We start from the raw sequence: 72,089 nt of genomic DNA on the forward strand, positions 1-72,089 counted from the left end.
CTAATCAACAGACAGGCATCTACCAATTTTAAATCTATACCTTCAGTTTACCCTTCTCATCAGAACAACTTAAGCACAAATTATTTACAGGACTCTCATATTTCTCCAGTGGTCAGAGGGTTTTCAGGAGAAAGGAAGATGGGGAAGATATGTGTTGCCTCACTAGAGGTGAGAAGTAGGGAAAGAACACGTCACAGACCATATAGCTCTACCAGTTTCAGCGCCAGCTGCTGCTTTTAGTAGCTGCAGTTAAGATCTTCATTTTGCTTTAATGAAAATCCCTGAGTGTTACAAAAAGAAGGAATTTCATTTTTAATCAAAGAGGCCATGAATATTATACATTGCCCATGAATTTTAACACATTCTAACAGTGTCCTTTTTTTGTCTTGCATTTAAGCAAAAGTTCTGTAAACTCATTAAGCTTACTGTGGATATTTTTTTCTTTTATGAAGCTGATAATTAACATACCACTGGGTTTTCCAAAGGAGATGGGAAGACGATCAGGTAGAATTCTGAAAACAGTATGGCAAACAGTCTAAAATATTCACTCTGCACCAGCATCTGGCTCTTTGGCAGACCCCAAAGACTGTTGTGCTGGCACCTTTGAAATTCCCTATGAGTCCATGTAGTTGCCCATGGTTACACAGCAGCTGGGATCTGGCTTCCTCATCTTCCCTGCTACCACATTTACCTTTGCTTCTGTAAATCACATCCACTTCTGTCCATCAGTGGTGCCCACTGCAATGTTGTATCCATTGCCCCCTCTAATTTGCAGACCAGAGGGTAGAGGGTAAGTAGGAGTCTTGCCCATTTCCTTTTGCCTAAATCTGCATCAGTGTAGCTTTGTTCACATTTTACACTGATTTTTGTTTACTAGAAACTCCACAATACTGAGCAGCTTTCTGTGGCTCTAGGCAATGCTGACACAAGTTGTGAGAATAATATGATTAAAAGCAGCTAACTACCCAGCTGTTAGAGTCACATCTCTAACAAAAACCTAATTCAAAAAAACTCGGTGCTGTACTATCTGAGTTCTAGCCTTCAATTAAAAAAACCCCAAACAACTGAGTGTTTTTTGACTCCTGTAAGCCTTATATAACAGCAGTTTTATTTTGAAATTTTGGGGATGTATTCGGTTTGCATGACAAACTTTTGGTAGCAAGGGTGGCTTCTGTGAGAAGCTGCTAGAAGCTTCCCTCACATCCCGTGAAGCCAACACCAGATGTCTCCAAGATGGACCTGCAGCTGGCCAAGGCCAATCAGTGATGGTGGCAGCACCTCTGGGATAACCTGTTTAACAAAGGGAAAAAGAAAAGCATGGAGTAGGAGCAGCTGGAGAGCAAGGAGTAAGATTATGTGAGAGCAACATCTCTGCAGACCCCAGGCTAGTGAAGAAGGAGAGGCAGGAGGTGTTCCAGGCACTGGAGCTGAGATTCCCCTGCAGCCCACGGAGAGGCAGGGTGTGCCCACACAGAGCATGGAGATCCATGGGGGAGCAGAGATCCACCTGCAGCTCACAGGGGACTCCACAATGGAGCAAGTAGATGTACCCAGAGTTGGCTGTGACCCCATGGGAAGCAGGGTACTGGCAGGACCTGTGGCTCTGTGGAGAGAGGAGCCCACACTGGAGCAGGTTTGCTGGCAGGACTTGTGACCCCATGAGGACCCACACTGGAGCAGTTTGTGAAGAGCCTGTGGGAAGGACTGATGTTGAAGAAGGAAGTTGAAGTTCAGGGAGGAGTGTCTCCCATGGGAGTGATGCCACGCTGGAGCAGGAGCAGAGAGTGAGGAGGAAGGAGCAGAGACAGTGTGTGATAAACTAACTGCAGCTCCCATCCCCCTGTGTCACTGAGGGGGAGGAGGTGGAGAAATCAGGAGTGAAGTTAAGCCTGGTGAGAAGGGAGCGGTGGAGGGAAGGAGTTTCAAGTTTTAGTTTTTATTTCTCATTACCCAACTTTGATTTGACTGGTAATAAATTAAATTAATTTCCCCCAAGTCAAGTCTGTTTTGCCCATGATGGTAATTGCTGAGCAATCTCCCAGTCCTTATCTTGACCCACAAACTTTCCATCTTGTTTTCTCCCCACCTTCATCCCAGACAGGGAGCAGAATGATAGAGCAGCTTGGTGGGCATGGGATCTCCAGCCAAGGTCAATCCACCACAGTGTGGAAAATACCTACTTTGTGACAAATATTCATAGAAACTTCTATTTCTCCATGGAAATAAAACCAGCTCATTTGAATAAGGCTCACATTATAGATTCAATGCAAATTTTCTTTGGAAAGAGAAAAAGAAGCAATTCTTTCCAATCCTTGAATAACAATTTTATATACACTTTTGCTTAAATAAATGTAGCTGATATGTTGCCAAAGGAATACATTCTAGTTTAAGGCCCTAAAATAAGTTTGGAATGTTCAAAACCTGATTAATATTATAAACGCTGGGCCATTTGTATCAGATCCTCAGTGCCAGCTTACCAGTTTGTGCAGGCTTCCACAAACAGAGGATAGAAATACTCGATGTCTTACAGGCCATGTGAAGAGGCTGGATTGCCAAAGAGCCTTATGTTTCATTCTTTTTATTGAGTGTTCTAGTTTTGTCCAGGACAGAGTTCATTTTCTTCTTAGCATCTGGCACAGTGCTGTGTATTTGGATTTAGTATGACAATATTTGTAAACAAAGGAAATAAAGCACCTGAAATTTTGGTAAATCTATGCAAAGAGGCTATTACAAATTTCTTTCAATATATTGGTTAAACTGACAGACCATAAAGATCAAAACTAAATTCCAAAGCAAAGAAATAGATTATCCAAGAAGAGAGGATACATGAAACAAATAACCCATGCTTTGTTTACATACCAGTTTGAATCTCTGTGCAATGGGAGGTTAACAGTTGGGTTGAGAGAGTTTAACAAGAGGAGCCCATTTCACACATCTGATAATGCAGCTGTCACTCAGGCTCTGTGTCTTTCCTCATCCTTACCCCAAAGAAAATTTATGTGTGAATCCAGACCTTGAATCATGTTGTGCTTTATTTTTCTTTTAAAATGTAGTCATTTCTTTCGAAAAAAGAAAACTGGATGCAAGATTGATTGCATTGTCAAGGAATGCACTAAAAGACAGCAAATTAATGATAGTCAGAAGTTAGGAAGTTTTCTGTGTTCAGTAACATCCACTAAGATATAAAAATAGAAAGTTACTGAGTTTCACTACCTCGCTACAGAGGCAAAAGCATTACAGTGAAAATCCAGAACCCTGTTCTAATTTATTGCTTAAAAATTAGTTTTATTCACAGAAGTATGGAAATACATGCTCTTTCCATCAGCTGGGACCAGATTGCCCTAGAAGGACACTCAGAAAGAAGGAAAAGCAGGAAAATGAATACCAAGTTATTTAAACAGAAAATGTAAAGTCATTTTGGTAATTTGTAGAAGTGTGATTTTTTTTCTTAAAGTAATAGATTTTAGAAAAATATTGTCCAACCATTTGCAGTAATTGTTCTCAAATTGTTTTTGTGGGCAAACTACCAAAGGAACATGGCCAGCTGAGACAATTGATGATTACTTTGGAAACAACTTGAAAGTGAAGAAGCTGTTTACTTGCTTGCATTTTATTTTATGTAACTTGAATTACTGTCAGATGTCTTTTGTGACCAGCATTCACCTTTGATGCTCTCTGCTTATCCAGAGTGATATACAAAATATTTTATATATGGTCCTATGTACATTAAAAAACTTAGGTTTGCTAAGGTCTTGTGTAAATGTTTTGTATATTTTCCCTACTTCAACATTGCTGTGGGTTAGGTAAGCCTTCTCTTGAACTCTGTGCAGAACTCATTCAGTGAAGGCTTATGTTAAAATCATCATCCCAGAGTAAATGTCTACCAGGACTAGATAACACCTGTGATCTCTCATGGAGGTGTCCACAGGGTGGAATATGTTAGATAATGTATCTGTGCAAGCCCATACCTCTGGTAAAAAGAGCTTGGTATCTGTTGAAGATTTTGAAATATCAGTGTTAGTAAAAGCCCAATCAATTGTCCTCCTCATCAGAGGAGATGTGATCTGGTATTTCTATTGTTAACAGGTATTCTTCTTTAATAGTTACAGGGTCTTACATTTTTTCAGAACGCCATCAAATTTTCATTTAATTTATCCCACATAGCTTTTGGCACCTCGCTGAGGCAAGCCAGGCTCAGTGGAAGGGCAGAGAGACAAAGGAAGGGAAGAGTTCAAGGGTGTGAATCTGAATGTACCAGCACAAAACTCAATCAACCAGAGTTGTAGGGCACCTAGGCTGCTAACTTAGTCACTTCAATGACATGTCCAAACTTAAACAGAATGAATTGGCCTCAGTAAGCTAAGAGTCAATGTAGATATAAATACACTTTGCAACTCCCTGGCATACTGGGGTGTCACAGGCTAAGCTGATGTAAGATGTCAGCCCTGAAGAGAGGGTGTTTGATGAGTATTCCATACTCTGCACTGAAGCACTGTGTGGAACAGCAGCCTGATGCACCATGCCAGATCTGCAGTTTCCTATTAAAAACATTTCTCTGAGGAAGGCCAATATTTGTGGCCTTTCCAGGCACGGAACCTCACCTGAATAGAGGCTAATTAATATAAAATGATTGATTTAAACTTCTTCTGTGTATTTTCATTCTTCACCAGAGTTCATAATGAAAAAGTTCAGTAAAAATATTCATTGTGTAAAATGAACTCTGGGTTATTAAAATATTCAGTAAGCTAAAGAATGCTTTAGCAGACCAACTTGTAAGTCTGATAATAGTCTGTGTCACATCAGAATGCTGTAGCTGCACTGTGGTACAGAAAGAGCATTTGGCTTTTGGTGAGTGTATTTAGCTTGCAATATTAGATGAATAATTAATCTAAACTTCTCTTAAAGAAAGCTGCAAGGCATAGCCTGGAAAATGTCGCAAGCAGTAAAGCAAAATTTTGATATATGAGGATATGAAAAAGTCTGTTAGGCAAAGTGTGTAATAAGGACCTTTTATTTAGAGTAAAGTGACTTTTTATTGTCTTTAATTTTCCCATTTAATTGTTCACAATGGAGGAGTTAATGTTCAAGAGAGGAGTTCCAATTAGCTCGCATCAAAAAGTCAGAAGGAGAGTTTGTCTCCAGAAAGGTGTATCACTGTCCTGCAGTTCCTGCAATCCAGTGCAGTGTCAGACGCGTCTCCTGAAATCTCAGATCAGCTCACTGAAAACATGTCTACCATGGTCTTACAACAAATCATTGAGGAGGCAAATTTATGCAGTAGTGACTGACTGTTACACAATTAAATGTGATGGCATGAGGTATCAGAGTAACATGGAAAATTTGTCCATTGCTATACATTATGTAAGGGATGATTCATTCCTGAAAATATCTCAGAGAAGAGGTGCAACTCAATCATCTTCATGCCAACTGCACCTCTGACATGATTATTGCTCCTTTGAAAGCAGCTGAGTTCTTTTCTAGTGGCATCATTAATTTGTGCTATTATAAGGCCAGTCTGAAATTTATGAAGACGAGTTGGCATATAAATACACGTCCAGAAGGAATGTGAAAAGGAAATACATTGAAGTATGCATGATTTCAGGCATCTATTTCATTAAGTAGGGCATGTCTTGAAAAGAACATTTATGAAAATGTTCCAAATGGTGATTGCTGGGGCAATGGTGGCTTGGTGGGGTTTTTTTCGTTTTTTTTTTTTTTTTTTAAATTTTTGGTTGCTGTCATTGGCATGATGATAAGGAAGAAAATGAAGAAATATGAAAGGAGAAGCGCAAAACTGACAGCCTATCTTTTTAAACATTGATACATATATTTGCTATTCTAATACTCTATAATATATTGTTACAGTGGGAATTTCAATTGGTTCACCCATTCACACACATGGAGTAGGTGGATTTGAATAGTCTTTATTGGAACAGAACACTGTAAAAAAAACATTATAAAGCCTGTTCTCATAGCCAGGCAAAATTTTAACTTTGTAAAGTCTGCAACTGGACTACAGTTTTTTACTCCAGCATAAATCTCTGCTGGAAATACACTGGAAAACCCAAACAATGATTTCAGCTATTTTGATTGCAACATCCTAATGAAGTTTTCCTGCTTTGCTGGTTAGAGCCCTTTTAAGATTACCCAGTAAGAGACTGAAAGTAGTAGAAACATTATCAGATAGAAAGCTTTAAGTTGCTAGTGCTTTTTATAAACATCTTGTAAGTGTTTTATAAACAGGTCTCAGACTCCCATGACCCATTCACAGAAAATCTATGAGAGAGATAAAAGTCACCCCGTGTGAATCATCAGGAAAAACGTAAACCCCAGAGAAATTCTAGCTAGGTTCTGAAGTTCACAGTGTCTCAGGAGGACCCTCTGTATGAAGCTGAATCACAACCAAAAAAAAAAAAAAAGCTCTACTGCACGAATAGCACAGTAATTAACATTATCTATTTATCACTGCTTGCAAGGGCTTTTGTTTTCAAGAAATGTACTGAACTCTGATTAGAATCAGTGATGGAAATAGGAGAGAGTAAGCATAAATAATGTTTCAGGCACACTCTTTCTTTTAGGACATAAGAAAAGGTAAGACACACACTTTTTGCATCCTGCTGGGGTATTGATCAACCTTTTGCATCTTGAATGCTGTCGGCATCACAATAAAGCATTTCAGTCATTTTTGACTAGCAAAGCTTCTGGCACGGGTCAGAAAGACGAGGCAACAGATGCTGCACAGATAAGGTAGAATGTGTTCCCCACAAAAGAGTGAAAAAGTTTAAAAGCCACAAAGGAGAAGTGAGAGGAGAGAGCTACCTCCTTGCTCAGTGTATGGGTGTGGGTGAGTCAAGCGAACACAGAGCGGGAAGCTGGCTCCTGATTTTCCCAGCACACAGGTTTGTGCTTATTAGCAATTCCTTCTCCCTTTTGTGCAGGCACCAAGGCTGTGCTCTTTAGCTGTCTGCCAGCAGGACGGGGGTGGGGAGGGAGGGCTGAGGCACGCAGGACCCCTTCCCTGGGATGGTGGCGTGGGGCTGTCAGGAGTGAGCAGGCGGCACCGCAGACAATTGCAAGCAGGGGGAGAGTACATGCTTCTCTCGTGGCTCCCTTTGATGCCTGGATCAGATCGTCTCTTGGACCAGCAAACTCTAACACCTCTTCTGAAATCAGCTCCAACTGGTGATGAGCTACATCTGGCCTGTGAAATGAAAATAGCGAAACCTTTGATTGAGTCCAAGTTAAGTGGATCTTCATCATCTGCTCAGTCAACTTTTGCCAAGATGAATGATACTATGACAGTATTCTAATAATTTCTGAGGTGGGTTCCCTCCTTTTTTCATCCATCTGCAAAGAACAAACTGCAAACACTTTGAAAATTTACTGCTCTCTAAGGGAGAAATTTTGTTCTTTTCAAATACAGCCACAGCATTTCACTAACTGAAATGGAGTGTTACATTTAAGCCTGAATCAACCTAAAAACACAGACCTCAGTGTTGAAAGATGAATCAGATTTTTAAAATTTTCACAGTGCCTGTTTTTACATGGTTTGTATGTCAGTGTTTTTCCTAGACGCTGTTGTTATATTTGACTGGACCTGGATATTTCTTTTCAAAGAGGGTAAACTAGCCTGACAGAAACAATAGTCTCCCTTTGTCACCTCTACCACAAAGCAAATAAAAATATCTTCAATGATATGTTCACAATGGAGATTTTTAAATAAACAGAAACTTTGGCACTTAGAGGGCAGCTGTACAACGATCATTTGTGCTATTCTGCAAATTTTCTGGAAAGCACTGGGTTTCTGTACTTACTGTACAGTGCATTGACTCTCCAAGTGCTGAAGGTAGCTATTAAATGGCTCCAACAATTTTCCATGTGTCAGTATTTCAGTTCTTTAGAAGATATTCAGCAGCCATGCAAAGCAGACACCCAAGGCTTGCTTGCCACATTTCCTGTCTGTGGCAGGCACAGAACATTCCAGGACTCTGTTTCCCTCCTGGCCTTCCAGTTTCAGTGTAGGTCCTGGTATTCTTCCAAATGAGGTACCCAGATATCTACATACTGATAGGAAAACTCTGACACCTCCTAAATACAAGAGACTGTGACCCCCTGAAACCTGAACTTGTCTTTCCCTCTGAGTCTAGGGAACAGTGGACTCTTCACCTGCCTCAGTTCTGCAGAGAATGCAGAGAGCATTTGCTTCACAACACACATTTAAATTAGAGCGCAATTAAAGCCACAAGAAGTCAAGCAAATCAATACAACTGTCTTTTTGTCATGGAACCATGGTAAGATCTACTTTCTCTCAGCTCCCCACCTTATTGAAAATTAAGAGTTTTACCATCCTGCAAAATAACAGCCTAGGTGGCATTTCTCTTTCTCCCTGTCCCTCACAGTCTGATGTCACCCTGACTGGTTAAACACTAGCAGCTCTTTCCTGACACAGGAGAGTGGAATAATGCTCTAGCCTGTCACAGATTTCAGTGATGGGATGTTTCTTTTGCCTGCATCAAACAAAATCACTTTGAGCTTTGTTTTCCTTCAGCTGATGTAAGAGATCAGTGGTGTTGTCTGATTTTCCAAATAGCTCATTTGACACCATCTTTCCCCATATCCATCCTCTCACTGGCTTGAATTCCTTGCTTTCCTTTTTTCCTTCTGTGTTCCCTTTCCTTTCCACTTTCTCTTCACTCTTTCTTAATCTCTTGACTACTTTCACCTTCTCCAGTCCCACCTGCTGGCCCTGTCTGCCTGAGATCATTCCTGAGGTGCTGCTGGCAGTCCTTTTCCTATGGGAACTATAACCATGGGTTTTATTTACTTCCTCCTGCCCCAAAGATGGACTGCATCTGGCTTCCAAGCTCATACTGTTTTCTTTTGAAGATGCTTTGCTGCTGCCTTATGTCAGTATTTCTCCTGGACCATGATTTTCTTATGCCATGAGCTGAGATGGCACCTCACCACAGGGTTTACAGTTATTTAACGATGTTAGATTTGACCCAAATTGCTTTTCAGATTTTGGGGATCAGCTGGTGGGTTTGGTGATGCGGATAAGTGCTTTGAATAAAGGAATGACAGTTTTGAACAGATCAGTTTTTGTTAAATTCTAACCTGATATAATGCAGTCTCCAGCAATGGACATAGAAAATTGTCTTGTCTTTTCTTGTGTCTGGCCTTCAATAGTTGGAAACAATAGTACAGATAGATGGTTAAATAGATAGTTATGCATTACATTTTGTTATGGAGATGGAAAATACAGAGTGAAAAATTTTATCACTGGGATTATTCAGAGCCAGATTTTAGAGAGAAAGAATAGTAATTAGTCTCAGTTTAATCGCTGGTGGGAGATAGTTCACATTACCAAATGATTTGATGTTTCAGCACAAATGACAAACTGTGTTCAGAGAGGTCCAAGACTCTGTCAGCATGGCTGGAGACTAAATCACCTCTCCTCTTTAGAGGAGATTGAGTTGTCCTTCCAAATCAGGGTTAAGGTCATTGGCAGGGCAGTCTGAGAATGAGAGCATCTGTCTGAAATATACCTGGACTGTGGATGTATTCAGAAATTCAATTTCTGACACTGCCAGTCCCTTGACCTTCACAAGCACAAAAAGCCTATGAAAAGGAGAAAAAAAAAAAAAAAAGAAAAGAAAAATAAAGCCTTGATATTTTTGTTTCACTTCAGGTTCAAACTCCTGAATGGGCCATCAAGATCTGCTGGATATATTACAGAGCCAAAAATACTCATGCGCCATGCAGAAAAAAAGTACATGCATTTTATCTTAATTCTAGCATAGCTGCTCTGTTTCCTTCCTCCACATGCACACACCCCTCTGTCTGCAAATTATTTCAGGTTCTCCTCATGCTCCACTGATGACAGCTAGACATTTTCTAAAGTCCTTGAGCAATCATGCCTTGGAGTAAATACGCTGAAATCGCCACACCAAATAGACCAGCACAGGAGTCCTAAACACGTGTTTGAGTATTTTCCCCCACAGGCTGAGGTTGGGAGGGATGTTTTGCATATGCTGAAGTGCAGGGTTCCAGGAGCCTGGGGAACCCGTGTCCCTCGCAGCCGAGCGGCGGTGGCCGGTCCCGGGGGGCTGCAGCTCCCGAGGGCTGTGCTCGTGGGGACTACCTGCTTCAGCTCCACGCAGCAACAGTGAGAGCCATATGTGGAGCTGCAGGAAAACAGATGCTGTTTCTCCATTTGTGAAATCAAGTTGTTGGAAAGTAGTCAGATTTCCGATGTACAAGAGAGAGCTCAACCGATCAACCTGCAGAGACAGCGTGAGCTTTTATTTTAAGAAATATTTGTCAATATCTCCAAATTATTGGTGGATAGAATGGTGCAAGGAATAATGGTATGGAAATAATCAGCTGATAAATTGCTTTGATAATAGGCAGGTGATGATTTTGATGACCTGTGATTTTCATAAACAAAGGGGACGTGTGACCTGGATTTTGTCTGCCAGATCTGCTTCCAGGCGTACATTTCTAGATGTACTGTAGGTTTACTGTAGCATTTTGATTTATTATATAACAGACTTAACCACCCAGTTTGATTTCTTCTTACCACCAAAACAATATAATTCCTCTAGAATAAAATGAAGAGGGTTGTGTTCTCAGAGAAGCTTCAAACATCCTTGTGTTAAAGCCAAAATAAATAGCTTTTCTTTTATTGTCAACAGAAAATGTGTGCTATAGTAGCAAAATACCTAATTATTTTAAAAAAGCTAATGATCTAAAATGTTATTCTAAATCACTGTAACATAGTGAAACATAATTGTGTTCAATTTGTTGTCCTTATATGTGTTTTATCTTATCAGAAATGCAAAGATTTAAAGTATCAGCTGCCTCCAGAGTCTCCAGAGTGATAAAAATTGTCTTTTCTATTATTCTGGTTAACAGGACAATTTAAGATACTAGACACAAATAAAAAAGATTTACTGGAAAGTAGCAAGGAAAGAATTTTACCAGGATTATAGACTTTAAGACTCTCTGCCAAGCTCCCTAGGATATTTTGTCAGCATATTAGGATCCTTCACATTTCTCTGCAGTGCATCTATTTTCCACTGGTTCAGACCTATGGGAATCTGTCCTAATTTTAGCATTAGGTCTGCCTCTTTTCAGCAATATAGTTCTTCTGATGATTGTATAAATAATTTCAGATATTAGTTGCTCAGACTACATCTTGGATATCTAAAATAGATGGGGTAGGAGGTATGCAATCAAAAGCCAGACTCCAGTTTAAGTTTGTGGCAGAAGGTAAAAATTATGCCAAAATTAACTTCAAAAGATTGATCTGCATGAACACTTTGTCCATGTTTTTTGAATTTCTTTAATCAAATAAACTGTGTTGGGATGCAATTATTGTTAGGGGTGAGGATCATAGCCACACTGGTGCTGACTTTTGTGTTCAAACATGGACTTTTTTACAAATCATAAAAGGTGCAACAGTTCAGCTTACCTTGCCTTGGCTCCCAACCAACAATATTACACAAATTGCATGAATTAAGCTAACTCAATGTTAGTGCCTGGTGTCAGAATCCTCTAGCACAATAGGAATTTCTATTGAAAGGATTAAAAATAATCTTTGCAGAGAAGGAAGCACCTTCTCTGGTGCTGATCTGAGACCAGAGAGCCTCAAAAGCAAACCCTTGTATTCAATGACTTTGTCTCCTCTAGGCAGCAATATCTGCACTCTGGGGAGGTGTGTGTGGGACTGCACGCAAGCTTATCTGTTTCTCTCTCTTGAATACACACATGTGCAAACATGCCTACAACTAAACAAAGGGTAATGGCTTTAAACTGAGCAAACATAGGTTAAGATAAAATATTAGGAAGAAATTCCTTACTGTGAGAGTGGTGAGGCACTGAAACAGATTGCCCAGAGAAGTTGTGGATGCCCCATCCCTGGAAATGTTCAAGGCCAGGTTGGATGGGGCCTTGAACAACCTGGATAGTGAAAGGTGTCCCTGTCCAACACAGCTGCAACTTCAGTCATTAGTCTGGTTACGCAGAGGTCAGGGGAAATGTCAACCAGTCACTTGCAGTGTAAGATGCATTTTCCCCTGGACAGTGTGTTCAGGGCTCACTTAAAAGGCAGCCCATCTGTCAGAGTACAGGGCGATTGCAGTCTTTGTAGCCAATTACAAGTCACTTGTAAATGAAATTGAGTCTATCCCAAAAATACATTAAAAAGATTTAAACAATCCCATGAATGAGGCACTACCCTTGTGTGAGGCTACACAGGGTAGGTAAAATGGGTAGTCTCTCAGTCAGAGCACTGCTCTGTGCACTGTCAGTGCCAAGTTACTCCTGAGGATTAACTCTGACTTATAGAAATATTATTGACCTTGACTAAAACTCTTAGATTTTGTTTCTTGTTGTTGCATGTGCATGGGGTTGGTTTTTTTTGTTGCTTTTCTGTTTTAACTTTACATCATGTTGGTTTGGGGTATTTTTTTATCTAATATGAAATAAAGGAAAAACAGTTTGAATCATGTGTCCTGTTGTGGGGACCAAGTTAATTAAAATCCTGATGTATATATACAGCTGATACTCCTCACCCTAATGAAGAACATTAATTCTAGAACATGTGTGGCTGTAGTCACATTGCTACAAATTACTGGACTCTTTCCTTTATCTGTTTCCAAGAAAGTCTCCCCCGGTTAGTTAGGAAAAAAGAAAAATATGATGCCTTAGTTCTAAGCAGCATAAATTACATGCATCAATCAGAGGAAGCTTAAATTAAAATACACATTTGGCAAACAAATATGAATATGTTGATCTCATCTGTGAATCAAAATGATTTAATGCCAGTACTGACCCCCCACTGATCAACATGAAGGTCACTGCAAACTGCTTGATTCTCATTGAGAAATGTTGTCGTGTCTGTTAAAGATGCAGTTTTATACATTCCCTAATGCTCAATCTAATCGGTAATTCCAGTGTAGCAGAATTGATTTATTTTAGAAAGAAAATACTGAATTCATTTTTTTTTATTTATGTAATCCAAAACAGATAGCTAAATTAAAATGTTAAAAAAATACATGTGGTGGATGGGTCTGGGCTGAAGGCTTTCCAATGTGTTTATGATGTTTTCTAATCTAGAGGAATACTATTTGTTAAATAGAATGCTACACCTTTCAGATACCAAGTGACCATAAATCAGTCTTCCCTTATCATCCCGTTCATGTGTTCTGGCTATAGGAATAACTAGTTGTTTAACTCAATTATCAGGTGAAATGTGGCTCTGAAGGGATAATCCAAGGCCGGTAGGGTTGTCATTGCTCTCCAAAGGTCTCAAGCAAACAGATGAGTAGGACACCGGTTTTATTGAAACTTGAACCAGTTTTTGCCTTTTAAAATCTTTTTGCCTGCACTTAGAACTTTTTGGATTAGGGGTGGAGAAATCCATCATAGCCCCAGGGTAGATGGAACTGGGAAGGAGAGGGGCCACACTGTGGTGGGATAGTACACAAGGTCAGGAGGTCCTGATGGGAACAGAGGCAACAGGGAACCACATCAGAATTCAGCCATGGGGACAAAGTCGAAATTGAGACATAGGGAAAGAGGTGGGTCCAGGAAATATTCTTGCAGCCGACACAGTGGATAGAGTTAATGAAGTTTAGATACAGTCACACATGTATGGAAATGGAGTTTTCCCATAGGTATGAATGTTTTTACATTGTCATTTGTGAAAAATTGCACTTTCTAAGTAAACATTTCACACCTTTGCTGGGGACTACAGCAGTGGTGAAAGCCAGCTTCTCTGTTCTGCTAAAAACCAGAGTCCTTTTTTGCTTACAGTGAGAAATTAGGACTTTCAACATCCAAGACTCAACATTTTTCTTTCTTAGATAATCCTTGCCAGTGTCTCTACTTACAAATTATTTCCATCAGAGGATTTTTGCTATTTCTTTTGTTCTTTTTCTCCATGTAGAGCTGACACATTCTCCAAGGATATTCAATAATCAGGTCTTACCTTCTAAAACTCCCAATATCCCATCTATAGTGTGAAAACCTTTCAAAGCATACTCCACATTAAACTATCTACTGGGAAAAAGCAGGAAGAGACATCTTAAGAATGCATTTTGACAGGAACAGATCAGATGTTCACTAAGGAAGAAAACAATTTTGAAATTATTTTTTCACCTTGAACAAAGCTTGATTCATGAATCTTTGGCATTTGGATGAGAAGGAACAACAATTCACTCACCTTTTGTTTAAAAAATAAAACAATTAAAAGCATGTGCTATTGTAAGATGAAAGTGTAAGATGCAAATGAGCTGGTTGCATCTTGGGGTTTATTTAGGTCTCACTGGCCCTGATTAAATTCTCAAGTAAAGTATTGCAGAACAACGTTTTATGGAGGGATGATATTTTTGTGCTCTTCCTGCCACATAAACACACACCGCTTAATATAAGAAACCATAAAATTATGAGAACTGCAGTTTATCACACATCTTTGATTGCCTTTTCTAGCTCCCATTTTCTATTTTAGGTAGTTTCTTCCCTTAGTCCATCAGTCAAAAATCCCCGAGCAGCTTCTAATATCAATTGGATATAGAAACATTTCTCATTTCTTGATAAAGAGAGGATTTTGTCATTGTCAGCCCTGCACATCTGTACATAGAAGTCAAGCTGGATGGCCCCTGTTCAAGTGAGGTGTCTCTGAGTTCTAGGGATTAAAGCCTCTAATGTTTGTTCTGAAAGTTGGAGAGCATATAACTGTGGCTTTCAGGATGCTCTCTGGCACTTGCATTTAGACCAAGGCATGTTGAAATAGCAAGCCACTGAAACCTGCCCTGGATTGCTAAAAGGCCATTGTAGACACAGCTCAGCAACAAGGTGTGTGATTGACCTCAAATGAAGTATGAAGACACAAAACCAACTCTAACAGGACCATGGTGTGGACACAGCCACCTTCTCTGCTGCAGCATTTGCAGAGACAAGTAGAGAAGCAGAGCTGGCAATCCTTTTTTTTTTTCTTGAAATTTACTTTCCTTCTCTGAGGAAGACAGTTGACATGAGAAAGCATCCCTGATACAGTCATACTGGAGCAGAAACTGATGGTACTTCTGCAGTCTGTGCTGGAGTTTGGTGTTGTCACACAGGCAACTAAGACAATCTAAAAGGTCTGACCACTGCAAGTGAGACAATCCTTTGAACATGTACATCAATCCTTTGAACTGCACATGTAGAAACCCGTGGTCTTTGCCACTGCTTACACTTTAACCAACGTCAGTACCAGATGCTTACAGGAGCTGTATTGTTGAAGCTTAAGATAAAAGTGCTTTCAGTGCACCTTTCACTGCATAGATTAAGAAAGAAGAAAGAAAATAAAGTGGCAAGTCAGTAGGAGCTTGCAGGTGACTTTGCTTAATGAAACTCTACTTCCTTGTCAAAAGTAAAATTGTTGTAATGACAAATGCCTCTACTTTTTATCTGCTATGGTGTGAAAAAGGAAAGAATCTTTTCCTCCATATCATTTTAGTTTCTTTCAAGAGGTTCTAGTTTAGCTATTATTGTTTTTATTAGCCAAATTTCAGACTTTTTTCAAAGCAATCATTTCTATCTTTATTTGCAAGAGGAAGAAGAAAGATAGATTTTATCTGTTGCAACATATCAGAGTTTTTTGCTGAACAAGAGCCACAGAACATCATACTAAGATCTCTTTACTCAGCAAGTTGACTTTGGGATGAGTTTTGAATGCTTTCTGTTTGCTATCAGTCATGGATTTAGTCAAAACGAGAAATTCTCACAAAATAAACATTATCACTTGCAACATTGATGGATATTTATTTATCAGTAAAAGGAACATTGCGCTTTTATATATGCAGATTAGCTCCTAAATAATAAACAATTTCCCAGCTATGCGGCTAGAACTGGTTGATCAGAAATAGCTTTATGTTTTTGAGTGAGTTGACCTTCATCTATTGATCAAGGGTAGTTGGCAAGATCTTAAGTAATAACATTCTTGGCTTCGCACATCACTTTCATATTGATAGGGTGGAATTGTTTCTGAGTCCAATACTTATCTGCTAGTGAAATATGGGAACATATGAGTCTAGTCAGTCGCACCCAAAATATTGTGGAAGCTAGAAGCAACATATGTACTTCCTTGAATTTCTCCCACTAGTATGGAGCATTTGGAAATGCAGCGACTCTTTGGAGAGGCTCTTGCTCAGTATCTATCTAGTGTGTGGCATCCCCTGTTACAATCTGGAAATTGCTTAAACCGTTGTGGAAAATCAGCTGGTTGAGTGACAACACAAAACAAAATGAGTGCCCCAGCTAAATTTTCATTCCCAAGCCTTTAAAAACATCTCTGTTAACTCTACGAAGGCAAAATGAATTCATCTTCCTAAATGCCTTAAAAAGAAGCAAATAAGACCACTCTTCTCTTGGTGTGCAAATGCATCCTCCTAACAAGGGTTAGTCATCTTCTGTCACTTTCATCCTCAAAGAGACTGTTCTGTAGAGTGGTTTCTGTGCATTGCTGGGAAATAAAAAAGCCTTCAGCATCCCACCTGGCACCCACACTGGATAGTGGAAGAGAAAGAATTGCTCACTGTAGAGTTAACTTCTTACCCCTTCCTGACTTTTAGCAGAACAACATCACCCTCCTTCTTTAAATTGTATAGAAAATATTTTTTTTATTTGTTCCAATCTCCCTCTGAATACAAATCAGGGTAAATAGCTCTGCAATGGCTCTACAGCTAAGAGCTATTATCTATGTGTTTTGATCAGTTTTAACAGCAATGGTCTATAGACCTCAATTTCCTGTTCTGAAGTGCTAAAACTTATGAAAATAAATTCCAAGGCTTAGTAAGCATCCTTTAATCAAATAAAATTGTCAGTATGAATCTACCTATGCTAGCATAACCTTATAAAAAATGGTTGATAGTAGCTTTTTGCACTGTGAAACCTAAAACTCTGGTGTACTACAAATTTTGCAGGATAAATTTGATACATCAGTGGTGTTTTATGGGGTTTTTCCTTATTTACACCCTTTTTCTTCTTTTCTGTCTATTTTACAGTGTTTTCTCATCCTTCACTGTGTAATCCTCACCATTTTAATTATCTGTGTGTTTTATAAAATCATGTCTAATTAGAAAATTTTAAATTCCTCATTACAGCACATTCTCATGCAGAACTTGAAATAGGAATGATTATGAACTGTTTTAATAAGCACCAGCTTTGCACTATTAAAAAGATTGGAATTGTTGTTTATATCTGTATGCACATTAGTTTACCTCAAGATGTGCTAGATTACATTAATTATCTTTGCATCTGCAACAGAGAACTTCAATGATCAATGCCAACATCATTCCTCTGAATTTTTGAAAAGTTTTGTTTGTTTTTTTTTCTTGACAATGTGTATTTGCCATACAGGGAAATTTAGAGGGGATGGACAGAGCTTGCTGCTGGAACCTGCAAGACCACTGTGTTCCATTGTGCTGCAGACTAACTGGAAATACCTTTACCTTTTTATGAGGTGGGTGAAAAACTCTGATTTTGCAATTAGCTGTACTTTCATAACATTTCAATCCTGATCTGTCTCAAAAGCAGGCAGATTTATTGCAGCAGTGTCCCCATGTGGACTTCCACCAAAACAAATGTAGACCAACTGAATTTTGGCTCCAGTTTTGATGCAAACAAATCCTTACTAAGCAAAATACAAATAAATGGTTTAAATAGTTTTTAACCAAAGTGATTTAAGTAGGAATTTAGAGAAAATAACTGGCAGCCAGTATCTGGAATTAGCCTTCTGAAGCCTGTGCTCAGTCCCTGCCTGCTTAGTTCAGGCTGTACAAATCCCTGAAGCTGCTGTTGTCAGAGGTAGCATGTCTCTTACATACACAGATCAGCTCACCTAGGGACATGGTTTTCACAGTCTTGGTGGAAGTCTTCACAGCACTTGGTGTAAGTCTATAAACAGACTCAAGATACAAGGAAAAAATTTGCTTTATGGCTCGTGAGAGTAAGCACATATTTTCAGCTCCTTCTAGACTATGGCCAGAAACAAAGGTACTGCATCAAGCTGTCAAAATATTTTTCTTTTCTATTGTTGGGCATTTTCATGGCAAAATTTTTATTTTGCAGATTGAACCAGTACTGATCATCCCCTTGAAACCAATGGGATAAATTACAAAAGAACTTGCTGCTTCTAGGATCCAAGAGTACAGCAATCTAAACCCTAGTCAGTACTGAAGAACTTATTTAAATCATTTTACTGTATTTGCTTTTTTGTGAAAGTCTGCATTCAGACTGTAATTCCACAACATTTATTTGTTATTCAAAACAATTTAATGAATAATTCTGTAATAATTTGTCTCAGCTTATTGTGAATATTCAGGATTTGAAACATGAACTGTGATTGCTCTCCTAAATCAAATGCGGTTTTATTATTCCTTCAGTGAATGACAGTCTTAGAATCAAGTGAATGACTGGGGGAAAAAGAAAGGGAAAGAAGAGACTTAAACTTGAATATTATCCAGAATTTGCATAAATTACTTTTTATGGTGGGCACTCCTGCCATGACAAAAAACAGTTTGTTTATGAGAAGCAAGCATAAATGGCAGGCATATTGTTTAAATGCATTTGTTCAGCAATAGTGCATGCAGCCTGGAATTATACCGTTTGTTTATTTATTAGGTAAGGCCTAAAATTTTGTGGGAAACAAAAAGGGGAAAAGACAAGTAGCAGGTCTGCGGAGTCATTTTAAAAAAAACATTCTTGAAAAGGAATCCTCTGTACATTTAAAATCAGTTTAGATATTTCTCTCAGGCTCTGGAAAACATTACAACGCTACACTCAGGAATTTCAGTGATTTATGCAAATGTGAACATATACACACTCTAAATGCAATGATCTCAGAGGCAGAAGCTCCTGTTTGGCTGATTTTTACCTCCTGTTTGTTAAATTTCTAATTCCTGCATGCTTCTGCAGCAAGCCTTCCACTATTTTCTGGATGACTGAAAACTAAAGCTTGGCTGATCTCTCTTGAGTTTGGCCTGTGAGCTGTGATGTACTGATGCTCGAGGGTGCAGCTGACACCACTGCAGCCCCAGAGGCAGAGGTGCTTCTGCTGGGTGGGCACCAGGCTCAGACCTGATGCCTCCCACCACCCTCTGCCCTGGGGAGGAAACAAACTGCGTCTGTTTGTCCTTGAACATTCCTGGGCTGCACCAAAGGAAGCAGGATCTGGTGGTTTAACTCTGGCTGGATGCCAGGTACCCACCAAAGGCGCTCTGTCTCTCCCCTCCTCTGCTGGAGAGGTGAGAAAAAATATAACAAAAAGCCCATGAGTGGAGTAAGGGCAGGGAGGGATCAATCACTGTTTACTGTCCTGGGCAAAACAGACTTGGGGAAATTAACAGAATTCATTATGAATCAAAAACAAAACACGAAACTGAGAATTAAAATACATCTTAAAAACACCTACACATGACCAGCCCATCGAGGGAGATGATCAACCTCCTCTATTCTGCGTTTGCAAGACCCCACTTGGAGTACTCTGCCCAGCTCTGGGGCAACCAACACAAGAAGGATGTGGACTTGTTGGAGCAAGTTCAGACATGGGCCATGAAGATGATGAGAGGGATGGATGTCTCTTACGAGGACAGGCTGGCGGAGTTGGGCCTGTTCAGCCTGGAGAAGAGGTTCTGGGGAGATCTTCTAGTACCTTCCAGTACCTAAAGGGGCTATGAGACAACTGGAGAGGGACATTTTACAACAGCATGTAGTGATAGGACAAGAGGAAATTACTTTAAACTGGCAGAGGGTAGGTTTATATTGGATATTAGGAAAAAATTGTTTCCTGTGAGGGTCTTGAATACGCACAGAGGGGGCAGTGAGCAGGGCAGGGGGAGTGGGTTAGAGGGCATCCTGGCTGTCAGGGCTTCCCACGGAAGCCTATGAGAGCAGAGCTGTGCAAAACGTGCTGCAGACTGGATGTGGCCCAGGAGTTTTTGCACACAAAGCTTCATATGCTTTCAGAGCATATTAAGGCAAACAGCCTTCTCACAGTTTAGATGTGATTTACGGTCAAAATGATGTGAGCCACAGAAAAGGTATGACCAGGTAGCAAGTCCCTGCAGCAAACCAGTGACTCTAGGACTGCTGAGGACACAGAGACTAAAGAAACATCTCTGACAGCCTTTAAAATGTGTTACATGATGGTGCTTGTGACCCTGCCTTTGCCCCAGGCTATGCTATAGCTGCTAGAATTTCAAATCTCGTTCAGTGAGTGGTATCTGAGCAAAGAAAATAAATAGGTTTGGACATTATACATTTTCCGACTGGGGAAAGTTTACTTTTCCTCAACTTTTTTTCTCTCGTGCTTTATTTTCTTTCTTTTCCTTTTAATATTTGAAAGCCTTATTTTTCACATTAAAAAGTCATGTGATTACTGGTATCTCAGGTTATAGAATCCCAATGGCTTAAAATGCCTTCATCTGTTAAGGATAGAGACTACCACTTTGCCATGAAAGCTTAATAATATTCATATATTTCAATTTTTCACACACAAAAAAATGGGCATCAACATTTTCTGAGCATATTTTATTAAGACCAAAACACCGACTTTGAAATTAAAGGTCAGAGATTTTCTGTTAAAAGCCAGAAGAGTGACACAACCAACATGATGGTAGCACAGCATACCTTGTACCATGCTCTGATTTAATCCTGCTCCTTTTGTCCACATCTTTGGGTTTTGCTACATTAAGTGTTCTTGCTAGATGTGTGTGGAGAAGGGGGCAGGAGGCTGGAAGGAGTGTTTTTTTGATTTTAACAATAATATCCTTCTTCCATAAAAGATATGAAGCAGAAGACTGAACAGAAAATCTAGCTATTTTATTGCCCCAAGGCATTATTCATTTTCCTGACACATTATGTTTTTAATTAAAATTGCACATGAGTTAATTAAAATGTTCATTCAGCTTTTGCTTTTTTTTTTCTCCTTGCATGGGTGCCTTGTTACTCTCCTAGCATTTTAGTAGGAGGCCGTTACATTTCAACAAACTGCTGGCTTTATCAGCTCAGACTTCTACTGACAGACTGTCATGTTTGCTACACCTTTTTATCTCAGATGTTCTAATTTTTTTAAGTACCTTCTCTAGTCTGGGGACTGGTTGGTTGGTGTTTTTTAAAAAAAGTCATTATTATTATTACTATTAATAATAACAACAACAACAATAATTAATTTATATATTTATTTTTTTACTTATCTATTATTATACTTATATACTTGCACCTTCCACTAGTGCTTGGGCTCAGGTTTATTAAGGAGACATTGTCAGGAATGGGCAGGAAGGTGAACCAGAAGCGGAGAACACTGTCAAAACTCACTCTTATGGAACCTGCTCAGATTAATCTGCTCAGATTAAACTGCAACACCAGTGCACAGTACCTTGGGAGGAACACTGAAGAAAAGAAGCATTCAGAGAAAGTAATCATCAGAATCCTGCAGGCACCCTACTTATACTGATGTATGTGGAATCCTTCAGATTTATGGATTATAGGTACTGAGTTTTTGACCACTGATTTGGAAAAAAGAAATTCTAGAAGATAGACACACACTTTTGTCCATCTGGTCTTGTCTTAAGCTCTATTTTTAAAAGGTATAGCAGGACTTAAACAGTTTGAGAAAGTGTTTCTTTTTCAGCTGAAAGTGTTTTTGGTGGTATATTAGGAAGGGGAAGAGAGATTTCTTAAGCAGAGGACTAGCAAAAACTGCTTTACTCAGTTTTCAAGGAACCTGCTTCAACACTAAAAATTCCTAAGTCGTGCGTGGAAGTTTGTCCTGTTTCCTTTGTGCTGGCTACACAGCCTGTTGAAATGCAGTTATTTCCCCCAACCAGAGTCACCCGTGCTGACTTTGGGAACTGAGCCAGTGTAGAAAGAGTTCTCTGTCCCAGGTGTTAACCAGCCCCTAGAAAGGAACAGATTTCACAGATGGATCATCTCTGCTTTCCACAGAGGTTGTAAACGGTGCACTTGTTAAATTTACCCTTGTTGAGTGTCACAAGTCAGAAATGTGTACAAGGCAAATAAACCATAGCCAGGGTAAAAGGTAGAAGGCATGTCAAACAAATGTTTTCTGAAGAGGTGTACAGCAAGCTGTTGTGCCTTTGGTGAAGTCTTCAAAGCCTGCAGAAACACATGGATGTTTGTAAATAGCACCTTGCATCCTGGCTGCTGCAGTGGCAGGTGCCTGGACAAAACAGAGCCTTTGAGCCCAGATTTATGCTGTGGGTAAGTGTCACGCACGCCTCCTAACAGCAACACTGAAGCCAAGCTTGAAAATCAGACCTCAAAGCAACAGCTCCCATAACTCAAATAGAGAAGGAGGGATGGGCTTAGGGGTTCAAACTCTGGGCTCAGCTAATATGCATTAATGCCATTTGCTTTTTTCACACAGCATGAGTTAAGGACAGGCTGTCAGCTGTAACTTTGAGCTTCCTGGATGCTGTCAGCTCTTTTCACAACCTTCATATTACTGAAGTGGAGCTTTTTACATTTTATTCTTTGACTTCTTGTTGTATCTTCATGAGAATAATGTGATTTCGGGGGAAGTGTTGAAAGGTTTGAATGTGGTAACTAAACATTTACAAAAGATCTTTAGCCTGAAATATGTAAATATATTTCTCTCAATGGTTCAGATAGCAGTGTTTAATTTTGCAGAAAAATTGCAAAGTTTTTTTTAATTTTTTTTTATACTGAATTTATGCTCTGATGAAAAACCCTTCAATTCAGGAAGCAGAAGAAATTATTTATTTTTAAAACTGTCTTAATATGGCATCTTAGATATCTTGCAAAGGGTGTGAAAGATAAGGTTACCAGTCAGGAATAATGTTTTACAACATCATTACCCTGATATCACCCAAAGCAGCTTTCTTTGAATCATTTTGTTTGGTATATATCTATATTTTGATTCAAATAATACCCTCCTTGGTTATACTAATATTGCCATGTGATGTTTACTTAGGTATCAAGAACAACTTCACTGAAACTTAGCAAATAAACACTATTGATTTCTAAAAGGTCCTTTCGTTTTAAAACATACCTTGATTTTTTTGTTGTAAGACTATTCTTAGTTCACAGCTTACTAAAAATTTGCTCCTTTATTACTTTATATTATCTACAAATTGACTAGAAAAAAGCCACAAAAGGCATAGAAATGAAAAACCTTGAATACTCTCTGGAGTTCTGGGCCCCATAATTTAAGAATGATGTAAAGGTCCTTGAATGAGCCCAGAGGAGGTCAACCAAGCTGGTGTGAGGGTTGGAAGGCTGTGAGGAGCAGCTGAGACCTTGGGTTTGTCTGCTTTGGAGGATAAAGGGAGGCTCAGAGGTGGCTCTCTCCAGCTTCCTGAGGAGGAGAAGCGAAGAGCAGGGTGTGGATCCCTTTTTTCAGCGAGAGAACACATGGGAATGGTTCAAAGCTGCACATGGGGAGGGTCAGACTGGACACTGGAAGCATTTCTCTACTGAGAGGGTGGTCAGACACTGGAACAGGCTTCCTAGGGAGGTGGTCAATGCCCCAAGTCTCTCTTTATGGCACTTCCATTTTCCATTACTTTCTGACTTGTGGTTGTTTTTTTTTTTTTTTTTTTCTTTCCTCTCTCTATTTCCTACTTTTACTGCAGTCTTCTGGTCCTAGTAAATCCCTAGCCCTTCACAGACCAAGTGCCTGTCCCTACCACAGACAGCTGTTTGAAATTGTTACACATTTGTGTCAGCAAAATTCAAACATTTTGTTAAGTTGCATTATTTTTACCAAATTGTTCATTTAGGAATATTAAAATGCTTTAAAGGTATACTGGAACAAACTGAAGTATTTTTCTTCATCATTTTTAAACACAATTTTGAGTTTGTGGGTTTGTAATAATTAGTTCTTGGTTATAAATTTTGTTTAACACCAGTGAAAACAAAGGTTTTATCCCACAGATTTTGTAATAGTTCATCATGCTAACAACATTTCAAAAACACTGGTTTTGAAATGACCTGGAACATTTTTCCAACATTTTAAAAGGACTCTAAAATTAAAAAAAAAAATACTTTTTATCCTTATTTTTACACCCTGTAATCTGTGTACCTTGAACTTCCCACACAGCATCAACCTTTTGTGCTTTCATGTAGGAAAAGTCAACATTTAATCATAAAAGGGTTTGAGAGTCTATATTAAGAATACAATCTAACTTGGTAGCTGCTGTTTGAGATCCTGCACGCTATGAATTTCATACAGTAGAAATTAAAATCTGGTATAATTTCATGACCCATATCACCTTCCTTCTCACAGATTCCAACAGTGTGAAGTTATTTCCATAAAGAAATGTGGGGATATTGTAGGAAGCAAACTGGATTTACCAACAGTTCAAAGCTGTGGTGAATATTACGTTTAAAGCCAACTCCTCTTATTATAGATACGTTTAACACTTCCTGAAAATTCCCTTCAAAAAAGTAACAGTAATTTTCATCAGCTCTGGGAAAAGAGTCATCAAGTATCTCCAGGTGTAATGTATTTTTAGTAGAACCACCCAAACTGTTAGCTGCAGTTGTGAACTCTGCTGAGGAAGTCTCTCGGCGCTGCGGTGGCAAGCTATCTGCCCACAGGCAGTTTAAGTGCTCCACATAGAGGTGCAAGACCTTAAAAAAAAATCTAAAGCCATGCCATAAACAGGCAACATTTTTAAAAAATCATTTTCCCCAGTGTGGAAAAGGATGGAATAATAGAAACAAACTGTTCTGAGAAAGGAGCAGCCTGAGGACACCGGCCTTGCTGCAGGTCATTGGTCCTCCCCTGCCCTACCTCTCATTTTCTCACACAGGCTCTTACCTAATTCTGGCCCTGCAGAAGCCCCTTGGCTTTCCTCTACTCACTCTCAGTCTCCCTCACTCCCTTTATGCTTTCCTAGCAATTCCCAGGAAGTTATTTCCAATAATCACCTAATTTCCTGCATGAAGCAGCACAGGATGCCCCAAGACTCCCATCATCTTGCATGACCACTTTTAGCCTGCTCAGACCTGTAAAGTCCTGCTGCTCTCTGCCCTTGTAGACACAGAGGTTAACAGAGACTAAGCAACTTTGCTTAATTGTCAAACTCCAGCCATTTAATTCCTGAGTCTGGGAAAAGAGGATTTTGAAGAAGGACATAAATAGCCCTCTCACATTTTCCCCCATTAAAGGGCAGATGTGAGATGAGAAGAAACTCCAGACTGGCCCCAAAAGCTTAGCTCTGTCAGAACAGATTCCTTTTAGAGAAAGTTTCCTCACCTAGAAATGTGGGAGAACAAGCAAGTAAACAAACAAAACTCCAGCCACCTTGGACACATTTCCTGCCTGCTCACAGATCATCCTGCCTAAGCACAGCAGTAGTGACAGCCCCTGGCCAGGCCATGGCAACACCATCCAGACCTCCTGGAAATGCAGCAGGTGGTAACCTCTGCAAGGGAGATAAAGACTTGGAAATGGCAGTGATTTGTACCCTACGGAGATAACGCAGACTCACTGCTAAGAATGTATTGGGTTTTTTTCTCTATTTGTTCACTCAGCTTGAGTAAAGCCATTTGGGGGGGCTTTTTGTTTGCTTTTTTCTTTTTATTGCTTTCATTCACCTACATCATTCAAAACTAAAGCCTTGCTAGGAATGAAAATATGGAACTGAAAGTACTTTTTTTTTTCTATGCACAGAGTGACAGATCCATGGTGCAGGCTTGCAGTTATTTCTACCTATATGAAGATGCAGCAGGACCAAAGGAGAGCTGTCACCCCCTAAACTCTCAAGCTGTCAGTACAAATGGGTTTGCTTCTATACTTAGAGAATTTGGGGTTTCTGTGTATGTATTTTCATCTTTTAAGTTCTCAATAAATATGGATGGTCTCAGACAAGTAGATAAATAAGACAATAAAATATCTGTTTTGCTGTTCTAAATTTCACTATGTATAGTTTTAAGGCCTTGCTGCATTTCTCACTCCAATTTATGCCCCCATTTTCCTCAGTAGGTATGGATAGCAGGTTTACTGACTGACTTGCCAGTTGTATATGTTCAACAGCTCTAACTCAATGACATCACTTATTAGGGAGATAAATGAGGGCAATTAAGCATCATGGCCATAACTGGTGAAACTTTCTGCAATGAGAGCATTATTAAAATGACAGAGTGCTTGTCTGTTCCTGCCCAAGGTGTATGATTCAGCCTCTTTCCTTTGCCTGGTAAAGTGACCCCCAGCAGCACTTCTCCCATGCATGGTTTCTACGGAGCTATATATCACCTCTCGTGTAAACTGGCAATGTGTATTGATTGATGTCCACTTCATTTTTAAGAGCCATCTTCTTCTATGTTATTTAGAGTTAAACAGGACAGCTGATAAACATTACAATTTAGTTCATGTTTGCCAAACTACTCACTTAAATAACCTCCTCAGATGCTGATAAATGGCACCTTCGGAAAGAATAGCTGTTACTTTTTTGCATAATATACTGGTGTTTAAGGCTTTTTATAGTATACCATACACACAGCCTTGCTCTATCATTCAAAACCCAAATGACATTTTCTTAAAATGTTTCTTTTTAATCCTGTTTGGCTAATGTTTCCAACAATTTTTAATGTGGGATTTGAGCAAAGGAGGGAAATTGCCATGAGAAGAGGAAAGTCCATTTTGGAAAAACAGAAACTAGGTTTCGAGTTAGAGCTTGTTTCCCTTAAAAATTAGGTTCTCTGTTTTGGGCAGAAATGTGGCTATAAAGAACTGGAAAAATAAGACCATCGCAGGAAAAAGAAACAAGTAGGAGTAATACATGGAGAGAGATAAAGATGGTCAAATATAGTCTGAAGAAGCAAGGAAAAAAAAACAGAGAGGACAAAACCTAAATATAAAACATTTATGATGCAATGAGAAAACACAAACTAGACAGAATGCTCCCAGTAGCACCAGAATATAAGGCTGAGCATCTTTACCAGTCTGGGGCATCCCTGCCTCTCCTGCCTTCCTGCAGGGGGGACGTGATCTGCATCCTCATGCCAGAAAAACCCCACCATCTCACAGGGAAGGTGATTCCAGCATGGGAGCCCTTTAGGCTTTCTTTGGAGCCCTGCAGACCCACTATGCATGTATGGAACACACACAAAATGTGTATAGATGAAGCAGCTGTGATGGCAGATCCTTGCCCTTTTTAAATGTCATAAAGTAAATGTATTGCACAGGCTGCGATGTGGCTGGCAAGAAAATGGAGACAATGTCCCTCGACTCTTGGATTGAAATGCTTCATTTTACAGAGCACATGATTTACCTGTGGTTTGTATCCTAGCACACACTGCCCAGAGCACAGTGCCCAGAAGCCTGTTTCCAACACAGCTCCATGGCCAGGAACATCAGGGAGGGTGGAATGGCAGCCAGGAGCAGTGGGGTAGTGCAAGCTGAGGCCAGCTGCACCCTGGCCCCCAAGAGCTGCCTGGGAGAGGAAACCTGAAGAAAAGCATCACTTCTGAGCACTCTCTTCCAGGTGTGTGAAGAGGAATAGAACCCTGGGGTCAAAAAACAGAGAAGAAAAAGAGGCAAATCAAGGCTGGGTTTGAAAACAGACAGGTACCTACCTTGCAAAGTTTTTGCAGATATGTTCAGCAGAATTAAGAGCAGCCATCCTCTTCCTTGTTGCTCTGTTTTCTAGATGTTAGGAGACTTTGAATGCATTTATTACCATTCTTTGCATCCCTGCAAGTCTGCTACAACGGCAAGCCTATGGAATTAAGGTGCAGAAAAAGATGGAAATTAATTAATAATTCATCCTTTAGGCTGATCTTTAAATGTTGTTTTACATTTACAGAATTAAAGGTGTCAATAGTTAAGGAGAAACATACAAAGGGACTCTAGGAGAAGAGGTGTGTTCAGGCTGTGACAGAAGGCACAGACAGCAATGGGATAGGGGCAGCTAAGGTGTGTGAAATGAAGAATGTATTTTTATGTGCTCAAGAATGTGCCTAAATTATGAGAAGGAAAATGGTAAAACAATCACAAAGAACCATCATAAGGAATATAAGAATAACCATGCCACATCAGACCAACTGCCCATCTAGCTGGTCTCTTACATGTCACAGCAATATTTAAAAATGCATATTAAGCCACCTCCTGCACTGGAAATAATGTGCTAGCCAAAATGAGCAGGCAGTCAGTGTAGCTCCTTCTTTAAGATAGTATTGCTCATACTGTTAGAAAATAATTTATTCTAATGTAATGTGACTGAATGCTCTCATAAGCACAGAAATGTTTTATACTTTTGCTTAATCCTGCTGATTTTTGGCTTAGTAATATCTATGAAAAGCATTACATTAGTTAATAAGGAGCTACATAAAGACAACATTAAACTTTGATCACTGTTAAACTATCTGCAGTTCAGGTTCAATTATTGCTCTCATTTTATACTTTTGAGGAAAAACATATAATTTTTTTTTTTTTAAAGACTGGAGACCAACTGTGTTTGTGGGGAAAATGTTGCTTCTCTAACCTCCACTTTTTGCTTACCACCCCAACAGTCATCTTTCTCCTCAATGAGCCAGAACCTCTTTGCTGTCCATGGTCAACAGTTTCCTTTGCTGTTGGCTTCAGCCAAATAACAAAGCCAACTCAACACTTACGTTTCTTAACTGGAGAAAAAGCAAGAGGGTAGTGGTTGTTGCCATTGTTATTTCACTGAGGATGCTATCCATATTTACCATATGGTGCTATAAAAATGCAGAACTCCATAATATGTGTCTTTATTGTTTCCTACATGAGCTAATACACTGGGAAAAATATCAATGCCAGCAAATATACATGTTCTGTGTTTTCTCAAATCTATCTGTGTTTTTTGAATCAGACAGCCTCTGTCATGAAATGAAATCAGTATTCTTGTGTCATAGATTTACAGAATAATAAAGAAAATCTGTTTAGGAAGAAGTAGAACATACATATTGCTTTAAGTTTGTAAGAAAGTTGTCACCTGTTTACTTCTATCACACCTTTAACCTTGGATGGTACCTGTTACATCTCACTTGACCTGCACTATAGATAAGTTCCTGCTCCCTGAAGACTGATGAAATTTCAACTCTCACCTGTGAAAAAAAATTAATTTAGCTATATAGATGCTAAAGGATAGATACTTCACTAAGTGCCCAGCTTTAAAATGGCACAGTACATAATGGGATTCTCATATAGCCATAGTTCAGATGAAGGTTTTATTCTTATTCCTATGAATGGGAAAAAAAAAAGTTTGGATCATTCTCTTTCAGAAACAGGTTAATAATGCAAACCCAGAATAGAATGGTCTCACAACAAATTATAGCACAGATTATTTTATAGGGAGTTTATTCAATAACAGAATTTAATACATTAGTACCAAGCCATCACTTTATTATATACATTTCTCTATGCAGTTAGAATTCACCCTGTGCATTTAAAATTTGTCCTGCACAGTGAATAGATTTTCATTAAAATATTTAAAATAAATCTTATATTTTCTCAGGAGCAATGAGGAGAGGTAGGTGTCACATTTTGCATTTCACCTCCATCCTTTTGCATTTTGATGTAAGGCAGCAGAATGGCTGCTACTATTTAATTAAACAGGAATCTGGATTAACTCCAGCTGTGGGCTGTGTAATCAGGCCTTGTGAGTGTGTTCAAAAAGGGGTGTTTTCCCTGGCTCATATTTCATTCCCGCATGGAAATCTGCTCTCACTCAAACCTGTCCACATGCTGCAGTAAATGATTTTCCCTCCCTTCTGAATCATATGTTTAGGCACCCCCACTACAATTCTTTGAAAAGAAACAAAAAGGCACAAACAGCTTGACTGGTCCACTTACACTAACTACTATTTAATGATGAGAGGCTTTGCTTGTTCATGTATAAATCTACCATTTATTCAAGTTTATACCGTAATGACTGCAAGATCTATTAAATTGTTTTGTGCAGATTTATGTTATTCTCTCCAGATGATGACAATTTAATTGCTGTTGCCCATGGCTTAAGATGAGCTCAATTCTCAGAAGTGAATTTACCTTGCCTTGAACATGCATATCACCAGCATGGATGTCAAACACACTTCTGATTCTTTCTACTTCTCCAAGTACTTTTACTACCATTCAAAATGATAGATTATACACAAAATAAACATGAGTCTGGCTGAAAATACAATTTTTTTTTGTCCTAATAGAGCAAAATTATCCCAAACCCATATCTATATTTTGTGGAAAGTTTACCCCATCCATGAACATCCATGTGTTCAAGTCTGAGTATAAGCGAGCAACAGTGAAAATGTGTGTATAAATTCATGAACTGGCACATCCATGAGAGTTTGTGATCATATTTTATTTTCAATAGTCTTTTCTGAGTATGCATTTTGCCTCTTTATATGTCATCATTGATCTATGGTGGTGCTTTTGACAGAGTATATCTCAACCAACGTAAGAGACAATTGTCAAATAGATGTTGCTCATTGTTCATTTCCATAGGCTGGACATCTTTTTGTGGTAATTTGATATGGCAAGTTTTCTCAAGCTATCAGCAGAGATTCAGACTACAGATGATAATGAAAACTAAATCAGAGTTCATCATGCATAAAAGATTCTGAAACTTTGAATTTTTTAAATTTTGTAGCTTGTGTGGAGGTTACAGATGGGTAAACTCAAAAACGTTTGGCCTTACCACAATATTAGATTTGCTGGCCAAACATCACCTGCCAAAACAAACTAGAAATAAATGGCTCTCCATTTTCAGCAGAACAGAGCCATTTTCCCTCCCTTTTTTATTTCTATTTTAGTCTTTCTTCCAATCCACCAGCATGAAATGACTGTTAAATGTAATTCTGGAAAATACATCCAAGTATTTTAGACTTTCTGATAAATTTTCTCAAGGACATTTGAAGTGGCAGTTTTGATCACTACAGGTTGCATATTTGAGTTATACAGAGTCTTACAGAGAAAAATAGTTGCATGTGGCAAGACATTTCTTTGTCTGCCATATAGTCCCATAGTCAGTCTCTGGGGAAAGTGAAATTTTAGATCTCACTTTCTTTCTGTTCCTAGGGATTTTTTTTAATTGAAGAAACAAAATTACTCTACATTTTATTTTTGGTCTTCAGAATGTTATCTAATTTATTATCTAATGGTGTTCTTCACTGTTTTTCCACCTACCCTTCATGCCAGTCCTTACAAAAAAAACTAGTATTGCAATACTTGTCTCTATAATGTTTCTCATCAAGACAGTGGGTGAGGAAGTCTTAATGTCAGTCCTAGAATCTTCTCTGATGAGATTCTAATTAAGTTTCCAGTATAGAGAAAATGAGAAAATCACAGCAGTTTAAAGCTTAACCTTGAAGGAAGCTTGAGCAGATATGAATAAGACTGTTTCTGAAGGATGGCCGGAGTGCAGTTGCAGGCGCTAATGTGAAGCGAGGCATGTTCAGTACATCACCTTTCCACACTGTTAAGTGGAACAAGTCATAGTGCAAGTGTATGTTCAAGTCCTTGAGGATGTAAGAAATACTCTTGCTCTTGAAGGAAATGGTGGTGACCAAGGCAGTTTAAATGAAATCATATGGTCAAGAGTACTCTCTGTAGTTCGTATTTCTGTCTCCAAGCCAGGTCATGGTTTGACTGTACCTACATCATTTCTCTGTTACCAGCTCTCACCTGCCATAAACAACCAGATAAGTTTGTATGACATCTGAATTTTTGCAGCAAACTGAGATTTATGATTGCAGATATATCTCATTCTGGATGGAGAGCTGTTTGTCTCAGATTTTATATCATGTTCACAATTCTTATATTTAATTGCATATATATATATGTATAATGCAACAATTACATATATGCTGCATTCCACTCATTTGGAGATCGGGAAGGAAAACTTGAGGTGAAAAACAGCTCATACACATTCTTATGTACTATCCTTTTATCCTTCTTCTGAGTGAATAAACCCAGAGACTGCTCTGTGCAGATATACTTCAGCAACAACTTGCAGCTTTAACAACATTCCAGATTTTTGCCTCCACCTCTGTTTCTGATACTGCTGTGCTTTTTAGCCTCAAAGACAGCACAAGTCAGCCAGGCAATCCCGTGACAAACTCCACTAAGGACTTCACAGTTAACAAAACAATGAATGAAACATCATTCTGGCACACAGAACAGCTTTCTGCTGTCTTCTGCCGCCTTTGATTTTTTTTTCCCCAAGTGGAAAAGCAACTTCAAAAACAAGGTGCTGTCATTTTAGCAAAGGAGAATTAGGACTGTGAAAGGATGAAGTGTCCTTGCACAGAAAGACTGCAGCTAAAATTGTATCAATATTCCTGTTATAAACTGATAAACACAGAGCTCCGTGAGGTCAAGTTGTACATGCTTGAGCTGACATGCCAATCTGCCAGCAGTCATATGGTTCTCATATGGCGACACGCCACAGATGCCAGGAAAATGTGAGAAGTTTCTGGCTCATTTCATTTCACTCTCCTGAATGCCATGTTTGCCTGCACACACACACACACACACACACACACACACACACACACATACACACACAGAGAGTAGATTTTCTGTTTATAATAGAGCTATTGTAATCCATGTATTCCCATTTTCTTAAAGGACTTGCAATAACTCACCCAAGCTGATTCCTGAGACTTCATAGCAAGTCTTGTCTTGGAAATGAGAGCAGGTTTGTTGTTTTCTTTTTTGGTGGTTTTTTTTTTGGTTTTTTTTTGCAAGCCTTCAAAACACTCCCCTAGCCATTTTTAAATGACATCAAAAGACAGAATTAGAAAAAGAGACAGACAAGATAACAACACATCATATGTGGATGAATTTTGCAATTTATAATATACATTTAGGAAAAGGAATCTGAAAAGTTTCAGTCGTCTCATAACATGACTTCTTCCATTCTCTAACAACATTAAAACAGCTCTTATTAATGCTTGAACAGCAGCAAGTATTTCTTTCTTTGGTTCTGTTTCTTCAATGTGCATTTTTGTATCAACAATATAATGCCTCTGTCGCATGGACTGACATGATAGCACACTAACAATTGTCTATATTCATATTTGGTAAATAGACCACAATTACTCATTGAGTATATAATGCACAATTTACAATTTGTTGAAATATGTATTTCCACATCAGACCATCTTTCAAGCTTTTACAGTCTTTTGTGTCAGGTTCAATTGTCTTCAAGAGGAATTGTTTTCCTTTTCTTTCTTTTAAACTGTTACTAAAGGGAAAAGGCTGAGACAAATACAACTACAGTTATTTTTAATGAAAAGGCTTTCTTCTCTGACTGAGAGTGTACACTTCACCCTTCCCTTACCAAATCCAGATACTGTCATTTTAAATGAACTTACTTCAAATTTTTAATGCAAATCATCAACTGGTTTTAGGCTTAAAATATGAAACAGAAAAAATGCACAATATATGTGTGTGTGTGTGTGTGTGCGTGTACGCACATGTGTGCACCCACACGCAACTGTGCAAGGAGTGGTGATTTCTCCATGCAGAACCAAGATTGAAGTTAACTCACCTCTGGCACCTCACTTACCTCTGGTCAGAAATCTCTCTTCAAGAATCTTAAAAATACCACATTTATGGTAGCTTCAAACACATGAGTCTACAGGAAAGTAATTGTTTTCTTTTCTGGTATTAAGTTTTACCTCCTTAGGCTCACAATTTATAAAAGTTTGAGACAAGGATACTGAGTCAGGAGTAGGAAATAACTTTTTCATGTATAAAAAAGGCATGATTTGGTGCTATTGCCCCCTAAATTTACAAAACAAGAACTATAAATAACACAGAATTCCCCTTGCTATGAAGATCTGTGCATTTCAAAAATAAACATTCATATTTTTTTTTTGTTTACTTGCATTTACACATCACTTGTAAATCAAGGCAGAAAGGTCAGCTCAGACAGTAGTCTACCTTTGAGGAAAACCAATTTTGAGTCCTAGCTTAGCCTAAAGTTTCCTGCACAATCCTGTTCCTAAGTCTTTAATTAAGGTATTGCCCCCCATCCCTTTCCCTAAACCTGTTATGCTTTTGCATTTGACCTCTAAATGTAGAGAAGAAGGAATGCCTCTGATCTTGTGGGTTCAAAAGAATGTCCATTCTACATCCTGACGCTGGAGAGATGCTCATATTGCTGTCTCCAGCACCCTAAGTTTCATGGGAAAGTGAGTGCAGCTGGCAGTGGGAGCACAGCTGGGCTTTGGTGTTGTCCCACATGTTGCCAACAGGGAGCCACGACCTCAAGACAGGCCATGGCAGAGGTCAAAGTACAAACACCACCATGCCTCACATGGATGCTGGGACAAAACACAATAAAAATGTGATTTAAGAGTTCTGCAAGCCCTCACATGAGTTCTGTTAAGTACCTGAGAGACAAATACTGATTGAATTAAAACTAAGCCAAATAACTTTCCTATTCGGAAAGGGAGGACTGCTGGAATACACTCCAGTGACAAATCCCTATTTTCCTTCCCTAAATCCCATGGATTTCATACCACTTGCAAAGGGCTTTCTATTTTTCCAGGGTGTTGCCTAGTTTCTTAGGCTTCAGTCAAGGTAACTGGCCCATAGAGATTGCTTTAAAAATAAGCTATTCTCAATAAACTGATGAAGTATTCCTGAAATATTTTGACTTTCAAGTTTCATCAAAAAATGGAGTCCTTAGTATGAGTTTGGAGATTCTTGTTCATCTTTTTCCTGAGGTCAACAACTGTGAAAAATATCACAAACTTGGATCTACATGTTTTTTTATAAATCTTTGTTTTCCAAGTGCTTTTACTCAAGGGACCCTTATCATTGCAGTAAGAATAACAAAGAAGCTGAGGAGCAGAACTCCAGTTTGTTTGTTGCTCCATAAAACACATACATTTGCACAAATGTTTTTGAATAAACATTTGTGTTTGTGCTTGCACAGCAATTAACAGATTGTAAATACCATCCAAAGTACAGCATCCACTTAGACTCATTGTATATACAGCCCCTGCTTGGATTTTGGTACATAAGACATGAGTCCCGACTGGATTTCACTTTCCTTTTTTTTAGATGTCAGCATAGATAAAGGACTTCTTAAATGGAGTCAGTCTGGTTTAACTCAAGGTACTTGCTCTTGAGATTATATTAATGGAATCAAGACAGCAGCAGTCTCAAACACTGATTTCAGCACTGTAGACATTGTATATATGTTGTCAATACTATGACCTCCTTGCAGTGATCAGAACAATTTTTGTCCCCCAACAAATTAAAGCATTAGTACATAATTCAGATGACAACAAACATTGTACGTGCAGCTCTATCTTAATATTCAAATCATAATTTTTTTTAAACTTAATTTGTCAAGTTCATAACTATCACTTAGAACTTGCTGACAAGGAACCTGATAACACATCATATCAAATTCCATTTTACAACTGTTTCCTTGGAAACACAGGCATAAAAATGGGCCATGCACAATGGAAAGAAATAAAACAAATTAAAATTAACTTTAAAGAATTCCCATGAATCGCAAACTCTGCATTGTTAAAATTTATGCAAAACCAAGGATAATGATTCTTACAATAAGACCATCATTAGTCCCACATTGCCATAGACTCTACTTGCTTTGGCCCTGATCCATCAAATCACTTTAGCATGGAGGAAACTTTAAATGCATGAGGTATCCCACTCAACAGAATGAGTCATGTGGCTAAGGTTATTCATGTACTTAAGAACTGCACAAGAGGTGGCTTTGTCTCCAGAGGCTCACTAGTTATTAGTGAGAGCACACACACACATGCACATATATATCTCTGTGTGTGTATATATATATATATATATGCATGCATGCTGCAGGCTATGCACACATCTTTGGAAGCCATGCTCAGGAGTGAAACTAACATATAAAACACTCAAGTCTTCATATACCATAAGTTATGACTTCTGATTATTTAAAACAGTGAGAAGATAACTCGATAAAGGTAGGAAGACATTAATTTTGAGCAATCTGTTTATATAGGGGTATACATTTTATTTATTGTAAAAATTACATGCCAGTTCAAAGAAGAAAAATTACCTTTTTTGTTGACTTTTGGGATTTTCTTCCATAGGTTTGAAGTGAATTCAGAGTAAGATTACAGGTGACCTGATAAGAGAACTGTCCTGAAATTTACAGCTCCCTTCCTAAAAATACCCATTAAATTTGATTTTTATGATTATCAAGCAAACCAACACTTTTCTTCCTTTTTATTGTAATAATTGAGATGGGTATGTAGATTCTTGTGCTTACATTTGAGACTTAGTACATCAAACTTTAAATGGCAGGACTATCAAAATGCAGATATTATGCTGGTCAATGTATTCTTTCTCCCAGTAAAACACAGCACCAATGACCAGATAGCATTTTAATTCTACTACTTCTTGAACAGAAAAAGCAAAAAGCAATCTGGTCAAAAGATTTTCAGAATACCACTCTTTTTTTTTCTTTTTCTTTTTCTTTTTTTTTTTTTCATCTACATTTAGGTAAAAATGTCATGGATAAAAAAGGAACTTGTCTTGGGGAGTTTATTCCATATTGTACATCACACAATATTTTCTATCTTACTCCAAGATAACTGCTATCATCAATTCATTAAACTAAACCTAGTTATTTTATAGTTAAGTACTTAGCTAACTCTCATGCAACCTTTTTTCCCAGTAATTTTGCCTCAATAGCATACAATGTGGAATATTTTAGTCACAATTTTATAACCCATGAGATTTCAAAAACAGATGTTTGAATTTTTTTGGTAGTACACATCTCATTTTTCAGAGTTCAGACCCAGTTTCAGCAGTTGTTTCACATAAGTCTGGATGAAACCAAACTTTCATTAATCTAAAACTACAATTATCAATTTCTCCTTCAGTCTTACCTATCCTTTGCATAACAAGTTGACACTTCAACTTTTGAGGATAAAGCTATTTCTCACTAAATATTTGTAATGTCTCTTAGCTCTCACAATATTTCCTCAATAAAAGTTAATGCATAAGAATTCATAGAATCATTTCAAAACTCCAGAATGTCTCAATTTTTTTGTCTGTTGTTATGTTTACCTTCATTACAATAGCAGATACCTGAGGGAAATCTGATTTCCAGAGCTTTAGGATAAATGATGAACTGTGTGAAACATCTCAAATTCTCTTGAAACTGAGTTGTTTATAATATATTCCTGTGTAGAGTGGTACGCTATTATATGTTCTCAAATCTTTTTTATTGCTGTTTTCCTCTGATGATTTCTTGCAAAATTTGTACATGGAAATGGAATACTGTGTGGTCTTTATAAAAGTTAAACTTGAACCAGGTATAAATAACATGAAGGAAATCATGAAATACACTTTTTCTCCCTGTTGACATAAATTCAAACTGGCCAAGAGGGATGCACATAAAAGTGTTCTTCTCCACCGTCCTCACAGTTAAATGTCCCTTGAGCGTGGTTTCAGTGTTTGCTACCTAAAGGTTTAGAACAGGATTTGAAATAGTTTTAATAGAAGTCAATAGGAATTTTTGCCAGCTATAGAGAGAATCCTCAGGGTGCCCTGTTTCTTTATTTCATGGGATCTAATTTTACACGAGATTTCATGGTCATTCTTGGAGATGTGCTGTGAGCCAAGAGAATGTTATGCCACTTGCACATTAGAGCAATGCATTTGTATTTCTTGGTTACTCATAGGTAGACTTGTAGCAGGCAAACTGAAGGCTCAACCCATGGATTTAATTTTAGCAGTTGCTAAAATATGGGTAGAAGCTTCAATGAGGAATGTATTTTTTCACAACTGCACATGGCTATCACAGTATTGCAACAAAAGTTCCTGGTACTAGGAGATAATTTTGTGTTGTAAGATGTGCCAAAATCAGCATGTATGTTCTTGAATATTTCTGAAAAATTGCAAAATTGAGCCCAGTTAAATTATAGGATTTAATATAGAGCTACCATCTCCTACCGGGGACTAGAATGTTTTTTTTTCTGGCATAGTGGCTTTTGGACTGTTTTTAGTTATTGCCAAATTTGATCCCCCACATTTGTGCAAATAAGTAAAATGAAGTGTCAGGAGGCTTTAAATTATGTTAATAGCTACGAGTTGTGTACAGCAAGTCTGTAAACCTCATAAGGCCTTTTTGGAAGGCCTTCCTGTTAGAAGTTGAACAACAAAGTTTTTGGGGCTCCTGTTGCAGATTTCAGTCTTTTTTTGAGAATTAGTTTTACTGAGAATTCTGTTGGCCCTCTTTCCTTAGGTTGTTTCTCCCCCTTCAGCTGAAACCACTGCATTTATAGCATGTGACATTCCCCACCTGTGTGGGCAGTGTTAGCAGTGTGAGAGCTGCCTTATACCTCCTGATCCTGAAAAACAGTGCTTTTCCAAAGTCTCTGCAGCTTCTGCAAGGTAGTGATGCGGCTGTCCAAAATTTGTAGAAGGATCTCCAGTGCAGGACAGAACACCAGCACAGTGTAGAGCATCAGCAAAAAACTTCCAGTGTTTAATCCTGCAACAAGAACCCAGACTTCTGGATACGACACAGAAGATAACTGCAGTCACTGTCCATGAAACACCATCAAAAAATCTCACCAAGCAAAATGTAGTTAATATCAATCACCAAAATTATACATCCACTTTTTTTTTTTTTTTTTTTTTTTTTTTTTTTTTTTTTTTTTAATAACCACTGCTTCTCACACCTCTTTTGTTACTTAATTTTTGAACCCTTTTCCTTATCTCATGGTCCTCAGGCATTTATCTGGTCACACCTTAATGAGAGTGATGCATGGTGACTCAGAAAGCCAAAAGTCATTAAATTACTGAAGGACTGAAGCATTAAAATAAAATCTCCCTGAAGGTTGTTGATTTCTAATTTTATATACAGAGAGGAGGAGCAGAGGGGAAGGTTTTGCTTTTCCCTTAATTCTGCCATATTGTCTGATTCACAGCCGGAGACAAACTGAAATGGCCATCTGGTTGATGTGCATACAAAAGGAGTGGTTTGCCAGACAAAGAAAGTACCTTTTATCATACAAAGCAATGCATGTCCTCTTATCAGGCTTCCATTCTGTGGCTCTGGTGGAGCTGCAGGTATGTAGGAGCAGACCCTACACAGCACCCAGACGTAGCAGCTGCTGTTAAAACAGAATTGCAAGTACCGAGGGCTCTGTGGCACATTCATAACATAAAATATACTATGATCATTCTGAATATTTTCAGCTCCTGGTTTCTGATTTTAGCTAGACCATTTCAGTTCACTAATTTGCTCCCATCACAGGAGAAAGTACAGCATTTTCTGCTTAAATAACAATTAGAAATCAGCAACCACTGTGTAAATGGACCTTTTTAGACTGGAGTATGGTTTTTGCAGCTATTTAATACCATCCACAAATGTATCTGTCTACTTTTTGTAATGTTAATTCTGTGTCCACATGCCTGAAAGAAAAAAATTGCTTGCAAAGCATCCCCTTTTTGCCCATATCAACTTTTGCATTCTTAATAAACATACTCAAACACTTCCAAATGGACACTCCATACTAGTTTGATTTCATCTATATTTCAGTTTAAACTGCTGATCCCGGTGTATCCACCACCCAGACTATGTTGAACGTCCCATAAATTTTAAAAGAAAAATTGACAGTAGAACATTATGATAAACATTCCCCTTTCCTGCCCATAGTTGTTCATAGGAATGCAAGAAATTAGTGTTATTTCACATGCAAAAGATATCTGCTGTGTTTATGACTTAATTTTTCCCTCCTATGAGGTACCTTCATTAGATGAAAGACAGTCATATCTACGAAGCACAGGCATTGTTGTTCAAAAGCAATCCTTTATTTCAATTTTCTCATCCTCTCTTCTCCATTGAAACCTCCTGCTCTTTATACTGGACTCTGTTGACCTCCTCTTAAGGGGGTGTTTCATTGCCTTTGCTGCAATGATAACTATGGAAGTAGAACATCCTATTTCCCCATAAAGCTGTCCAGGGAAATGGAATGGAAATTGCCCTGAACTGGCAATGGAAGAGACTCCACTCCTGAGAGTGGGTTGTTCTATGCTGATATTCCCCTTCTCCTGATTTCATTCCATTTTAAATGATTTGTAAAAAAGACTGAAGCAATATGGTTTTCTAACTAGAATGAGGGTCAAAGAGATAAAGCCAGCAAACAAAGGGAGGGTAAGAAGTGATCCCAGGTTTCTAAGCATCATTGGGAGGTTCATTTCCCTGGTATGTGGCAGGCATGGCAATATTATTAAATGTTCCCCAGGCAACATTGCTAGGCTCCAAATTCTGTATTTTACTTCCAGAAAACAAAACACTTTCCTTTCACAGCTATCCCCTCCATCAATACGTAACAAAATACCCAGTATGAAAGCTGTTTCATTTCAGATAGTGACTTTCACTGTATTTATGCTGTTGTGGTATAAGGTCATGTTAAAACAAGGAACAATCAACTTAAATGTTACTCATAGAATATGGAGGTGTAATTGTAGCAAAAATATTCTAATAAAGTTTTACAGGTCCAATACATTATTTTGAAATAAACGTGCACAAAGGATGCCTTGAAAGATGGTACTGAATTCTAAGTGTCAGTCATGCAAGAAGCAGAGATTTAAAAGCAGCCTTTGTATTCACAGGTCCATGACACAGAGTCCCTATTTGGAATAAGATGAAAGAACATTCAAGGACAAAAGCATTTCTGGCCCTAAATTTCCCTTCACTTCATTCAATTATCTAGAAACCTATCGTTTTTTCCTCCTCATAATATATGACATCAAATTTCTATGCATTAAGTGAAACTTCCCTCTGTTGGGGAAAGACCTCCAAATTTCTCAGCCATGCAGTGGCAAATTTCAATTGGGCCAGGCTTTTTTTCCCATTGATCTAATGCACACGTGTATTGAAATGTACCGTGCATTATGTGTCGTGCATTCTCACCCACTAAAAAAGAAAAAAACCATTTGTTATACTCAAACAGTCTCTGAAGGTGATTTCACATTCATCTTCCCATGGAGGGAGCAATTCAAGCCTCCTCTCCAACAGGAGGTAAAAGTCCTTGTAGAGACCGGCTGGAGATCATGGTAGGGGAAAACAAACTCTGTAACAAGGGGTCTCCACAGTGTAGCTGTGGACTGGGGCTTGTCACCTAAACCATCTGATCTGGTCTTTGCCCTCTTTTCCACAGGAGCAAAGCAGGTTTATCTGCTTGTCTCTGTAATCAGCATGAGAAACAAACAGAAAATAAAACAGAGAGAGGAGGCAGCCCAAGACAGAAAGCTACCAGGGTTAAGCTACAATTTAAAAAGGTCCCAGTTAGATTTTTCTTGGTGCAAGTGCATTAGTTTTTCATTATACTTGAGTTCCAAAATCTTAGTGTCCAAATACCTAAATGTCTATGGTTTGTTGCCATAATAAAGATGTCAGGCATTCAGATATTTTGGCAAGGTCTACACAGGAACCTCAGGCTTACAATATAATATTTCTTGTTTTACTCTGTTATATTGCTCTGTTTTGGGAACTGTACCATAGGAAATGTCTGTGCAGTTCTCCAGTTCTGGGAGAGGTTGTTAATATACCTGTCCTGTTGTAATCTGTATTACCACATAGCAGAAAAAAGCAGAGTGACACCTTGTAATCCCAAATCAAACTTCTCAACAGAGAGAGCAGAAATCCTCAGGAGTTATCTCTAAAACTCCTTCCTCATTCTCCTAACAGCACCTCTTGGTCAGATCAAGGTTTTGCCACTACCTCTTTAACCAACTTCCAGGGCACTGGAGCAACAAAATACCATTTTGCCTGGTCAAAACAATGGAATTACACTGGGCCATTTCTGTCACAGTCTCTTGGCACCTGTGTACTGGTGAGAGGGAGCACAGGTCTTCTCCCATGCATGCAAAGTCATATTGGTAGAGAGGAACAGAGGTACAAAGACAACCTATTTATTTGTTTTACAAGCATAAAATGTGCAAGACAGGATGGTCAGCTGTATGTGCAAAATTAGTCAGATGGAACAGAAACCTGAAGTTCAAAACTCCATGCTCCACACTGAATCAAAAAAACAAGTTGTTTTTTTTTTTTTAATTGCTTTTGATAACGCTCTGTTTTACAGAGAAATGTGTGCCAAGGACTTACTCAAACACAGTGAAGTTGTTGAAAAGACTCACTGCTGTTGAAAGACTTTGAAACAGGCCAAAAGACTTTCTAGAATATTTCACTAGTAATGAAGACAAAAACGAGTGGCTGGAAAGGCTAAGGGCTATGGGGACGTTTTAAAATGTGGTGGTAGAAAACCAAACATGCAAGCAAGCAAACAGAGAAAGACAGTGACCATCTGCCACACGGAGCGGGGACGCAGACGTCGATCCATCCTCCTACCAAAGCAGGCTGGGAAGATCTTGGGGCAGGATCCCGCGGGCAGGAGGAAGGCTGCCCGTCCTCTGTCTCCTCTCAGCGTGTCCTTCTTGCTTCAGTCCTGCAAAAAAGCTTCAGCCTGGAAGCCCCCCATGTGCAAGCTTGAAAACAGCAACAAACACGTTATTTTACCTTCTCTTAAAAAAAAAAAATGGGAGCTTATCAAGCCAAGGACACCATAAAAATAAGTATAAAAAGCAGAAATAATTAGGAAAAATAAAGGAATGGCTATGTTTCTTCACCACCACTTCCAGGGAAGTTCACCCTTGGCTACTCATGCAGTAGGACAAATGACAGAAAACACCTGATGGGTGGATACTGCCCTGCCTGTCCAAGGGTGGAAATAGGGCATTTGGGGCTGCTAGTGGTGTGGGTGGTGGCCAGAGAGGGACAAAGGCTTGTGAAGAGTCTGACCCGGACAGGCTGATCCTGTAAGGTACTGAGCCACCTTGTCAGGCATGTTGGGAACCTTGCAGGATTGGGCCCTGAATGACTGTATTTGATAAGCAGTCATGGCAAAAGAGTTATACGGAGATATTCATCCAAAACCAGGGAAACAAGAATCACTGTAGTTAGCAGTGGAATTTTTAGCATAAATGGGAAAACCCAGCATTTAATACACAACACAAGGTCCATTTGCAGCCATATAATTGCTGTCAGCTAATGCCTGATAAACCCTGCCTAAATTGGGATTTTATTATATCTATTTTATCATATATCTATATTTACTCTGACAAAAGTTGGACAAACTTGTCCAAAAGACCAGGGGTCCATTTTATGTGCTTGGGTGTCCAAGCACCTGCCAGCTGTTTGTCCCTTGAATTGAGGACATCATGTTTTCAATTTCCTTCAATAAAGCTATGAATCTGGCAATTTGCTGGCCTGCTTCAGCTAAACAGAAAGGACAATTTGAGAAAGATCATAGTTCAGGCTCAGTCAGACGGAAACGATTGAAAACAGAGAGCTGGCTGCTATGTTTCCCCAATGCAGCTTGCTGTCGCAGTTTGACTGACAAACTGACTTTTTTGAGGTGCTCATGCCCATTTCAGTCAGAGTTTATTGAAGGTGATTTTGATCTTCTCCATGAGGCCACAGCAGCGGCCATGCCATCTGTCACCTTGATTGCATCGTGGATTCTCTGGAGAGAGTGCGATGGCTCCTGATCATTTACAGATTGTGCTGCTTTCGCCTCCATAAGGACCACATGCACAGAGCCAGATGGTGAACATACACGCTTATTATAAGTCTTTATCTCTGTGCAGGAAGGAGAGGCACCATTAGATCTCCCTCAGGAGCTCCGCTCCTCTCTACCATCATGCTGCTCTTCAGCAAATACAGTCTTCTTCAGCTGTCATCAGCCTACCTCTGAAAATTAAAAAAATAAACAATAATTCCATCAGCGCGGGCACGAGACGCGCAGACAGTGCCACAAAGCAGCTCCCCCGCCCCTTCCCCCGGCACACACACACGCTCGGGCTCCTGCGACTGTCAGCGTTAGGTGGAAACAAGTTTGTTCGCGAAAAGACAGTTAATGTGCAATTAGGAGAGACTTCTTTGTGAAAATAAAGCAATGCCATCCTGGTTGTTCTTGGCACATTTCTAATTCAGCGCGTTCTCTCTCTTTAAAGCAAAGCCTGAGCAGGCGATTGCTGTTTTTCCAAAGGCAGCTTTGTGTTTGTGTCTGTGTTTCTCCTGTCGGAGAGCAGTGACGGGGCTGGGGCTGCGTGGCTGAAATGCGGCTGTCAGGGCCGGGCACGGAGCAAGGAGCGGGCAGGGAGCAGGAGCTGGGCCGGGCACGGAGGAAGGAGCGGGCTGCGGGGAGCAGGAGCTGGGCCGGGCACGGAGCAAGGAGCGGGCTGCGGGGAGCAGGAGCTGGGCCGGGGCTGGGGCCTGGCGGGCACTGCGGCCCCCACAGCGGCGATGGCGGGCGCTGAGCCCGTCAGGGGAGCGCCGCAAACAGATTTGCCGGATCCCCTCGGCAAGGAGCTGCCCTCCGCTCCCACCTCGCCCAGGGACAGGGGAGCAGCACAGGGCCTCACCTGGGCCGGCTCGCCGCAAGCCCCGCGCCGTGACCTCGGCTCGGGGCTGCCACATGGCGCAGTCTGAGCGCTCCTCTCCGAGAGCTCCGTTCTGTTTGTGCAGCTCCTGCGTAACAAACTCTTCATTGCTGCTAACGCGGTGGGGTTTTTCCTTGCTAGATGCTATGCTCCCACTAAGCTGCAGTTCCTCCTTTAAGGGATGGTAATTATTAAATTTCAAAATCTTAGCAGAAGAGCCATTGCAGACACACATTTCTGGGCTTTGCCAAGCGCAGAGCATCCTTCAGAGTGAAAACCTGGCCTGCTTCCAGCTACAGTGTCTTTCCTGAAGCACATGGAGATTAATTTGTTTGTTTCTTTCTTAAAAGTGCTTCTTGTCTGAAGACTGCATGTCAGGAAAATAAGATTCAGACACGAGACTGACACCTTCCGAAATGCTTCAGGAACTTGTTACGGTCACTATCCCAGAAATGGGAAAAAAATGAGGAAAATTAAAAATAATGGCTTAAAAAGCAGAGGGTGATAGATGAAGATAGTATCACTTACACTGATTATTTTTTGCTTTTTCTCTGTATATGTAAAAACAGGGATCATATAAATGCTTTCCATTATTTCCGTCTATAAATTGGTCATGGAAATACTACAGTTGTCAAGCAACTTCTACAGCAGGAAAACCTCAGTTTCAATATGCAGAGATTCCACCCTACTTTTCCCTTTATTCAAACCATGTAGAAGACAAATGCGTGTTTTTGCAAAAAATAGTAGCTTTCTCCACAGGTGAAGCCATGTTTAAATACAGGCATTGGCAGCTCTCACAGATGACAGCAAATCCTTTTTATTCTTCCTACTTTCAATTAATTTACTGTATCAAATTTCCAGTTTTGCCAGAAAGCTTTTAATATTTTACAGAGTTGTTCCCCAGACTTTGTGTTTTAGTTCCTGGATGCTATGGCATCAAAAGACAGGAAAAAAAAAAAAAAAAAGAACTCCCCACAATTAAAAAACAAGGTTTCAAATATAAAAGTACGTAAGTAGAAACACATGCCTATGTTTACTGTATACCAATATCTCAAGCTTATATCAGGGCATTATGTTATTCTTTCTTGCAGTATTGTGTAGGCTGCTATCTGATGATAATGCTGTATTTTGTGACTTTGTAATTCCACTGGAAAATATAAGCTCTCTATGTGGTATTACAAGTTCAGTACATAGAAAAATCCCTGTGATAACTAGCAATTATTTTTACACTCTTTTGTCTGGGTCTGTCCATCCCTAGTATCCCTTCCCAAATTAGGCTAGCATGTGGCTATCATGTATCCCCTCTGTGGACAGAATTATATATTGTGTTCAAAATCTCTATTAATCTGATTAAGTTACTGAGTGACTAATCCTTTAATCTCCTTGAGAGCACTGTTATGTCTGCTGTGTGTCAGATTTGTAACTAGTAATCAGTTAAGTAAATGCTAAAAGTTAAACAAAAACTACTTTGGATCCACTTTAACAGCTGCTTTTGGTTAGTGACCTTTATAGTTGAAACTGTATGGAGAACATGAGTGAAAAGAAGAAATAGCTTCTGGTGGCAAATCTGCTGCTCCAGCCAGTTGTAAGGACCATCTTGCCACTGCTCCTCCAGTCTTTAGTTAATTATAAATGAACAGATAATTTCCCCTTTGCTGTGTTTCTTTCACTCTGGAAAGAAAATACATGGAATGGTTTCTGCGTATTTATAATTTGGGAAGGAAATTCTGTTGCAAATTAATTTCTAACTATTTGCTTTTATTTCTTCTGTTCATTAAAGTCATCACTGCTGTGCTAGTTTTGGACAGCAAGAGTTAATTTTCTTTGAGGTAGCTGGTATGGGGCTACGTTTTCATTTGTGCTCAAACTGTGCTGATAGTCCAGGGCTGTTTCTGTTATTATTGATCAGTGCTCACACAGGGTCAAGGCCTTTCCAGCCTCTCACCCCACCCACCAGCCAGGGGGCTGGGGGTGCACAGGGAGCTGGGAAGGGACACAGCCAGGGCAGCTGTCCCCAGCTGACCACAGGGATATTCCATAACATATGGTGTCACACTCAGCCTGTTGACATGGGGGAAGAAGAAGGAAATGGGGGACATTCAGATTGATAGTGTTTGTCTTCCCAAGTCACCATTATGTGTGATGAAGCCCTGCTTTCCTGGGGATGGTTGAACACCTCCGGGCCCATGGGAAGAGGTGAATGAATGCCTTGTTTTGCTTTGCTTGTGTGCATGCAGCTCTTGCTCTACCTATTAAACTGTGTTTATTTCAACCCACAAGTTTTCTCACTTTAAATCTTCTGATTCTGTCCCCATCCCACCGTGTGGGGAGTGAGTGAGCAGCTGCAGGGGGTTTAGCTGTTGGCTAAACTACATTTGCTAAACCTTTACCTGAACAAACACAGACACATTTGAAAAGCTGCACTGAAAAAAAAACAACCCACAACTGTTTTACCTTAATAAAAGGAGACTGTGTGGAAGGAGATTTGGGGCAGGGGAAGGAAAATGTGCAATCTTCATATTAAAAAAAAAAGTGTAGACCTATTGCTGGCAGATGTAGAGGCATCAAGTCAATATGGTAACAAGGATCAATATGCCCTCAGGCAAGATATGACTATGACAATGCTGAATGCATGTATAAATTTCCCACTGCAACTAGCTGCCTAGGAACAAAATGAATTCAAAGCAGCCGTGCAGAGAGGAGTAAATCTTGAACCTGGTATCTAGCTCAGAGGTGACCAGGGCACCAGGAGACAAGCAGAGGGGCCAGTGGGAATACTTCTCAGACAAGCTGGCCCTTTGTCACCCTTCTTTTGTCACCCCTGCAGCCTCAGGTCCACATTCCCCCCAATAGCACCCATCAGGAATGCACAAGATATGTTCAATTTGATTTTCATGGGGGCTACAGCACTAAACTGGCTTTCCTGGTATTTTATATTTGCAAATTACTTCTCTTTAATAGAAGAGAAGTAATTATTTTTACCTGAGTGAAGAGGAGGCATGTTCCTGAGTTACAGAGGCAGAAGAATGTTTACTGAATGTCTCTTTTCAGGCTTTCTTTCAGGAGGGCAGCAACTAATGGGAAGCTGAGGTTTTAATAAAATGGCAGAATAAAAGTTGTGGGGAAATGATCACATGTTGGGGAGATCAGCCAGGCCTGTCAAAAACTCAAAAGGCTGCAGAAACACTAGATTTCTGTAAACCCATTTATATAGTAATTTTCAAGGAAACCTTGGATAAAGAATATCCATTAATTCTAGTCACACATAAATCAAAACACTTTAGAACTCGAGGTCTTTTATATCTTTTTTCGTTTTTGTAAGTTTATCTTTAAATGCAGTCATTTAACCTCAATTAAAAACAGAGTAAGTCAAGCAGACACGAGAAATGTCTAAGTAACAAGGAATATGAGCACAATAGGTTTTAGGCCAGATTCCTCTTTGGATGCACAAGCTGGTCTCCCACAGATTTCTATGACAGACACATTGACAGCAGTGGGAATCAGGCATACTCATCCAAGGGCATAATTTGGCCCATAATGTATGAGGTTTGTCCAGCTTATGAAAGCAGCAAGCAGTGTATTACAAACACTGCCTCTGTGTAGCTTACTGGGGGTTTAAATCCTCAGTGGCATTTCCTGTGCCTCTAAAATGCATTTGATAAAAATAGCTGAGGCTGCTTGAATCAATACTTGTTGAAAGAACAGACCTGCTAAAAAAATTACAGTTTGTTGCAACAAGGTTATCCATTTAACAGGTTTCTATTTGAATTACCAAACAATCCTCATTTTATAGCCTACCTAAAGCCATGTGCATCCAGTGGAGAAAGTCTGATATTTTCCATCCTTGATTCTTAAGCCTGTCTTTGCAATGTTTTCTAGCCTTGTACGCAGCAATTTCTTTTCACCTGAACCATGGTAATGGCTTGTGTAATTATGACTTTGTACATGAGCTGAACTCCCTGTGGATGTTTAGATTCCTATTATCTTTAACCTCACCCACCTCTGTCAGTGAACTCTCACCTTGGCAGCTTGTTGGAGGCTCAGCTGGGGGCTGAGAGGCGAGCAGGGCGCTCTCAGGGGCTGGGAGCTCGTGGGCAGTTCCTTAACCCTTATGGGGCACCACTGCCAAGGAAGGGAAGGCAAGCAGCAGCCCTTTTCTCTCCAGTTCTGCCCAGCCAGACTGCCATCACTGGAAGCCATTTGCAGCCACCTCTGAGAAACCAGTTCACTCAATTGTGGAACTGGAGGTTAAGCCCACCAGGCTGTGCTTTTTTTTGTTTTGCTAAGAGGTCCCATTTATTGCTTGGGACACTTTGACAAGCCTATTTGAGGAAAAAAAAAAAAAAAAAGTTGACTATTAATTTCTCTTGCTGTTTTTTGCAGCTCCCATAAAATTAATTATCTTTCTTTTCCTTGCCCACGTGCACTGGACAAGAGATTCAAGGAGCTCTTACTGGTAAAAAATGCTCACCCTAGGATGCTATTTGCATTCTCCTTCACCCTTTCTTTCTCTTGCATATCCATTCAGCCATTAACAGCAGAGGTAGAAGAAATAAGTGTCCCCATAGTACAAAGGTGAAGCTTCCTTCTGGCTAAGAAAGTGGTTGGGAAACTGGTGAATTCAGCACAGGCTGGTCCTTGTAACAGATGGAGAAAAGTCCTGTCACTGTGAGGGACTGACCCCCCAGTCTGACCTGACTGTACTGAAGTCAATGAGAGAAAGTAGGTCTGAGTCTAAATAAAACACAGTTTAAAGCCACTAAATGGAAACCCACAGGAAATTTTTCAAACCCTGATGAAGCTTTCTGTGTGACACAGTTATATGTTTAATTTCATTCTGAGGGTTATCAGTTCTTTAAAAAGAATTTTCCCTTCTTATAGCTAAATTACCCTTACATGAAAAATAAAAATCACAGCAGAAATGTTACAGTAAAAGTTTTCTGCAACTGAAAAACCACAGGAGGTGTGGTAAACCATCTGTAAAATTTTTGACAATTAATTTGAGATCTCAGTCCAATTTCTTCTGGCCATATTAACACTGAGCTGAATAGAGATTTTCTTTCCCAGGAAAAAAAATCACCAAGACTGAAACACTGGAGCTTAGTTAACAGGGACCCAGACTGGTAAGATCCAACTTGTTTGCTGAGGCCATTTCTAGTCCCATTGAGCTGCTGGCATTTTTCAGTCACAATGTATTTGCTGGTAGGTTTCAACCCTCATCAACAATTCTGTGTTAGTGTATGAGTTCTAACACTCATCCTTTTCCATGGAATTTTGAGACTGACACTGAATGCTGATTTATAACATTGAACATAAGCTACAGGCATGGTATGTTAAGTGACCATTGAACCAAAACTCACAGTGATTTAAGGTCCAGGATTTCACCAAGGTGTGCCCTCATCCATATGGGCAAGCAAGATCTAAAGTTAATAAAGAACTTGCTGTTTTTTCTTTTGGACATTACTAAGCTTTGGATTTTCTGTATGTCACCAGAAAATGAGATCAACAAAAGCAGTACAGCATGCATTGTGTTTTCACACTGCTAAGGATATAAATGACCTCTGTGTATGAGAATCACATGTTAATAAAATTTTGATAGTCTAAATAGCTACTTTTTTTTTTTGTCCAAAGCAAAAATAATTTGGCCACAGCAACAGAAGAATGAAGTCAAATGAAATTATAATCACAGTATTGATCCATTTGGATATTGTCAGAGCAAACCCCCTAGATCAATTAAAAAGCACAATTTGGTGCCCCACTGAAAAACCAAAGCCAAAACCAAAGAAACAAAAAAACCCATATGAAATCAGATTATGCCTAGTTCCCTTAATCTAACAATTTACTTAATTTTTTTCTCTATGATTTTTTTCACAACAGTTTTCTTCATCTGCCTTTATGCAATTCCAACACTGTACTGCACTGGGTTCCTCTTGTCTTCTTACTCAGGAATGAAGTGTGCATACCAGTTTTGCATGAATGTGTAGGGATGGCTTGACAAACTGTTTTGGGATGAACACAGATGCATTTTGTATAGCATGTTCTTTATGGTGGAATTAATAGTCATGTCTTTAGATTTGCTTTGTGCATCTCATTCTCTGATGAGATTAAATGCCCATCACTGGTGCAGCAAAGATGGTTCATTTTCCTAAGAAGTTCTGCTTTAATTGCCAAAGAGGTCTGTGGTCGCTTCTCTCAGAATTTCTGACCCCAGCAGGATTTCCTTCTGAAGTACTCACCATCTCCATGTGCCTTTCCTCTTTCCTAGCAGCTGTGGCTGTTCTCTTCTGAGCACTAGCTGAATATAAGAGCACTGCAGGGCGAGCCATAACTCCAATAGCCAGTGCTGATACGTGGTGTCCATATGGACAATATAACTTTACATTAAGGCCTTTCTTTACTGAGTTTGATCCTGGCCCCATGAGTCAGACTCTAGCTGTCAAGGGATTTGTTGTAAGTAATGGTCATTTGTGTTTCATAATTATCTTGAATAAACACAATTAGTTCCACATTCTGCTGTTTTCTTCCTAAGGCATCTGTAAACATTCTGTACTATTCTAGCAAATGGCTTTTGGCAATCATTAGAAAATAAAAAACCCAAAGCAAAATGGTTCTCAGTGGATCCTTTTAATTTATTCTAAGGAGTGTGCCCAGAGGAGTAATGAGACCTACTAGACAGTAATGGCAAAGGGATATTATCTTTCACTTAGTTAACCATCGTAACCCACTTTGAAGTATCTCCAATCACAGTCCTCATGTGGTTAAAACAGAACATACACTCAAGAGTTTTCACTTCAGGGTTTCTCCAGTAAGCCAACCTAATATATTTGGTACAGGAATAATGTTGGTATCTTCCATTCTTCCATTAAAAAGGATATCCAAAAAAGCTAGCTGAAAATGTTAATAAAATAACAACAAAAAAACCCAAACCAATCCCCTTGCCAAAAAAAACCCAAAAACCAACCCCAGACAAAAAAACAATAGTCCCCCTCCCGCACCCCCAAAAAAAAGGAGTGTAGAAATTTTTGACAGCACCAGGCACGCAAAAATCCGGATTGTTTTCTAAATGCTGCTGATTCTTTCTAGCCTTTGGGCACTAGGCAATTTACTTGTCCTCTCTGTACCCCATTTATTCTTTCTATGACATAGGGATGTGTAGCATTTGTCTACTTTTGCAATTCTCTTTAGATTGAAAGCATTGCAAAATTGTAGTAATGTTATTCCCTATATAATACTGGCACCAGGTTTATGTACAAGTTAAGTTAATAGGATAATATTTCTTTGAGATAATGGACTTTTTTTTTTACATTATACGTTAGAGAAACAGAAAATCAATAGTCCCAGTCTATTAAAAATAAATAAAACATTGAAAAAAAGGCTAATTGAATATGGAGGAAGAAGTGTTGTAGTTGTTGTTCTAGTAAACAGGCAGTTAAAACTAAGAGAAAAGTGTCAATTGGTAAAATTAGCTAAAAAAGTTACTTTGAGTCTTTGCCCTACATTTGGACTATCAAAACTGAGGCAAACTTTTCAAAGCAAATTGCTGAGGATTGCCAAGTTAACAAGCTGTTCTGTGCTGCAAGGGACATATTTATGGACATACTTTCAACAAGACGTACCTAGTGCTACCAAGCTGTGCTGTACTAAAGAGCAGTAAGTATCAGATAAACTGATTTTTTTTTGTTAATAAAGGATTTCACACATGAGAATGATTAAACACAGCTCAAATATTCAGAAGTGTACAAACCTTTTCCTCCCCCCAAATCCACTCCTCTTTTCTGCTACAATAGTGTTTAAACAAAGTAAGAAAACCCAGGAAATTCAAAGATAAGAAGACACAGAGTTTTATAAGAATTTTATTAGAAGAAGCAGTGCAAAGTTAATTATGGGTGAGTACAAGGTCTTCAGTAGTAATTTTTACTTTAGTGGGGCTGTGTGTAGCATCTTCAATGACACTTCAGAGTATGCCTTTTGAATCTATCTGTTCCTTAAGGGCTGTGTTTTAAAATGTTTCATAATCTCTTCTTCAAAAAAATCCATTCTGAAAACTATTTCTAGCCTACAAGTCCAACAAAGCTAATATGGAAAACAAGAATAGCTAGGAAAAGGGCTTACTTCTGGACAATTTTCATAAGGAGCAGAGGTTTTAATGACAATTTTCTTCAAAATCAACCTTTTGTATGCAACGGGCCAAATTCTAACTGCCAAGGCAAATGCTGTTTCCAGACACAGGATTGTTTTACACATTCAGGTTCCTTTGCAGCTCCCAGACCTCAGGAACATTGCTGTTCACAGAAGGGTAAAGTCTGAATACATGTACCCTTCCCATTGCTGGGAGCTAAGGATGTGCATGAGAGAACCCATTGCTGGGAGGACACTCATATTCAGACATTCTATGTCTAAGCCCACCTGTGGCATTGCAAAACCCACCAGAGAAAGCCTTCATAGCCCATAAACAAAGACAACTTTAGCTAAATACATCATTTGTCTTAGTTTCTCCTTCCTGGTTCAGATTAGAAATGGTGCAGTGAATAGACAAAGGTTTGTGTCTGTAAATGTGTTTCAAAGCTAGCTGAGCATTTTGGATCTGCTTTGTCCAGAAGGGCTGTGAGCTTCACTGGTATGTGACTCATCACAATGTTGTTCCTGGGACATCTTTCTGTCTTAGAAGAGACCTATTTTTTGTTGTTGTGCTTCTCAGAATATTTTGCAGTGTCCTTCACTGAAGTGCAGGAGCTCAGGATGAAGCTTATTCCAACCAGAACCAGAATGTCACTCACCAGGAGGTAACTCCAAGGTATTAAAAATGCTTGGAGTAATTTTTTTTTCCTGTGGTCACTTTCTTTCATATAACCTTAGCCACGTTTCCAAGTATATGCATTCTCCCATGCCATTTGTACATTGGAAGTACCATATCAAACAGGTATGTGCATCTTAATTTAGCCTGTTTATCAGATGAAGTAATTCTATCCAGTACACTATTAAACACTTCTGAAAGAAATAAACCTGTCAAAATTTTGGGGTTATGAATGTATTTCAGGTTTAGTTTTCATTATTTTAAACCACAGAACTCCTAATAATTGAGAAGAAGAAAAAAAAATAAAGAAAAGGAATTTGAATTACAGGAGTGTAAATAACAGAATTTAATCTAAGTAAGTGATCTGCATGCAGCACAAAGCCCAGAAAATTGCAGAATGTTTTCGCACTTTCCTTCTGGACTCCTACTGTTCTCAAAAAATGATTTAGTATTTACCTTTAAGATAACATTAACCTTAGGGGCTTTCAGGGAGATATATTGATTTAACTATAGTAAACATGACAATATCCTTTACTGAAACATCTGAAAATACATTTATTCCAGGGCCTGAAAGTCAGATTCCTTCTTTTTAAGTACAAACTTGGGTTTTGGAGGATTTTTCCCTCCTAGTTCTGGTAAGAGATATTTAAGCAGAAAGAGCAGCTTGTTTCCTTGACAGCAGAGAACCAACTGTTTTGGTTTTCTTTGTTCCATGTCTGTTCAACATACTGTATCCATAGAAATAGCTGCTGTCCCAGAAGTTCAAGCATTTTGTATTATTTATACCCAAAGATTGAGTTAATGCTACCTTAACTTTGCAGAGTTTCTATCATAAAATTTCAGAAAGGCAAAAAAAAAGGAAGCAAAGGTTCCCAAGGCAACGTTGTACATTCTGTATGTTTTCTGATTTATATTTAACATTTCAAAAATATCAATATCAAGCTACACATTTAAGAAATAAAGACAAATGTAATGTGGTGCTTATAAGCCATGTTGCTGACGGTGACAATGGAACCTCCTGCTTTTTCTTGTGCCATTTTTGTGACACATAATGTGATGAACTGCTAGTTTTCAGTAGACCTAATACTTCACCAAATATTTCCTCTCATCTGAGAAGTGAAGAAATGTGAAAAGAAGTGCTCTAAGTTTTATATTGGAGGGCCAGGGTCTCACTCTTGAGATAAAAATTCAGCTGATGAACTGTGCATGCAAGAAATCCCCTGTCTCCCCTCCCACCTTCTCAGCCTCATGCACCACCCAGCTCCACCCCTGCACATAAAAACCGTGTAAACTGCAGCTTTCTGCACTCTGTGAGCTGAGGGGACAAATATTTCGAAGATAAAGATTGTAAAGGTCTTAGCCAAGACAAGGGGGAGAGCCTTGGGTTCCATGTTCTCCTCTAACGTGGCATTTCACAAAGACACCTCCTACCACGTGACAAGTTTTGCAGGGAAGGATGACTCCCAAAGAGCTATGAAACAGTGAGAAGGGATATGGCAACGAGGTTATAACTGAAACAGATTTGTAACTTCTGCTCCCATCTCCTTTGCCTGTAGTTGTTTACAAAACACTGGGCGTGCATGTGGAAACCACAAAAGCAGCTCCTGCCCTCCTGAAGAACAAACCACCCTCCAGGTTTCAGAATTCAGATGGTTCCCTGTCGTGAGCACCCAGGCTGCTCCATGATGGCTGGTGTATGGAAGGAGGCTTAATTAAACCACAAATCACACCATTCCAGGATGAGGCCTAGCTGCTGTTTGACTCAGGATAGGCTTATTTTTCGTTTTCCTCCAGAAAACAAGCCACCTCCCAGCACTGCTCTACCCAGCTCAGAGTGGTTCTCTTGGCGACCCTCGGGTGATGAAGCAAGGAGGGGGATCTGTGATGGGGCCGGCTGTGCCGTGGGAAGTGTGAACCCCCGTGCACGCCTGGCCTTCCTGGGCTGTGGAATATTGATGAGCTGTGAAAAAAAAGCAGCGAGGTTTGCTCCTGTGATCTGCTGTGCCTGCTAGCTGTGTCTCTCTGTATATATGTGTACATGTTTACGTGTGTGCTAGTGTGGGTGTAAGTACATATTCTCAAAATATAAATAAATATAAATAAGCATGCGTGCACATGTCTGCACAAATATTTACACAGATTTGAAAAAAAAAGGAAGGGAAAACAGTGATGAAAATCAGTATTTTTTTTCAAAGGACCCACTTTGCACAGGGGAAAATGCATTGGCAATGGATTTTTTTCCCCTGAACCTCAGCTCAACTTCACAAAACCCGATTTCCAGCATGGCCTTCATACAATTGCTTTTATCACTTTCTCTCATTGTGTCCTTATGTACAAGGGTAAAGACTATTCTACTGCATCCAAGTACAGTGCGCTAAAGGGAGGGTGAGCAGTGGGGAGCCGTGCCTGTGCCACTGTCCTTTGCCTGTTCCTGATTCCATGGCCTGAGGCAATGGTTTGCATTTTTAGGACAACAGCCGGCTATCTGCAAGCAGGAGACCACTCGTCAGGCTTCATTACTGCACACAAAATGACACTAGTGAGCCTGTGGTCACAACTGTGCTTATGGTGCGCTGAAAAGCCATTACATCTCATTGCAACAAAAAACTGCACGAATGTACAGGCTGACCAGCCCCATAAATTGCCAAAAACCTGACAGGTCAGCTTATTTATGCAATGTAGTACCTGCAGTAAAATTTTCTGGATAGAGCAATAGTAAGGAATTAGGAACTAAATAACCTTTTCATCTAAGGTGTTGTAGTTTAATAGGCAATGCTTCTGTTTCCTTTATTGAGTATTGAGAAAATAAAGAATTTCATTCTGCTGCATGCTTGCTGCATTAGGCATGGTCAGCTGAAGTGTCTTCCCCTTCTTCACATTAACAACCTGAAAGCATAGTTAAAATCTAATGACTAGCATGAATGGATTTTCATGTTTGATGTTATTTTTCATTGCTTAAATTTTTGGTATTATCCAGATCACATTGACATATCTGACATACAGCATTTTACTTAAGTGTAAGTGAACTGGTTTCTGCTATAATTACAGACATTATTACTTAGTCTGGCAATGAGTATATCTAATAATGTTGCATGCAAAGGGTAAAACTGAAAGAGACAAAGAAAATCCAGCTATTAGGATTCTGGAACATTCCCTTCTAAAGGAAATTTATATTGTAATGTGGCTAGCATTTATTTATGTTGCATATAATTGGTACTCATTGGCAAGTGCTGTGAACAAAAGAATTCTGGGCCATATTCTGATCTTGTGTACATGCTTATGTACACATACAAAGAGAGAAAGAGGGTTTAATTTTATCCTGGTGAAGCAAGATAAGAAGAAAGACTGTGTTTTGGGAGGTCAGATGCTATAGCTGGGGAGAGCAGAGGGGCTTCCAAGTCCACAGTGGCTTTCTCAAGTGATCTTACTACCTTAGCATAATTTATTGATTGTAGTTATAACAATGTTGAATAACTATAGATCTGTGATGGAATTGTGTCAGTGCATGGGCATTGTAATTGAGCTGAGCAACAGGATGTTTCCTTATCAATAAAACTGTTCCTGTACCCATCAAATATAAATACATGTTTTCCTCTCCTCGAAAATATGTTCCTCTTCGTATTCTAGGCTACAAACACTCCTAAACATGTGTGTGTTAATTGGTGATTGTGATAGGGAAAAACTCATTATTGTTGTCAAAAGTGGGGGGGTTTAACCATAAGTCATGCACCCAGCTTCTTAGTGGTTGGCAGAGCTCTGTAAAGCACATATTTCTGTTGCAGTAATATCTGGCCCTCAAGCTGAGCTCTTCACTTTCTTCAAATGTAAAGGACATTGGGTATATTAAAATATGGGGGAGGGGAGTTGTCTGCAGAAAATACTTCAGGGGACTCAGCCATGTGGATTGAACTTTACCTGGAAGCTGCATTAAAGTTTTCCAAGGCCTCTGGGGTTCAAAAAATGTAGGATGCTGTCACATTGATTAAATATCTGGGTCTTGACAGAAGGTCCATCAGCTGTAACTTTGAAGGCCACGGACATGATGATGGAAGTATAAAAGCAGGCCATGGACCTGTGAATGGTAATACATTACTTTAAAAGGATTGATATACTGTCACAGCAACACCTATCACAAAGAGGGACTAATCTGTCAGAGGTTTTTCTGCATTTGGTTATCGAGTTTCTCCTGTACTGCGTCTTGCCGCAGATACCAAGTCATGTAAACCTTGGCATTCTATAATGTGCTTCTTCACAGCACATCCAGAGCAATGTATAGGTAACTGCTTTCAGCAGTTCACGCTAGTGTCAATTAAGTGGAAATTCTATTGAAAACTACAGAGCTGCTGTCATCATATCTAAACTTAGGGATCAAGGCTCCATGAACTAGAGATTTTATAGTTCATTCCAGCACTGCTTTTGTCTTGATAGCTTACACGCAACTTCCAAATAAATGTTATCATTTCTAGAACCTGGAGTGTAGAATTGTCCAATAGCTAGAAAGACTAGACTGATCATTTGAGAGTTACACTCCTATGACCTGTATTGACCAGGGCTCACCAACTGTCCGTGGGGATGTGGAGAGCTTTGATTTCTTTTTCCTGCTTACAAAAGGAAACCCCTTTTGTGCTTGACTTCACCCAGGAAAGTTGCTGCAGGATTAATTGTTTCTTAAGAATGACATTACACAAGTCTCTTGGCATGATCAGCTGGGCACATGTGCTCCTGTTAAAAAGAATTTCACCAGCTGAAGATCCCTGGCTCTGGCTGAGATGCAGTAACAGAGGAGGTACCTGGTGCTGACCAGCAGCTCTGTGAAAGAACAGTGAAGTTAACCTATGAATCTGCATGAGCCATCTCCGTGGCATCTCATTCTCATTTTCAGCAGAGATGTGAGCTTACCCATTTCCCTTAGGTTGCAACTGAGGAGCACAACATTCACACTTTGATAGCTCCACTGGTATGGACTGTGTTGTGGAATTAACACAAGGCTAATAGGAGATAGGGACTCTTCTGGTCGCAGCATCAGGATGCTTTATAGCATGCTTTATAATGCCTATTTTAATTTCAGGAGTTTAAACATGGAGCCAACTCTGACCTCAGAAAAACTACATCTATGCAGACTGTAGCCAATTAGCCTCATCATTTCAGAAGGGGAAATCTGCACCTTTAGCCTCTGATTGTTCAGCAACATCTGAGATAGCTGCTGGGCAGTAGGATAACACCAAATGGATTAAGCAAAAGGAATACCTGCAACTGGTCTATTGTAATTCTCTATCCATAGCACCTCCTGGAGCCCAGGATTCTGGAGTTTAAAGGTAGGAATAAGAATAACAAATACTTAGAATTTATGTAGTGCTACAGCTAATGTGTTATATATGCCTCTTGTATCTTACTTGAAAAGTGACTGCAACATCCCAGCATAGGAGGTGGATTTCAAGAGATAAGGAAAACTAAAGTAGGAAGCAAGTAATGTGTATTTGCATGCAATAAAAGCAATATTTCCTGGGCTTGCTGAATATCTTTCCCAACCATCTTCCAAGGAACCTATTGCTCTAAAGCCAACTCAACTGCAGGCAAGACCAATGATGACAGACAAGGTTCTTTGAACAACTTAGCACCACCATGGTTTCTCTTCTGGCATTTGTCCTGTCTTTCTCACTTTGCTCTGGGGTGTACGGTGGGATATATTTTTATGGAAAATTAAGTTGATCTATTCATGAATCAGGGAGCAAACACATGCACACAAAGAGATGTGATAATTTGACTTCTGTGTTTCTCAAGTTGCTGAGGTACTGGACCTCTGGAAAACCTACACTAAGGACAGCAGCTGAACTCCCTGACTGTGCAGTGGGTTGAGCATTGACATCCTAAGCAATGCAAGTGGGGGGAAAAAAGTAAGTGTGGTAAGTCTTCTGTGTGGATATTTGTGCAGTACTAACCCATGCACTAATTGATACAGGTATCACACTCAGGGCTTGGCAGTTCAATCTCTCAGCTCAGCTGTGAATTATATCTCCCTGCTTCAAGCACCAGTCCCTCAAAAGTGAGTGCAGCTAAGTTTGCAGCAGAGGAAAAATTTTCTATGTGATTTCACTTCCCTTTTAGGTTGCAAACAAAGCATATCAGTTATGCTGTGTGATGGGAAGGCCACACAACCTTCAGCTGGATTCAGGATCTTTGACCCATCAGGAATCCTAAGTCACTAGAGATGCCCTATTCCCTGATTCCAGTTAATGTAGTTATTCTCCTTCTCGAGTAGACACCCCCCAAGCAACACATGCTTGAGTCAGCAATAGGTGGTTCAAGATGAAAGAGATATGCCCCACAGATATTTCCAGCAGTTGGCACAAATAGAAGAACCCAGAAAAAGAGAAACGAGATGCTAGACCCTGGTACACTCCCATCTCACCTGTACTCCTGCATCAAATCCTGAAATATGTTCTGCAGCCAAAAGGTCTAGCTGAGTTTTTGGTTGTCATCAGTTTCCCACTCATCCATGTCTTCAAACTTTTTAATGCTGTAGGGATAATAGGTTTTTACGCTACCTACAGAAAATTATGACATAATAGTGGTGCTGTAGAAAACTCTCAAATATACAGATATTTCAATTTATTTTAAGTGTTCCATCTGGAATATCATAATGCACTATTTACTGCTGTTCCTATATTTAAAACTGATAGGCTCCACTTAGAGTTGCTGTTAAGATAATAACCAATGGGGGACAGATTGATGTATAACTTAATATGCCAGCCTTTTAAAAACTCTTAAAATAGTTCAAACTCATTTCAGCTTCAAGGTTTACACATGTGCAGCCCTACAATTTCTAGGGTGGCAAAAATCCCCTTTAAAGCCCAAGGTTATCACCTAAAACAATCTGGCCTAGGAATGCTGTGTTTGCCAAATACCATGATGTGTTGCCTTTAAAAATATAGCAAAACATGGGTTCAAGGCATGGGGTTTTTTCCTTCTTTCCCTTTTCCTTCCTACCCCTTAATAATTCTGAATAGTTAGTCTTAATCACTGGGATTGGTTTTTCACTCAAGATTACACTGAAAACTGCTGAAGTCAGCGCAGAAACACAGACCAAGACCCATGGCTGTCAACTCAAAATTCTTTGTTCTTCTCTCAGGGCACTAGTTTGCTCTCATGAACCAAATATGGGGGAAAACTACCATGTTGATATAAATTAAATTAACACTATACTGGCATGTAGAGATTTATTGCCCAGAAGACACCTGAAGTCATCTTTACCAGTGCTCTATGCTATCAAGACCTCAGAAAATGTGCAGAGGAGCAGCACTAGGAAAACCTGTCACCGCCTTTTTCCATGACAGGAAGAAGCCCAAGGCTTTACGTGGTAGAAATGGAAAAATCTCATTGGATAAGCTTTATTGTATCCAAGGGCTTTAAAGAACAAATTAGCAAAACACTTCCTTGCTGTCACTGCCACCTGCACTCCTCAGCTATGGCATAACCAGTCCTGTTTGGGGGCAGGCCACTTGGACTTTAGAACTTTCTCCTGTTTTCATTTGTATTGAAAAATACATTTGATGGGGAATTTAACCCATTACTACATGGTAAAGAGAAATGTAAAACTGGAGATGATCAAAGAGTGGAATGCAATAATCTGCCTTCACTTCCTTGGCCCACAACCCCCTTCTCTATCACTGCTCATCACTTGTTTATCTAGTCATTTCCTTCACCTGATTTTCAGATGCTCTGATCTCTCACTTTCCTCTCTGGCTTGAATGGGAACAGACAACACCCAGTCCTCAGAGTTTCTGATGAGTCTGGCTTAAAAGGAATTAGTTCTCTGTCAATGAAACTGAAAGCACATTTTTCAGTTCCTCCTCTCTCGCACCCTCTTTTTCTCACCACTCCTGCTTTAGGGTGCTTTAATGTGATAAGGTGTGATGCACAGTTAATCTCAGCTGCTGGCTTAGAATTATTAGTGAGGGCTAGCTAACACATGCACTGTATACACACATTTTAGCATTACCTTTCCAGCACAGTCAAGTCTGTCAAAGGAAGTATGGCTTTATTTTACAGTTTTCCATTATGTTTAATGTTTTACACCTCAGGAATATTTTATAAGTAGGGCATAAGTTGTAAGAGCAATTGAATTCGAATCAGATGCACAGTCTAACTCCAAGTCCCCTATTAACTTTTTAATCTCCCTGCAGAAGTTGTTTCTGTCCATATTTTTATTTCAGCTGGGCTGAGTGGGAGAAAGAACTCTAAGGGAGGTCTTAGCAGATGGTTGTCACAAACTGCATACGGCAATTGAGAATTAGTGTGCAAGCATATGCAACCTGGTACAGTATGAAACATTCCAGCATATGAACACTGAAGTAAATCAAGCTTGGACAGGATTTTTTTTTTTTTTATGATGAAAATTAGGATTTAGTTTCTCTATTCATCTACGCATATGGATCTCAGGCTTTCGCAACATATGGGGCCAAACTCTGGACTTCAGCATGACACCTTGGAAATCTAGGTAGTTTAACTTAGTATGAATTTGGTTCACTAAGTTTAATGTAAAAATAAAACAGGCACAAATACAAACACAGCTATTATGTGTGTGTGTGTCTAGGTATGTATATATGTGTATATATAAAACACCTAATTTAAACTTCATCATTCCCCCTACTCCACACACTCTCTAAATAATCTGTGAAAGAAGCCTAGTGAAGAAAAGAATGAAGAGGAAAGGGGGTTCCAAAAATTATAACTTGGGTACATATGTTGTTGGGTTTCTTTTTCCTTTAGAGAAGCAGCACATTTTCTGGGAAAAAAAAAAAAAAAAAGACTGAAACAGGAGAAATATCAAGTGGGTGAGCAAACACCCTTTTGTAGGTCATGCTTTAAACAAGCAGGAGAAAGGTTTTTTAATATCCTGCCTTGAGATACAGCAATGATTAGGCAGGTCTCTGGCTTATCAGGGGTACAGGTAGCATTTGTTCCCCTGTGCCCTGCTTTCCAGACTGCAGGAGTGATCCAGGCTGGTGTCACCCACCTCCTCCCACCTCCATCCCTCTCTTCTCTGTCTGTTTGGGATGTGGAGCAGGGGAGCAGGGGAGGGGTTTCAGGAACAAGTTTTGCTATGAGGGAGTCTCCTGGAAAATATGCCTTGGTACTTTCTTAACCTTACCACTTGTCCTTCTTGCTCAGTTGTTGTGGAAAAATAGAACTGAAATGGAGACGGGAAAGAATGCAAACACTGGCACAAAAGGAAATACTGAATTACATATTGGTCGACCAAAACACAAATCAACTCAAAACTACAGGAGTCCACCAACATGCACATAAATCATTTATAACGATAATCCAAGGCTGGGTCCAAATCTCATTAAAGTATATGAATCCTTAATCTATTTTGGCAAAAAAGAGCCAATACACATTTTTTCTTTTTATCATAAATTACAGTTCTGTGGCACTGTGCAAATATTACCAAGCTGTAAGACAGCTGTGCTCCATTAAAATGTGTAATGGTCGCTGATTTCTTACAGCACATGGTCATCAGGCTGAATCTACAGCCAGTAATTAGGAAGATGAAATGTTTAATTGTGCCTTAATTTTGATAAAATTTATCTGTCACACATCCCGTAGTCAAGCAGTATGCTCACAAATCAATGTCATCAGGCCTGAGCAAGAACTGAAGAACCACACTCTTGTTTCTGACAGATTCATTTGAATATCAAACTGCTCCGGATGAGCCACCAGACTAGCAAAACAAATAGAAACTTTCCTGATGAGCACAGCTTCTGTGGCACGTCTCACCACCTAGGCTAAAAGACACAGAGGTCAAAGCAAAAGGCAGGTAGTTGCCACTCAGCTCGTGCTCAGCAAGTTCCCTGGGCACAGTAAACCACTTAAAATATTTTAAAAGCAAAAAAAAAAAACTTCTTATTGACCTCTTAAACCAGGCTCAAGGGCTGTGAGCTGGATGAGTCAGGCAGCGGTTCACATTTCTTGCTTGCCCCCCCCGCCCTTATTTGTTCTGCTGGAAAACCATGCAAGGCAAAGCCAGTGCCCATTGTGTCGGTGAGAGGCAATCACTCACTTCCCTGCTGGCAGTACAGCAGTGCACATTACAGCAACCAGTCATGTGCAGATTATTACCACACATATGCATTACTATTTTCTTTTTCTTTTTTTTTTTTTACACCAGAGTCCACATGGCATGTCAGAATGGCAGTGCCCTGCCTGAATAGTGCCCAGTTCCATTTTTTAAAAAAATGCATGCTTTGTGTTTAATACATTCAAATACGGGACTCCTTTTTTCATCTTTCTTTCTTTCTTTCTTTCTTTCTTTCTTTCTTTCTTTCTTTCTTTCTTTCTTTCTTTCTTTCTTTCTTTCTTTCTTTCTTTCTTTCTTTCTTTCTTTCTTTCTTTCTTTCTTTCTTTTTCTTTCTTTCTTTCGCTTTCTCTTTCTCATTTATTTCTCTCCCTCTCTTTAAATCTGACTAATAGGAACAGTACCCAAGATAGACCAACTGCTTTACCATGCTGGTGGGCACAATGACCCCGCTCCAAAATGTTTCTTGATTGTTTTCAAAGAATCATTATTGATTCTTGGTATTTCCCACCTGTGGTACTGGAGGATACAGTTGCAATATAGCAACACCCCCACTACAGGTTCATGAACATAAGCCTTCCATTCCCTGAGAGAAAATATAGTGCCTATAACTTCAGATCCTGTAGGTGACCCACAACAGAATGGTCCAGAGAGTCTTAGTGAAGCAAGGAAAACATTGGTCTTTTTGTGTGTCACAGCACACCAGAGCCCACACAGTGACCAGGGTGGTGTGAGTGGGAGCAGTTGTTATCAGCTCCTTGATTTGGAGCAAAGCCACACCAATCCTCAGTTATCATCAGATGGTGATGAGTTTGGAGGAGCTTACCTCCACTTGTTCATTGGACCAAACTTCCTGGTGTTTGGAATCTGTTTTTCCCCTTTTGCACCTATTGAAGCATAAGTCTGAGTGTCCAAGAAGAGGCCAAGAGTGCCTTTTTCATTGCCCTAAATTACATCTGTGTACACACAGCCATGGATTCTGCAGAGAGCTGTAAACAGAAGGTTATTGAAAAACAGGCAAGAAAGACAGCTTTGGTAGCACCTGCAATTCTGATACCAATTCAGACAAAAACCTAGGAAAATATTTTTAAGACAGGAGATTGCATTTAGTGGATTGCTTACTCATTTTCTCTACAGTACAGTCAGGTGTTTGTCCTTGTTTTCTTAAATCTGAGAGCAGGTTTTGCTAACCCTCCCCTGTGAACCTTTAAGCTGATTGTAGTGTCTCTACAGCTTTTCTACCATTCATACTCCAGACTCAGAAGATCCTCTGGAATGATTGATCAAATGTCCTGGCTGGGTTGTTCTGTGGTGCCTTGTTATCCCTCTCTCTTCTTAACCTTCACATGAGCTTGATTTTGAAAAGTCTAAACATGAAGGATCAGAACTTCTCTGCAATAGAAGTCATAATTAATTGTATGAATATGTTCCTGTCTTGGTTGTAATCATCTCTCTGTTGCATTTCTGCTTTGAATATAAAATGTGTATGTCTTATAAATGATGCCTGTGACACTGCCTCAGTCTTAATCCAAAGCATGCCATTTATCTGAAATTAGGTTTTTTTTCTCCTGATAGAATTCTTGTATTCTTTTCCATGACCAGATGCCAGTTTCAGCAAATGTTGGAGGATCACAGTCCTAGACTCTGTTATCTTCTGTAACACATTACATAACATTTTGATTTTTCAAATTTTCAAATAAAATTTTATATAATCAGATTTGCAATCTAAGAAGAAGGTAAATTCTTTGAAAATCAGCTGCTGTGAGCAGGTCAGTTGTTGGAATTTCTGTCCTACTTAGGAACATATATTTACTGGTAGATACTAACTGCTTGCATCAAATAGAAAGCTCCTGACTTTCTTTAAAAAACACACATATGGAATATTCAAAATACTGTAAATATTTTAAATATTTTAAATATTGTAAAAATATAATGGGTGACAAAAAGTCCTAAAACCACTCAAGGATGTTATCTTCATTGAAAATATCACAATTTTGTCTGCAAAACCAACAATAACCAAAGTATACAATCTATTTAGGCTCACCAGCTCCTTCTACCCTAGACAAAAACCTAAGAACAAAAGTGCTGACTATGTGCTTCTAACCTATTAGGTAATTTTGATATAAACAACAAGAATTTGCTAAAATAATCCTTTTATATAAAAAAAATCATTGAATAGATATGAAGAATTTTTAACAATGGAGAAAATTATCCACCATTCAGTCCTCTCAGATTTTAGTAGTACTGTTGTGCATTATTTGGATACATCTCCTGTACTCCATGACAGAGAACTCTTAGAAAACATTAGTTTGGAGCAGATGTGATATCTTCAGTTGTAAGTGCTGGAAAGGAAGGCAGAAGAAAATTCACCACAGCTTTCATTTCATCAACCTCTTCTGACATGTTCTTGCTCTCCTTAATTCTTTCTTATATTTCACAACAGTACTGGAGGCTATAATAAAATATATCCTTTTTGAAAGGTTTTTCAGTTTTGTTCAGTTGATTCCAGTTCTTTGATATTAATGACTACATATTTAATAGTGATTATGACAGTGTTAAAAGCCTGTAATCTGTCAAATCCTGTAATCTCTTTATCTAAGGTTTCTTATATAATTGTCTGGTTTGCTTATTACTTAATTATATTAACTTAATGCCTTCTTGTAACATATCAAGAAATAAAGCTGGAAATCAAAATATTTTGGATGACTAATCTCAAGATCTTTGAGTAGTCAAGCATAAAGTTATAAATTCCATCTGAGGAAGACAAACAAGCAAGTAGCTATGCTGCTGCCATTAGCATTATCAGAAGGTGATAGTCCTTCTTTTTCTTTTTTGCAGTTATTGGGATTTTTTTTCGCTAGACAATCTATAGCAGGGTAAATTTTCAATTCAGCAGGAATAAAGTCTGTGGTACCTTTTTCATCAGTTTCTAGATCAATGTAAATGATCTGTAGCCAGAATCTTAATGCAACCTGTTCACACCCAAGCAGAAGTCTCACATACATTAGAAGTTTTGTTGTTTGAGGAATGGCAAAGACCTTTTATTATTTATTTATTTTAGACTACCTACCCACACAGAGAATGAAAAACGGGTGCCTGCAACAGACAGTTCACAGCCTGGCTTTCTGAAGAGACAACGCAGATGATGGAAAGAGACAAATAGTGTGGGTAAGTGAGGAAATGAAAAAAAATGAAAATGTTTTGCTGCATAAAAAATAGACTCCTCTCTCTCTGCTTAGTCATTGTCAACAGGCATTCTTCTGCTGACACTGTGTTAAAAACTAATTGTAATGATGTAAGTACAGGAGCATAACATGGCAGATTTCTGCATTTAGGCAGAAACTTTTCCCCAAGCATAACAAGAGTTATTAAGAAGAGAGTAATGATGCTCATTGTCAAAATCACTGAATTTCTGAGTCAATATCAGCACTTTCAATGTAGTAGTCTGTGATTAACTTTTCAAATCCCAAAGTATGAATTCCTTCCGATAACTTCCAACTAAAAGAAAGATTCCCTTGTAACCATGAATGTGATCATTCTGCAATTTAAATAAGGTCAAAGCTAATGCCTTTAATTATTCCTTCACACCATTCTAGTCCAGTTCCAATTCGTAAAGGGAAAAATCAGTATGAAATACATTAAATACTAGCTTGGGTTGGTTTGCATCCATTAATTTTGCCTGCACATTATGCCTCTTCCTTAGTCTTTTTCTCCCAACTTTATGACTGGCAGAATATGAAGAAGACTGTCCTTCCCATGGGAAGATCCTTTAAAGTCAATCAACTGCCTGTGGATGTAGCAAGCTGCTTTAAATACCTCCAATTGCAGGGGTGCTCTAGGACTCCAAAGTTTGTGATGTTAAAAATCAAGCGCTCATCTAGTTTTGGTGTTTGCAAGTGGGATGGCACAGTGGTGCCTCATTGATGTTACAGAAGTTACAAGCATGCAAATTGATCGTCAGTAATACAGAGATCTTACACAAACCTACATTTCACATGGCAGCAACTGAACCAAAAAAAGTCATTAGAATTCAGCAAACATGCTAAAATAGTCTGACAAATTCTGTAAATTAACATATTAGAGGTCACAGCTATCACAGCCAATGTCATAATCTTACTTCAGAATAGTACATTGTCCTGCTAAGACACCAATGGAAGGGAAAAAATTGATATTTTTAAATCCTCACCTATTTGGTATCTTTTTAACTACTTTTTTAAAGACCTCAGGAAATCAGTGTCCATGGGTCAGTAGAGTGAAAACTAAAATATTGAGGAATGTCTGCAAGGTGTAGAAAGTACACTTCAAAATTATTTGGAAGGAAGACAATGTTCTGCTTGCATAAAACTCAAACTGAAAATTTTACAATAGTTTTTTAGCATTTTTTACCTACCTATACCCTTTGGCCATTTCTTTATGCATAAAAGTACTGGTATTCAGCTGTATATGCATATAAGTACAACTATTAAGAAGCTAGTGATAAATAATGTCTTTTTTTTTTTTATTAATCTTTTACTCATCTGATCAGAGAGGAGGAATAATGCAAGACCGTGAAGCCCCCAAAGAGGGAAAAGACATTTCAAATAATTTGCAGTTAAGCAAATAACTTTTCCTATTTGTAGTATCAGGATACAGCATTTCATGTGCTGAAAAAAAATCTAGAAAACATCAACTGTTTTAAGGAAAGCCCTTAGAAAAGAAGGGTGAAGTCTGTTGAATATATTTTCAACATAAACTGTTCATCCATTTCTATTTAGGATTTATTTCTTAGCACCCTGGTTTAGAAGGCTACAAGCCAATACTTGGTTGTAGTCCAACAACATCCCACATCCCCCAGGCAGATGATTTTACATTATAATAAATTAATATATTTTAAAACCAAAGCCACACATGAACTTAAAAAAACCATCTGCCAAAAAAGGTGCCCTTACTCCTAGGGCAGTATTTGGAGCCTTGCACAGAAAAGTAAAAGGAACATTAATTTTAAGGAATATGCTTAAATTCAGGATTTTCTGGATTATCAGAACCTGGCACAACCCCAAATTTCTGAAAGCTGCTTCCTCAGAAAAATGGGCTCCACAGCACTGACAGCGGGAACAAAGCCTCATCTCCAGCCTGCGTAACGCGGTGTCCATCTGGACAGTGGCCACGGCAGCGAGTGACGGGGGCTGGTGTGGGAGTGGGTCCAGCCTCCAGGTCCCCACTCCAGCGAGCCGGTGGTAGCACACCTCAGCAGAGGAGGCGAGGCTCGGGCCAGCCAATCTGCCTCTCTGCAGTTGTATGGGCTACATACCATGACACCACAAGCTGCCAGGCTGTTGCCCGCAATGCTCTTCCCTGGCAGTGCGTGCCCAAGCCCTGCCACGCCTCTGCTCTGCGGATCTACCCTCGCTGTGGAGGGGGAGCAGGGGCTTTGTCCTAGAAAAGGACAAATACCCCCTCAGACCTGTTGGGCCTTTTGTTACCAGCTGTAAAAAATGAAAGTAAGGAAGCAAATGCAAGCATCATGGAGCAGTTCCACAGTTATGCTAAAAAGACATTCAATTTATACTGTCTTAAGACAGGCTCAGTGTCTAAATTCTTAACCTGCCTGGTGAACATGACATTCCCCGATCCAACGGCGTGCTGGGGACATATCTGCCACACAATCACAGCGTTGCTTTCAGGGAGCACTGTCAGATTTGTCGTATGTGCAGTAATTGGCTTTTGTTTGAGCTACTTGGACCAGAAAAAAAAAAACCCAACTTCTCCTGCGCTGACCCTGGGCGCCAGCCATATTGAAGAGTGAAGGGTTGTTGGCCTGCGGTGCCAACATACTCCACCTTCACGGGGAGGCCGTGCCCCTCACGCTCCAGCAATGCCAGACGGAGCTCGGACGAGGCGGGCTGGGTCTGGCAGGTGGTGGCACAGGAGGTAGTAAGTGAGAGCAGCACAGCATAACTGGCTGAAGCGGAGCACTAGAATAATATTCTCGCGTCCTCAAAACTGTAGGAGTGTTTTTGACTTTGACTGCTTCCAATGCCTAACAAATATGAGATCATGGCTTCTGGCATAAAAAGAACGAGTTTGTTGCCATGCCAGTAAGACTGCCAGTGGTGGGAGGAGGTGTCACCTACCCTGTCCCAACAGGTCCATTGACTTCAAACCAACATCAACTCCTCCTCTGCATGCTGCCCCAAAGTGCTTTGGGGCAGCACCCAGTCAGCACCCATGCAAGCCAGCAACTCCCACAAAGGGATCCTTCATGGAGCAAATCCCCCTTTCTTTTGAAGTGGGAAGGGCAGTACGCAACCTCCTAGTCTGGCTTTGTTTGCTATTTTAACTCTTTGAAGCAAATCTTTGTTTTCAAAATGTGCTCCTTCTAAGGAACACAGACCTACAGAAGCAAAAGAGCAAAAATGGAAATGTGAGAGCACAGGCAGATGAGCTTACAAGCACTGGGCCCAAACAGCCAGAAAACTTCACTATGCAATAAAAATCCATGAATAATTGATTTCACTAGCTGAAATGAAGATTCGTTTTTGAAAAGATGGTTTTGGTACAAAAATAGAAATACACTGGACAAAAAAATATTGCAGTGCAACCTTTTAACAAAGTCATTCTCCAAAATGTGTACAAACACCCCATTTTCCAGTTTTAAATATTTCAACACCTAACATTTTTTTGCCAAAAAATGCTTGTCTCTGCCAGATAATTTAAAGAACAGCAAGTCTGAAGCAGGGTTTTGCACTCTGGAGAATCTTTCTATTCCATCAGTAACTGTGTCTGTGATTCATGGATGAGAAGGTAGGATAAAGGGAATGGCTCTAAACTTCAGTGACACATATTGTTCTGTTGAATGCCCAAAAACAGAGGAGAGATTATGTGCATGTGTGTAAACATGTGTGCAAAAACATCACAAATTCACATTGTGCTGATATTCTGGGATACTATTAGAAAATAGGATATATTTGAATGCACTGCAGTTATAGTGAGATTATAGTAATGACCTGTGCTTTATGAATCCTCCAGACCAATTTGGCCTTTCATCTAGCTAAACATTTGGCCAACACAGTTCTGAGATGGTAAGGAGGAAGGAACCTGGTCAAAAATGTGCAGGCACAGCAACAGCACGATTGAGACATCCTGTTTACATCAGGACGAGCATCTGCCAATAAGGATTTTGGATGACTTCTATATACACCAACTGAATCAAATGAGGGGTCTGAAATTGCGGGGGGGGGGGGTGGGGGTGGTGGTGTTCATTCTGTTATTTGGTGTCTAAAGCAAAGAGAGAAAATAACACTGATTTAAAAAGCAAATTTCTTGTTGTTCTTTCTGCAAAGAGTTCTCCCACCAACGGAGTGTGGTCCAGGCACAAGAACCACAAGTATGCCCATGGAAGGCAATCTGGGAGTGGGACAGAAAACCAATAAAGGGCCCACAGGAACTTGATCCAGACAAATTTTGGTTTGTCCTAAAAAAATACTTGCAAAACAAAGATTCATTGCTGCTTTCATGGGTTTGCTGATGATTTGATCCATTTCCACTTGCAAGCCTTCCTTGGTATTGGCTGGACTGATGTTTGCCTCTGAGATCAAGGTGCTTGGTTCTCTCCTCTCACAGCTTGCTTGGGAACATTCAGCAGGAAAGTCTGAGGAATTGTTTTGCACTTTAAGGAAGAACTAAAGGAGAGAGAGGAAGGATAAGGTAAATCACAGATAAAACCAATGAGATGCATCTGTTTTGGAGAATGAGTAAAATGTGAACAGAGGAGAAAAAAGGTTAAAGTCTGCAGAAATCAGACAGCTGATGTGCAGCTCTAGGCACAGGTATCTACATTTCTTACACTTTATGCTGCTCTAATCTAAATCCTGCTGCTAAGTGTTGTACATTATGGTCGACTTCTATGTTACCATGGAGAAAAAGAAACAATGATGGAGAACGATTTATCTTTAAAAAAAAACAAACAAAAAAAAAACAAACCCCTGTGTTTTTTGAGATGTTTGCATTTGAAGATGCAGTGAAATCACTTAAAACCACCTCTTTACTTTTAATGGAAAATTGTCACCGAAGAGTGTGTTTAAATATTACAGCAGAAAGGTACTTCTGAAGAAATTTCTTGCAACTATGGAACTATATAATTGTGACTTTGGTCAAGCTACACTTCTGTTCTGGGGAAATATGCTTAAAAGTTATACAATGATTGACTGGGCTTTTCTTTTTTAAGAATTGTCAACTGAATTTTTTTAGTTCCTATGGAAGAAGGCACCAGGCATTTGTTGCTGATTATAAATAAAATTTCTACAAATGTTATCTCAGATATGATAAGAAAAAGTGATATTCTTTCTGGATTGAGTATCATTCCAAACGGCAAAAGGCTTAAAAGGCATATTCTGTTCCTAGTTTACCTCCATGAAGTCAATAAAATTCAGATAATCTAGAATGCAAAATGCAAGCAAAATCCATTTTGCACTGATATCTGTGCTAATTCTTCACTAGTATGAAAAGAAAGAGAAATCAAGTGCACCCTTCTTTTTGATAAAATATGCATGATTCTGATTCTAAGCAGGCCAAAATGTGGTGTGAAAGAAGGTTCTTGATCTAGAATGGAATCAAGTTTTATGGTGCAGTGAGATTTCCAGGTCAGAAGCTTCATTACTTCCCAATGGGAATCATGTCTTCTCTTGTCAGCATGTTTTCAAATCACAGAATCATAGAATCATTTTAGTTGGAAAATACCTTTAAGATCATTG

The 72,089-nt window shown here is 39.3% G+C and overlaps 2 long non-coding RNA genes across 4 annotated transcripts; both read right to left on the reverse strand.

Annotated features, from left to right (window-relative positions):
- Positions 1 to 5,242: 5,242 nt before the first annotated feature.
- LOC135279956 (uncharacterized) lies at positions 5,243 to 32,740 on the reverse strand. 3 transcript variants are annotated; one of them, XR_010347103.1, is made up of 4 exons: positions 32,644 to 32,740; positions 28,995 to 29,106; positions 27,613 to 27,755; positions 5,243 to 7,201 (listed from the first exon to the last, which is right to left on the reverse strand). It is a non-coding gene; the product is annotated as an uncharacterized LOC135279956 (long non-coding RNA). The 3 variants fall into 3 exon arrangements; XR_010347101.1 differs by lacking the exon at positions 5,243 to 7,201 and having other exon boundaries at positions 23,644 to 27,755; positions 29,033 to 29,106; XR_010347099.1 differs by lacking the exon at positions 5,243 to 7,201 and having other exon boundaries at positions 23,644 to 27,755.
- A 10,335-nt stretch (positions 32,741 to 43,075) lies between these two features.
- Positions 43,076 to 44,845, reverse strand: LOC135279969 (uncharacterized). The gene is made up of 2 exons (XR_010347106.1): positions 44,468 to 44,845; positions 43,076 to 43,793 (listed from the first exon to the last, which is right to left on the reverse strand). It is a non-coding gene; the product is annotated as an uncharacterized LOC135279969 (long non-coding RNA).
- Between the last annotated feature and the right edge of the window lie 27,244 nt (positions 44,846 to 72,089).

This window comes from Passer domesticus, chromosome 1 (assembly GCF_036417665.1).
Source record: "Passer domesticus isolate bPasDom1 chromosome 1, bPasDom1.hap1, whole genome shotgun sequence".
In the NCBI taxonomy this organism is placed as follows: Eukaryota; Metazoa; Chordata; class Aves; order Passeriformes; family Passeridae; genus Passer; species Passer domesticus.